This window comes from Myotis myotis, unplaced genomic scaffold (genome assembly GCF_014108235.1).
Source record: "Myotis myotis isolate mMyoMyo1 unplaced genomic scaffold, mMyoMyo1.p scaffold_m19_p_1, whole genome shotgun sequence".
Lineage (NCBI taxonomy): Eukaryota > Metazoa > Chordata > Mammalia > Chiroptera > Vespertilionidae > Myotis > Myotis myotis.
Window position 1 is genome coordinate 158,712,958 of NW_023416313.1, and position 61,910 is coordinate 158,774,867.

General features: G+C 54.9%; 2 protein-coding genes and 2 long non-coding RNA genes across 11 annotated transcripts; 1 reads left to right on the forward strand and 3 right to left on the reverse strand.

Moving 5' to 3' along the window:
* Window positions 1–6,052: 6,052 nt before the first annotated feature.
* Window positions 6,053–13,398, reverse strand: LOC118649793. Its single transcript, XR_004965739.1, has 3 exons — window positions 13,141–13,398; window positions 11,009–11,350; window positions 6,053–6,368 (listed from the first exon to the last, which is right to left on the reverse strand). It is a non-coding gene; the product is annotated as an uncharacterized LOC118649793 (long non-coding RNA).
* A 129-nt stretch (window positions 13,399–13,527) lies between these two features.
* Window positions 13,528–52,288, forward strand: PAK6 (p21 (RAC1) activated kinase 6). Of its 8 annotated transcripts, none has more exons than XM_036297093.1 (11): window positions 13,528–13,641; window positions 15,065–15,145; window positions 27,970–28,087; window positions 40,570–40,778; window positions 41,607–42,251; window positions 47,234–47,731; window positions 47,857–47,990; window positions 48,327–48,453; window positions 48,559–48,684; window positions 49,142–49,276; window positions 50,721–52,288. In XM_036297093.1, the coding sequence occupies exons 4-11, from the start codon at window positions 40,575–40,577 to the stop codon at window positions 50,886–50,888; spliced, it is 2,037 nt and encodes a 678-aa protein (XP_036152986.1). In that variant the 5' UTR covers window positions 13,528–13,641; window positions 15,065–15,145; window positions 27,970–28,087; window positions 40,570–40,574; the 3' UTR covers window positions 50,889–52,288. The 8 variants fall into 8 exon arrangements, with proteins under 8 accessions (XP_036152986.1, XP_036152976.1, XP_036153005.1 ...); XM_036297083.1 differs by lacking the exon at window positions 13,528–13,641 and adding an exon at window positions 13,697–14,287; XM_036297112.1 differs by lacking the exon at window positions 13,528–13,641 and adding an exon at window positions 28,641–28,958 and having other exon boundaries at window positions 14,948–15,145.
* Window positions 26,280–27,465, reverse strand: LOC118649789. Its single transcript, XR_004965738.1, has 3 exons — window positions 27,329–27,465; window positions 26,819–27,039; window positions 26,280–26,551 (listed from the first exon to the last, which is right to left on the reverse strand). It is a non-coding gene; the product is annotated as an uncharacterized LOC118649789 (long non-coding RNA).
* An 853-nt stretch (window positions 52,289–53,141) lies between the features above and the next one.
* ANKRD63 (ankyrin repeat domain 63) lies at window positions 53,142–58,476 on the reverse strand. The gene has a single exon (XM_036297149.1). The coding sequence runs from the start codon at window positions 57,302–57,304 to the stop codon at window positions 56,150–56,152; it is 1,155 nt and encodes a 384-aa protein (XP_036153042.1). The 5' UTR covers window positions 57,305–58,476; the 3' UTR covers window positions 53,142–56,149.
* Between the last annotated feature and the right edge of the window lie 3,434 nt (window positions 58,477–61,910).

Sequence of the window (61,910 nt, forward strand, 5' to 3'; positions counted from 1 at the left end):
ATAAATTCAAGAAGTGTTTAAGAAAAGACATATCTAAACTAATAAAAGGGTAATATGCTAATTAGACCAGATGTCCTTCTGGACAAAGCCACGGGGGGGGGGGGGGGGGCACGACAGAGGAGGTTAGGGGCTATCAGGGGAGCAGTTAGGGAGCGACCAGGCAGCCAGACAGGCAAGCAGTTAGGAGCCAGCAGTCCTGGATTGTGAGAGGTTTAGGCCCGATCCTGCAGGGCCTAAACCGGCACTCAGACATCCCCCGAGAGGTCCCGGATTGGAGAGGGTGCAGGCCCAGCTGAGGGACCCTGCCCCATGCATGAATTGTGTGCACCGGGCCTCTACTACTGGTTTAAAATTGAATCAAGTGGGGGTCTGGAATGGATTAATTCAATTTACATTATTTCTAATGATTCAGTTTTATAACAAATTGTTTCTCAGCCTTCTGAAACGAATTAAGTTCTAGCAAGAAGGTTCCACTGTACTGGAATTTAAGCTCCTAAGGACAGGGGTTTTGTTTCCTTTAAAAATGCAACATAAACCTGAAATTTTCATCATTCACATAGTAAATAGTTGAAAATTGTGTTTGAGGATGAGAACAAATTTAGTACATTATTGGGTGATTTGGCTGTTTTTATTAAGTTTAAATATTTATATCCTTCAGTTGATAAAGTTCCCTAATATTTATCTTAAAGAAAACTTGGCACAGGTGGTCAAAGATAAAGCACTGTTTGTAATCATTCATTGTCCTCCCTGCTTCTAAAGCTCATTATCCCAAAAGGATAATCAGTGTGACAGATCCAGGGAAAATAGGAGTCCTGGAACTAATACAGAAATGTCAGGCCGTTTTTTGTAGACTGGGGGTGCCTTGGCCTTGCTACTGGAGGCCAGTCTTCCAATATGGCATTGAGCCCATAGAGATGGCAGAGCCTGAGTTAGGCTTTGAAAGATGAGTTGCAGGCATTTTCAGCTTATGTTTTAAAAAAAGCTGAGGGGGAAAAGTTATTGCCTTTAGGGAGAGTGTATAGCAGTGGAGAGAAGAAAGAATGAAGGCTTTTACTTTTTAATTTGTACATTTCTGCACATGTTATGTGTATTACTTTTGTTTTATGTCTATAGGATAATCCAGGCTAAGAAATTATGGGCCATGGTTTTGTCATTTTTTCCCTTATCTACATTTTCAAAATAAAGGAAAGCCTAGTGAGTGTTAGTTTTTTGTTTTTTTATGGGAAATGTAGGACTCTTTATTATCCAAATATAAAATTAAGATTAATTTGGAATTAAAATGAGAAACCGAAAATAATTTTAAATAACTGAAAATGACATATCTAAACTTTTCTTTTTAGTATGCTAAAAATTCATATGTGTTCAAATGTTTTGTAATGTTTCTATTCAAGATATGCTTTGTAAAATTACCATCTTCCTACTATTACAACTTCCTATGTCTATGAAGGGATTGAATTATATAAAGCTCAACTTTTTTTCAAAACAAATATATTTTTTGGCTTTCACATGAAAACTTGACATTGTATGATTAAGAAAGGAACAAACAATGATGAACTTAGGCTAAACTTCTGTAAACATCCTTCTTCCCATCAGAGCATACTGCTTTAAGTAATCTTGCTCTTGTACAGGCTCCTGTGGCAAACTTGGCTGCTAAACATTATTGTCCCATAAGTTCAGACTTCTCTCCACGGGAAATAGTGGTTGCCCAATCAAACTGCTTGTTTTCAAGCCCCATGTGAGCAAAGGACTGAGAGCATAGCTCTCAAAAATAAGTAGTGAATTTAAATGTTGGAAACGTGCAGCAATGAGTTTTTAAAGATGTATATTAGAGCCTTGGGGAGGATGGAGGGTGGAATCTATCCTAGGCTCTAATGTGCCTGGAATGGCAATGTCACTTTCATATCTCTGTGTCACTGCATGTATGTTTCTTTAACCTTCAGTTGTCATTGGCTGCTGACCTTACGTCGTGCTACACTTTATTGTCCTGTTTACTCTTTTCAGAATTAAATATTTTCACAGATTTACTTATTCCATCAAAATGTGTACTTCATTTCCCATGTATGTTTAATTCAGCTTCACATTTATTTGAAACCGTTATATGAGTCAGTGTATGCTGCACTTTTCAAGTGGCTTAATCTCACTGGCCTGGTCATGTGATGCATTTTATTTAATTGCTTCAGTCCTGCAATTAGCAAAGTGAGGATGGCATTTCATAAAAACAGATACCCATTAAAATCTGTGAACAAAAGGATGAGTATACATTTACTTGTGTGTTTTTTCTTTATTTTCTTTTCCCATCACCATTTATTCCCCCATACCTTCTTCCCATTTACTTGTGTGATTTTGCATTTTTTAAACAAAATTGTAAAAGAAATTTGGTAACACTAGAATAAAGTAATAAAAATATTGAAAAGCATGACACATGAAGATTGGATCATTTAAGGAAATGGAGAATGAAGGATGAGTGTGTATGTGGTACAGTGAGCCGGGGAGTCCCCGTGAATCCAGGGGGTCAGGTGGGCAGAAGTGTGAGCTAGGCAGAGTAGACAAAAGTTACCCAGCGTTGCTAGAAGGGACTCCAGGTCAGCTGTGCCCGGTCACTGAACAGATAAAAGGCCATTTGCTCAGGACTCCCCCAGTCAGGCACATCCCACCGCATGGGCCAGTGGTCGAGGTTCCATGATGTGTAGACCACTGGGGCGGCCCATAACGCCTATCTTTAGCATTCCCTACCACATTCTTAGTTGCCTAGGAAAGGTACGTGTACATGCCTTACCCCTAACTCAAATAGGCTCTTTGGGAGAAGATCTGTGTCTTTTTATACCTAGTTATAACTTGCATGTAGTGCTCACCTTATAGGACATCAACTTCACAGGCCTAGGACCTCCTAGAACCTCCTCCATATTGAGGTGCCTCCCTGCCTATAGTACCAAACCAAACACTAGCATGGTGGTTACAAATGCTCTCTAGAATCCAAAATGCCTGGGTTTGAATCCTGGTTGTGTGGCATTGAACAAGTTACTTCCTCTCTGAGCCAATCTTCCTGTATAAAAGGAACCTGAGTGCCTAGTTTACAGAGTATGGAGAACTAAAGCTTTTAGTACAGATACTTGTAGATGTTGGTACTGATTTAGTTCTAAAGTTTAAATGGTCTAAAGTTCTCTGGAAACCTCTCAAGTACATTGGGATCCCAGTTAGTTGATTGGAGCCTCACTGTCTTGGATTAATTTACAGTACAGAGTATAGCAAAATCTGTAACATAATGAAGATAAATGAAAGAAATGTATTCTGTAACTTTAAGGATAAGGGAAAACAATTTGTTTCTGTTGGGAGTTACCTTAAGGGACCCAAATATTTGTACTGTCCCAAGATCAGTCAAATACCACGCTATCAGGAAGGTCCATCTGGTCCCCAATCCTTAGTCTCAAGATCATTTCAACCCAAAGCGTCTCTGGCTTACAGCCTCTGCTGCTTCTGTGCCAAGTTCAGAACACAGGAACCTTGAAAAGACGGCCCCTGGTCTGGTTGCTCTGATGGCTCGGGCTGAGGCTTACTGCTAACATTGGTGGGAAGCAGGCTGCAGGTCCTTTCTCTAGCCACCTACAGACAGACACATCTTAATCCTCTCCTCTTTCTCCTGTCCCATATCAGAGGAACAAATTTCTGGCTTGGGGAGCAGGTCCTACTCAAGCCAAGATACTTAGTCTTCCTGAGACTTCCTTGTAGAGCTTGGAGCTATTTCTACTTTCTGCTCTGCTACATCCCTGTCCTGAGCCAATGGATGAAAGGTGACGACTGCGTAATAGGAAAGGGGAGGCACAGGAAGCCCTATAGACTTGATCCAGGAACTGGAAAACCTCATACCGTCCATCTGCTTCTTACTAGCTGCTGGATCTGGGCAGGTCAGTCTGCCGTGTTTAAACCAGTGCTGATGGTTCCTACCCCAAAAGGCTGTGAGAATTAAAAACATGATATGGTGCCCTGGCCGGTGTGAGTAAGTGGTTAGAGTGTCGATCTGCGCACCAAAGTGTCATGGATTCGATTCCCATCAGGGTATCCATGGTCAAGCCCCGGCCCTGGTGCATGCAGGAAGCAATTGGTGGGTCTCTCTCTCTCTCTCTCTCTCCATATATACTGTATATTCTATCCTATATAATAAAATGGTAATATGCAAATTAACCCTCACACCCTCACAAGATGGCTGCCTACGACCAGGCTGGCAGGGGTTAGTGAGGGACGACCAAACGACTGAACAAGCAGGCTGCGTGGGGCGAACAGGCCCAGTGGGGGGAGGGGGGGGCAGTTGGGGCAACCAGGCCAGCAGGGGGGGCAGTAAGGGGTGACCAGGCTGGTGGGGGTGGGGGGCAGTTAAGGGCAGTCAGGCCGGCACGCAGAGGCAGTGAGGGGTGATCAGGCCAGAACAGGGGGCAGTTAGGGGCAACCAGGCAAGTGAACAATTAGGAGCCAGCAGTCCAGGATTGTGAGAGGAATGTCCAACTGCTGGTTTTGGCCCGATCATCAACAGGCAGTTGGACATCCCCCAAGGGGTCCCGGATTGGAGACAGTGCAGGCTGGGCTGAAGGGACACCCCCCACCCCCAGCACGAATTTTGTGCACTGGGCCTCTAGTATATATAACTAGAGTTACATATACTATAGTTATATATAACTATGTATATATATGGTAACTATATATACTAGAGGCCCAGCGCATGAAATCGTGCATGGGTAGGGTCCCTAGGCCTAGCCTGCGATCAGGGCCATCTTCCACCTGCTCACCAGTCCCCAGCCCCGTCCCACCACCGCCACCTACCCTGGTTCCCCGTTCGCCATCCAGCGATCGGAGCTGCAGGGTTGTTGGGGGGGGAGGGACCGAGAGGTGGTCAATGCACCTCATAGCGACTGGTCGAGCAGTCGTTCTGGTTGTTATGCCATTATGATCGCTGGGCTTTTATTATATAGGAGATATATATATATATATATATTAGTGTGATACACACACACACATACATTAGAGGCCCGGTGCACGAAATTCGTGCATGGGTGGGAGGGTCCCTCAGTCCGGCCTGTGCCCTCTCCAATCTGGGACCCCTTGGGGGATGTCCAACTGCCAGTTTAGGCCCAATCCCCACAGTCGGACATCCCTCTCACAATCCAGGACCGCTGGCTCCTAACCACTCGCCTGCCTGACTGATCACCCCTAACTGCTCTCCCCTGCTGGCCTGATCACCCCTATGCAGCGCCAGCACAGCCAGGTTTGGTGAGCCTGAGAGGGGGCGGTGAAGGATTAAGAAAAGACAGACAAGAGAAGAAAGCTGGGGCTGTGTGGGATGCTGCTCTCTCTGATGGAGAGGCAGCGCCAAGGCCTGCAAGCCGAATCTTTATTTTATAGCCAGATTCCACGAGGCAAAGTAAGGGCGTGGTTACAATGTTCTCCTGGGTTTCACATCTACTGAATTACATGCACTTGATCAATTTGTTTACTTGCTGCACCTCCCCCAGCTTATATCACTTAGCCACATGGAACCACAGGTTCAGACCATAACTTGTCCAAACACTGTAGCTGCTCTTCACAGCCCCTAACTGCCTTTCCTGCCGGCCTGATCACCCCTAACCACCTCTGCCTTGGCCCCTGCCACCGTGGCTTTGTCTGGAAGGACGTCTGGAAGGATGTCTGGAAGATGTCCCGTCTAATTAGCGTATAGCCCTTTTATTAGTACAGATGTATTTATCTGCCCCTCCTCCCTTTCTCCCTTCCACTCTCTAAAAATCAATGAAAAAAAATGTCCTCAGGCGAGGATTAATACACAAAAAAAATAATATGGTTGCCAAACATGAAAGTTTCCTGGCTCATAGCAAGCAGCAGAGTCCTGTCTATCTCCTCAGCAGCCAGCCCAGAGCTGGGCACATGGGAGGCAGGTGGAACTGGTGTAATCCATTGTAAAATCTAAACACTATTGAAATGCCTAACATTGTTATTTAGTCAGGCTTCCAGCTGCTACCTGTTGACGCCTTAATTTAACGTGTCCATTTACCAGAAAATATTTCTAAATGTGTCAAAGAAGGTTAGCCAATAAATATTTATTGAGCTCTACTAGAGCTCCAGTAAGGATGTAAAGAAATATAAGGCATGCTTACTCCCTTCAGAACGTTTATAATTTAGAGAAACAGGAAATTACAGGTTAAAAGCCAAGACAATAAAGAAAAGTAGGTCAAAGGACATCTCAAAGTAAGCCATGACCAGAAGCCAAAGGAGAGGAGCAGGTGTGTCAGGACACAGCGGGATTGAGGGCCAACTGGGTTGGGGTGTCCTGGAAGCCATCGTGCTGTGACAGGGTTTGGAGGTGGTTTACATTAGGTCGTCTTCACCTGCGCATAAAAGAAAAAATCAGAAAAAAAAATCCAAGATACTATAAGGCAGTGGTTCCCAACCTTGGCTGCACATTAGAATCCCCTGGGAATCTTTAAAATCCTGATTTCTGGGCCTCATCCTCCAGAAATTCTGTTTCTTTGTTATGGGGTGGGGCCACATTAGTAACAAAGAAACAGAATTTCCAGAGGATGAGGCCCAGAAGTCAGGATTTTAAAAAGATTCCCAGGGGATTCTAATGTGCAGCCAAGGTTGAGAAACGCTGCCATAAGGAGTAAGAACACCTGCTGTTTCACATAATGAGCCTGGCGTTCAGCTCAGAAGAACCCAGTTTCCACCCGTCTGTCCTGCCATGTTCAGCATATTGGTTTGTCTTCAGACTGGTCCCCTCAGGGAACCACAGCTCCAAGCTCAACAACTTGGAGTAGCACAAGAAAACTTACCAAAACCCTCCCAGCAAATGTCCCCTCCTTTCTTGGCCATATTGTCACATGCCCTGACAAAAGGAAGGGAATTACCAAAACTGGTCCAAACTAATTAAGATTCACCCTTGGGACTGGTGTGGGGGGCCCTTCCCTGAGTACACAGGAAGGGGAAGAATGTACATCCTAATACACTGGGTTTCTTCCAGCAAGTAAGAAGGGAGATGAGATTGCTTTAGTGAGGCAACCAGTAGTGTCTGCTGCACGGGTGCTATTGGGAAGGAAAAGGGATTTGGTGGCAAAACAGCACCTTCGCCCTAGCCAGTTTGGCTTAGTGATTAGAGCGTTGGCCTCTGGACTGAAGGGTCATGGATTCTGTTCCGGTCAAAGGCACATACCTTACCTCAGTTGCAAGCTCGATCCCGTCCTAGTCAAGGTGCATGTGGGAGGCAAGCAATCGTGTGTCTCTCACATGGACGTTTTTCTCTGTCTCTCCCCCTCTCTCCCATTCTCTCTAGAATCAATGAAAAAATATATCCTCTGATGAGGATTAACATCAATAAAAGAATAGCATCCTGGACTCTGAAACCGATTCTAAAACCCTGTCCTGTTAGTGACCTGAGCAAGTGGGTCAACTTCAGGAAGCCTTAGTTTCCTCATTTCTGACCAGGATAATAGTTCCTACCTAGATTGTTAAATTACATGAGGACAGGGACTCGAGCTTTGTACCTAGCAAGTACTCAATCCAATCCATTCATTGAATGAATTCATTCATTGGGTTAGTTGAGGATTTAATGAGTTAATGTATGGTAAGGGCTTAGCATAGTACATAGCCTATGTGTTCAAGAAAGTTAGCTTTTAGCCAGTCATTGTAGAGACATCAGGAACCCTCCACCTATGTCCATTCGCCGCTTTGTGGCACCTGTGCTGCCAGATTATCACTAGTCCTTGCTCATGCGAACGGAGAGTGTTAAGGAGACTGCTCCCAGTGGACTAGGGCTGGGCTGGCAAAGACCCTTACATCCTCTGCTGAAAAGAGGACACAATTGTGATCCAGCCCCTGGGACTCTGCTGTGTGTAACTCTGCTGTGTGTAACTCTGCTCTGACCAGTCTCTGAGCCGCCCCTCACATTGCTATTAATATCTCAGGGTCAAACTCCTGAAGTGCCTGGGACCAGCCTAGCAGACAGGGATGCCCATTTCACCTTTCTTTTTCACTCCGTCTCAGCAACAGCCTAGCCAGTTTCTGCTAGTCCCACCTTTTCCGTGCTCTGACAGAGATGGGTCAACCCGCCCATAGAGGCTTCTCCCAGGACAGGCTGGCCCCTAGGAAAGGCCTGCTCCCAGCCACCGAACTGGGGCGTGAGTGCTGACTCCCTCCTGAAGTCTAAAGGCCCGCTCTGTCCCAAGGGACGAAAGCCATCGGAGGCAGCACTCAGCCCATCAGAGCAGGTGTGGTCAGACCCCAACTGTGGGCTCCCTTCAGGCATCTGTGCAGTGTCACCCACCAACAGTCGAGCCAGAGCTGCCCCAGGAGTGCCTGCCCCAGCCACGGGGGTCACAGTGAGCGCCAGGGCAGTACTCTGAGCCTGATTCCTCATCTGTACAAATGGGGATCATAACATTGACCTTTTGGTGTTTTGAGGATTCAATGAACTAACAGGTGGAGAAAGCTCCTAGCCATACTATGCTGGCACATGCCAAATACTTCATAGAATTGTTTTCAGCTGCTGCCACCCCATCTCACAAAACCAAGTATTTTCACACTTCCATCTACTCCTGGAAAAGCAACCCATTACTTGAAGCATACTGTTTCTCCTGAGGGGAAACTCTGGAGGTCAACAGCAGAACCCCTAGCCGGGGTCACCCATAATGCTGATGAGATTCTGGTCTGTGCTCCCCCCTCTCATGCCCCCTGTAGCACCGTGATGGGCTGGGCAACATGGGAAGACCACCTGACCCTCCCTTCTCTGGGTGTCTCCCCGCTGACCATGCCACTGCCAGCTCTCTTCTGGCTTCCTCCAGTGCCCCAGCGACATGGAGGATGCTAAACCAGCTTTTCGGACATAAGCCCTGTTTTCTGTCAGACAGCACTACGGTCCCTTCGCTTCCTCCCACTCCCCTGCCCCTTGGTCCAGGCCGGTTTTGCAGCCCAGACGAGGCTATTGGAACGCCGCCACGTTCCCTCTTTGCTTTTAGGCAGACGGCCAGCCTTGGGCCTTCTGATCAAGGCCAGAGTGGCAGCAGCCTGGCAGCAGGGCTGTTGGTTGTAACTCCTCCCAGGCTTTTCCAATGTGCTCTAGTTAAAGGAACGAGTTCCTGGAGAAACCCCCCAACCTGCAGCCCAGTAGGCACTCCTATTCCATGGAGCATGATAGAAGCCCCTGCTGGCCATCCCCCACACAGCTGGCCCTGCCCCCAGGGCACTTCACTACCCTGGGCGCGCGTGCACGCACGCACGCGCACACACACACATACACACACGCTCACACACACACACTGGATGGGAGAAGGAGTGGGACCAGAGGAGTGGGCACAGAAGGTCCCCAGAGCATCTTTATCTGACAGGCCCGTAAGCATCCTTCCTACTGGACCTTCAGGACTTGACCTGGTCATCCTCCCGTTTGCTACCAACACCGTGGAGCCTGGGTAGGTGCCCTGGAGGCATCTGCTCCCCAGGCACCCCACCTGCCATGCAGGAAGCCATTTAGGAACATCTCTTGGAGGTGAGGCTCTTGCTTCTGGCCTGGCTCTCCTGGAGGCCCGGGGCTGAGGGACACTTCTGAGGTAACAGCAGCCTTGGAGTGCAGGAGGCGCCTCCAGTGACAACACCTGCTCGTTAATCCCAGGCTTTCTCTCTGGAGCCTGCCCTGGCTTGGATGGTAGGAGGTGAAGGCAAGCAGAATCTGTTCCTCCCTTCCTGGCCCTGAGGTGCGAGGTGTTGACGAGTGTAGGCAGGTGAAGACAGGCCCACTCAGCCGTCAGAAAACCTGTATAAGGCACCCTCTATCCATGCAGCACAAGAAGGTGGGAAGTGTGTAGAAGAATCTAAAGATCTAGAAAAATGTGGCAGTGAAAGGGAATTTTTCCCATATGCTAGAACCCTAGACTTTGTTTCTGAAACTTCATTCTTTGGGAAAACCTATGAAGCATGAGTTCAGGAAAATTTTAGGACTTCATTATTACATGGCCTTTCTAAACATATCTCCAGATGATTCTTTTAAAATCATGCAGTAAGACATCGTTGATGTGGGCAATCATTCCAGCTGAACCTGACTCACCAAAATGGTGCAGATGAGGCAAGTTGTTTTTGAGGCTGTAAGTATATATCCATTTTCAAAAACAAAAGAGCTTCAAGTGAAAGACTTTATTAAGAAACTACAGGCCCAGTGCACAAAAATTTGTTCACTGGGAGGGTGTCCCTCAGCCCAGCCTGCCCCCTCTCACAGTCCGGGATCCCTCAGGGATGTCCTACTGATGGCTTAGGCTACAGTCTGGCCTCCCTCTGCAGGAGGCGACCGGGCCAATCAGGGGAAGGCGCCGTCCCCATCACCAGCCACAGTCTGGCCTCCCTCTGCGGGAGGTGACCCCATTGCCCCACTGCTGCTGCCACTGCCAGCCGCTGTGGCTGCCGGTCCTCCTTGGCCCTCGCTGCTGCTGAGGCTTTGTCCAGAAGGATGTCTGGTCTATCTGGTCTAATTAGCATATTACCCTTTTATTAGTATAGATTGTTGCCCTAGCTGGTTTTGCTTAGTGAATAGAACATCAGCCTGTGGATCAAAGGGTCCCAGTTTCAATTCCAGTCAAGGGCACGTACCTCAATATGTTTCTCTCACATCGATGTTTCTCTCTGTCTTTCCCTCTCTCTTCCACTCTCTCTAAAAATCAATGGAGAAATACCCTTGGATTAAAAAATAAAAATAAGGAAGAAAAAAAGGAAGAAAGAAATTATAAGGACATCATCCTGACTGATTTGCATTGCTGCAACCCAGGGAGCCAAGATTCAAAGGCAGAAATGCCTGTGGTGACATCACCACTGCTGCCTTGACTAAATTACAGAAAACCACACTTGGGGCTTGAGGTAGAATGAACCTGTGGGACAGCAAAGGGAACCACAGGCTTGTAGGAGGGAAAACCACGTTCCAGTCCTGACTCTGCCTCCAATTTCATATGTGGCTTTGCTGAGTCACCTAATCTCTAGACTGCAGTTTTCTTACCTGGAAAGAGGGGTGGAGCTGATGACCTAGAATTCCTCTCAGCTCCATAATTCACCATAGTCCAAGTAGGGGTGGCCAGAGCACAGAACCTCTTCAGATGTTCATTCAGTCATTCATTCATTCAACAAAGATGATCATTTGCATGAGCATCTCCTGTGTGCCAAGCACCATGCTGGGATTCCTGCCCTAGAGCGCTCACAGCGTACTGGGAGGCGCAGAGAGGTGAGTCCACTGGGATAAAGAAGGGCACAGGGCACACCACTGGCCCAGGAGCAACAGGCAGTCAAGCTTCGCAGAGTTTTCTCCAAAGGCTGGCAGATCACACACTCCCCTTTCTACAACCTGTGAAAGAAATGGATGTCAGTTTGCAGATATTTTCACCAAATCAATAAGTCATGCAACATTATAGAGCAGAGGAATGAGACTGTGCAGGCCATCAGTTTTCAGAAGTCCCTTGCCGCGACCTGCATGGCTGAATTCAGGAACTGAAGGAGGGGCCGATGCACAAATGAAAATGCTACACAAGAAATATGAATTTAGATGGCATTGTGGGCCAGGTGGAGCCTCTTTCTTGAAGAGACACACCAACTTCTGGCCTGGTCCACTATTTATTTACTTGAATACACATTTGCCCTTTAGCAAGGCATACAGGCATATCAAAGGTAAAGTCTGGTAAACAGTAAAAGGATTATCAGGTTAGGAAATTGCCTTGAGCCACTGCTTTCTCAACATGAACAATCCGTCCTTAGTGTCAGCCCTGCTAATGCCCAAGGTCCATCGGCCTTCCGCGTTCCTTGGTGACAGTATTGGCAAGCAGTGGCTTCCCGCAGTCCATGAAGACAACACAAGAATCAACAATTACAGACTATGACACTCCAAAATTTAAAATTATTAGAAAAAGTGCCAAAGATGCTGTGGTGACCTTTGGCTGGTTTGGGGCCTCCATCACCCTTTCCTTTAGAAACAGCACCCTAATCTTCACCACATCGTGTCTGGTGACAGAAGCACTGTGCCCCGGCTACCCCACCACCACCAAAGGTGGATACATGGCCTGAGGCGGCCAACCAGATGCACCCTGCTCTGGACTAGGTGTGGAGGTGCACTAGGTGGAGTGTGTGGTGGGAGCACTTCTGTCCAGGTCAGTCCTGATGCCTAGAGACCTTGGGGCTGCCCTGGCTTCTGTCCTAACTTGATGCTCCAGACTTCTCATCAGTACTGGGAATTAGTTACCTGATGGCTATAAAAAAAAGTTCTTTCTTGCTCGAAATGGAGTTAAAGTGGGTTCCATGGCTGGTAGTTGGAGGACCTAATTGAAGTTTTTATGATTAATGCCATGTGCTCCAATACTGTGCAGTTCAATGTGTTCAGCTTGAGACCTTTGCACAGGAAGTGACTGAGGTCCCGGTTTTGGAAGATTAATCTGCCACCAGTTGGTAGGTGGATAAGAATAAGCAATGAGCAACACAGTCATGACAGCTAAGAAGAAAATTCATGTTTACTGAGCTCCTGTGCCAGGAGCTTTGTTCACTTAATTCCCACAATCCTGGAAGGTGGGCAAAATCACCCCCATTTTGTGGATAAGGAAATTGAGTTTAGTTGGTTAAATAACATGCCGAGGTCACTTGGTTGATGAGCAGAGCTGGGACTTGAAGTCAGGACAGCGAAAACTCATAGCCTGGGCTTTTAACCAAATGCCATGTTGCTTTACTATGGAAGAAAATGGATGAGTTTCCAATATAATATGAGCAGCCTAGTGCCACCTCGGAAATGAGGGCCAGGTTCCCACCTGTCAGCAACAGTGGGCCCTGGGAGCAGGAGCTGGCGGGTCAGGGGCCAGGATGGCACCTGCAATGAAGCGGCAGGGTGTTGGCCCCGCGGTGAGCTTTTCCAGGTTGACGGTCAAAGCCACGGAGAGGACGGTGTTCCACCCGCGCGTGGTAAGTGTGGGGAGAGAGGACTGGGGAGTCAGAGCTGAGCTTGGGCACCCACAGCTGGATTCTGGGAGAAGTAAAGGAGCCAGTGAAGGAGGCGGGAGGCTGGGAGAGAGAGGGCACCGCGGCAGGCCCGCTCCACCTGGAGCGCTCAGAAGGCTGACCGGTAGGTGCATGCGCAGAAGAGCTCACGATACTCACCTGCACACGCCCTGGTTTCTGACGGGGGAGGGGGCATGATTCGTATGGGGCGGTTGAGTGGCTGGTTTCACTGGTCCCTGCAAACCCAGGACGCCAGCGTTCACGCTGCCCAGCACTCCCTGTGTGCCACTCACAGCAAAACCAGCTGAGACCCGGCAAGGGAGCTCAGCCCAGCTGTGGTCAGGGCCAGCCAGGTCTGAATCCCGCAGCGCTGCGGGGGTGGGGAGCCTGGGAGGTCTGGCTGCGGGGCTGGGGGAGGCGCCCCCTGATTCCGGCAGGCAGCTCTTCCTCTCCTCCCGCTCAGTGAAGGAAGGCAGGGGAAAAGGCTTTTATAAATAGCTCCAACCCCAGCTGATTTGTAAATTCAGTGGGTTTGGTTTTGTTTTTTTTTTTATGTCAATGACATCACTCTCCTCCCCATGGCAACACTCGACGATATCAAAATTGCCAAGCAACGTTGGAGCAGGTCGCTGCCTGAGGATTTAATGGAGAAATCCCAAAGTGAGCCGGGGCGCGCGGTGGAGGAGGGGCGCGCCGTGGCGGGGAAGGAAGCTGGGGCCCGCCGCCCGCGCCGCCGGCCCCGCAGCCCTGCGCCCGCGGGAGCTCTCGGGCCGCGCTCCCGCTCGTAGCTGTGGAAGCAGGTGGGGGAGGGGCCGCTCCCCGCCCGCCGTGCCGGGAGCGGGAGCAGCCATCCAGGTGACTAAGCTGGCCCACTGGCACTGAGTCACCTGCTGGCCCGGGGGTTTCTTTCTTCTCTTTTGCATCTGATTATTTTGGGAGCTGGAAACTTGGAGCTGCATCTGAGTCCCGCCCCTTCCAGCCGCCCCTCCCTGCCTTGGGCTCCGAGGAAGATGGGACCTGCTGAGACTCTGCCACCCCTTCCTGAGGTTATAGAAGGCGCTGTGGGGGCCGGAAGTGCCATGGGAGAGACGCCAGCCACCGAAGTGCAATAGCCAAAATGGTGATCCGGCTGCCTTGTCCTCCAGAGGTGCTGGGAGAGGAGGGGAGTCTGGTCCATGCCGACTGGATTCCTCCCGGGCTGGCTTTGAACTCACCTCCCACGAGGTTTTTCTGTAAATGAGTGGCTTCTAGGGTCAGAGTGGCATTTGGAGAGCGAGGCTGGATTGGCTTAGGCCGACCTGGGCAGGTAGGTGGCTCTGTGCTGGGTGTGGCCCCACGTGTGAGAGAGTGTGTGTTGTCCCCGTGCTGAGGACAGCAGGGAGTCCACAGAGAGCCGAGGATGCGGGATTTGGCAGCAGCTCGTCCTAACTGATGCTGGGCCAGCCCAGGTCCTGAGACGGGTGTCGTGGAAAGGGACACAAGCACCTGGCCTGAGCAGGGTGAGAGCAGCGCCCGCTCAGACAAGCCCAGGCCCTCTGAGTCCACAGCTCAGACACGCGGCAGAATGCCGAGGCAGGGAGCGGTCCAAGGGGCTGGCCAAGGATGGAAGCCAACCTGCCAGCCAGCCGGACAGCACATCGCTGCTCCCTCTTCCGACAGCCCTGGGCTCTAAGGAGACAGCTTTCTACCCAGGAATGCTGTCACTCGCCCATGCAGTGCCAGTCAGCATCTATGTGTGTTCTCTGCCAAGCTCACAGGGGCGCGTTTCCTGAGAAGAGTGCCGGGCAGGGCACAGCTTCCCCATACTCAGGGCCCAGCCAGGGGCCACTGCTCAGCCTGGCCCCCACGAGGCATGCTCCGGTGCGTGTCAGGCCAAGGGGCGTGGCCCCCCACCCCCCACCCCGCCTCCCCCACACAGCTGGCAGCCTCACGGGCACACCGGTGAGTAAGCTGCGGAGGGAGGAGGCTGTGTGCCCACAGAGGCAGGACGACACCAACCAGGAGCCTTTGGGAGAAGCGGCTGGGTGAGAAAAGCACTGAGGTTTTCTTTTTCTTTTCTTTTTTTTCCCCTTTTTGCCTGAAGGGAGTGGCGCTTCCTGGGCTAGAGACAAGCACCAGCCTGCAGTGGGGAGCTCGAGGCCCAGCTGCCCGGAGGAGCGGCACGGTAAGGTCCCGGCTACCTACATAGGCTCGGGCTTCCCAGGCAGGGGTGGGGATGTGGAGGTGTCCAGGCGATGTGCCATCTGGACAGGGGCAGCAGCTGTGGGTTCCTGTGGGCCCCATCCTACCTGCCACTCCCTTTCCAGATGGATTTTGAAACATCCCAGTCCAAGCTGGCCTCTGGGTTCCCAGCTAGAGAGCGAAACGCTTATTTCTGCTGTTCCCGCCCGCCTGTGCCTCCCCTCCTGCTGGGCCGACCCTGTGCCACCAGGACACCCCTCCAGGATGTCCTCTTACCCTACCACCTCGAGGACGCTCTCCTCTTGTATTCATCCCACAGATATTTACGGAGCATCTTTGGGGCCCAAGCTCCAAGTCATGCCCTTATGCAGAGCCTAACCGGGCACAGATGCTGACCCTGACACTCAGCGGCAGGCCGGGTTCCGGGGGCCTGGCTGAGCAGTGAGGCCTTGGGCTCTTCACTTCTGCTGCAGGCGTTAGCGTCCTGGTTTGCTCTAGGGTGTCAGGCCCAGTGAGCTTGGGGTGTTAAAGTGCCGGGGCCCAACCAAGAAGCAAGGCTAATATAGCGTGGTTTGTTCTTCCCTGGTGTCACACACTAAGGCCGGGGGCGGGGGGGGGGGAGGGGGGGGGGCGGGCTGCTTGGGTTCTTTTCTACGCCGGGAACTGGGCTCTAAGAGTTGAAGATAAGCTCTAGGCTGCCAGGTCCTTGGGTCCCTGGAAGCTCATCAAGCTGGGAATCAGGCCTTTGGGCCAAGCAAGGGGTCCCTCTGCAGATCAGGAGGGCAAGCGGGGAACCCTAGTGCCTAGTCAGGACTGGGTGAGCACCAGGAGCAATGCTTCTGTTCTGGAAGCACCTGATTTGGGTGGGAAGCTGTGTGCCCCTGTGGGTAGCCACAAGGGGGGAGTGTGGGGGCTGCATGGGTCCCAAGGACAGACTGACTCTGTGCACTGAGTTCCTGGGACGTGCCAGGCATAGAGAAGGTGCTGCAGGAGGGGCACATGAGCCCAGCATCAGGATGAACCCTGACATGTCCCCACCTGGCTCCAGGATGAGCAAGTCCTGCTCTCCCCCCTGCAAAAGGTGACTCCAAGCCTGGGGGTGCGGGGGGATGTCTCTCGTGTGTGCAGAGCTGAGCAGCGGCTGGTGCCCAGTAGCTGGTGCCCAGCTGGGTTCAGAGTGGCAGAGGCTGTGGAGTGCCTGACAAACAGCAGGCTAGCAGGGTGGCAGCTGATGGAGCCAGGAGGGAGCAGAAGGTAGAGGCCAGGTATGGGGGCAGGAGAGGGAAAGCCTGCCTGGAGTTTAAGATGGCGGAGGGAGGCCCTGGACACTGATTGTCTCATGCCTGCCCACCTCTGTGGGACAGCCGGCAGGGAGTGGGCGGAGACACTGAGAGACTGTATTCCTTACCCAAGGGGCCCAGAGACACCTCTAGCACACTCTGTCCTGGGTGCAGAGGCCCGAAGGCCTTGTGGAAAGCTGTCCTGCGGCCTGAAGCAGGGCCCTTCTCACAGGATGCCCTCTCCACCAGGAGTGGGAAGGCCCAGGCCTCAGGAGCCGTTTCTAAGTCTTGGGCAGTATGAAGGGTGCTGACAACCCTCACCCACAGGCATTCCGCAGCTGCCCCTGTGAGGGCTTTGAGAAGAGAGTTCATGTCTGTGACCCAGCCTTGGTGGAAAGAAGTGGGCCACAGGCTGGAAGAGCATGGAAAGGTGAAAGCTTCAGAGGCAGGAAGAGCTCTCAGCCTCCTGGCCCCCGCTGGGCCTCCTGCCTGGGAGAGCAGGCTGACTGGAAGCCCCTCTTCCGAGCTTAGCCCTGGGGCCCATTAAGGGCTAAGGTGAGATGTGAAGGGTGTGACAAGAAGGGGACTATGTCTTTTCTTGGCAAGATGAGTGCTCCAGGCAGCCCTTGGAGATGGCAGTTGGCACCTTGTTCTGGCTCACTTGCTTGTAGGCAGAGAACAGGGATTGCCTCCTAAGTACAAAACACGGGTGGCAGGAGCAGGGGGTGGGAGGAAGTGCCACGAAATGACCAAGACAGAGCCCTTGCCCTGGGGAGTGTACAGTCCTTCAGCAGAGGAGGGAAAAGAAAGCTGAGCATGGGGCCAACCCCACCCGAAACCAGCCGAGAGCCATGATCAGCAATGGGCGGGGGTGGGGGTTGCCCTTCTTTTCACTCTGGGTCCCTGATTCATCACGGTAATTGTTAGCCATTGAGTCCAGATAATTTATAAATTTAGACCAGTACCAGGAGATGGTTCTTAACATAGAACTTTATAAAGATGAATAAAAAAAGATTAGCCAAGAGTGAAAACACAAAGGAAGAAATAGCTTCTACTGTTATGGGCAGAAGACAGATTCTCAGAGTGATATATAGGAAAAGGCAGAATAGTGGATGGTTAACAGCAGGTGAGTGTCAGGCCCGGGGCTGCCTCTTCCTGCCTGGGTGACCTCAGATAAGTTACCTCATCTCACTAGGTCTCAATTTCCTTTCCTGTCCAAGGGAGATAATTATAGTGCCTATGAGTTAGGGCGGTTGAGAAGATTAAGTAAGGCTATATGCAAATACCCTTAGCAGCATGGCTGGCACATAAGTGCTCAGCAAAGATAATGTTATCATTGCGATGAATATTACTGTTAGAGGAACAAAGTGCCAGGAGGGAGAGACCACACTGGGGTTTTCAGGGGAATCAGAAAAGGCTTCATGGAGGAGGTGGCTTTGGAAGAACCCTTCCCTGAAGAAAGCTAGCTTTTAGAATGCTGATAGATCCATGCCCAATAATGCTGGGAAGGAAAGTACTACCAGATCCACTCTTTTCCAAATAGCAAATTGTTTATCCACTGAAATTCTCTAAGGAATGATTTGAGCCTATTAAGAGTTTCCTTCTTTTGGGGGGTTCTAGAGTTTGAAGTCTTGAGAACTTGACGTGAACTGTATATAGTGAAGGAATCAAAAGTCTGACTGTGGTCACACTCTTCTTTGGGCCTGCAATCTTGTCACAGGGTGGCCCTGATTCCTTGAAGAACTGCATACTAATGAGCCCCATCTAAAGCACACACTTGGAGGTGCTTCGTACAAAAGGGCCAGCCTAGAGACCACACCAATCTCCTCGACTACCATGACGTGACTTAGAAATGCCCAAGAATCATAAGGCTCAGACTCAAAGGGTTATCATTCTATGAATTTAAGAAAGGTAATCCCAGGTTCTGTTCACCTAGAACAGTGGTCGGCAAACTGCGGCTCGCGAGCCACATGCGGCTCTTTGACCCCTTGAGTGTGACTCTTCCACAAAATACTGACTTCTGCGCATGGGCCACGAAGTTTCAATCGCACTGTACGTGCGCACCCGCACGTGGTATTTTGTGGTATTTTGTGGAAGAGCCACGCTCAAGGGGCCAAAGAGCCGCATGTGGCTCGCGAGCCACAGTTTGCTGACCACGGACCTAGAACAAGGCAAACCCAGAACATGACAGACTTTCATATCCTGGGGGAATTAGCATACAAAAAAACAAACAAACAAACAAAAAATGGGTTCCCTCATAACTACATGTGGCCTCATCAGCCCCAGCAAAGGGACACCCACACTGGCCAGCATCTATACTAATAAAAGGGTAATATGCTAATTAGACCAGATAGACGGGACATCTTCCAGACGTCCTTCTGAACATCCTTCTGGACACAGCGGCAGTGCTGTGAGGGCTGAGGGCTGGCGGCACAGGAGTGGGAGAGACCGCGGCATGGGCCTGTCCAAGGTCAAGGCCCCTTCTGCAGAGGCAGCCACAGAGGCAGCGGCGCGGTCCCGTCCTGGTGCCAGGCCTCCACAGAGGCTGGACGGGATGCAACCTGCTGTGCCTCAACCTCCCACAGCCCCTCCCCCAGCTGGCCTGGCCCCAGATCGCCTCCCACCCACCAGTGGACGGGGCCAGCGCTAAGAAGTGAGGGCTGAGGTCCAGCAGCTGCAGTGGCAGGCTGGGCTGAGGGACCCCCCCACCCCCAGTGCATGAATTTTCGTGCACCGGGCCTCTAGTTTTCTATAAAATCTCATTATGACAAATCAGGCAGTGCAAAGACCCAAGTCTTTATAGAAAGACAACGAGGACCTTTTTGTACACCTATGGGTTCTCTGTGGCAAAACTGCCCCCTCGGAGTGCTGTGTCATCGGCAAATGCCTGCATCTTCCTGCTTGGCTCTGGTTTGCCCAACCCTCAAAGCACTCAGGCCCCTGAGCCTCTGGCTAAGGGGGTGGGGCAGGGCTGTGATCTGCACACTCAGGCTGTCCTGGACCTGGAGTGGGGGCCTCTGGGTGCTCAGAAAAGAAAGTCCAGAAAGCTCAGGTCAGCTGCCACATGGTTCCGGTTTCTAGTCCCAGTGCAGCAGGTCCCCCCAAGGCAAATAGCAATGAACCAGTCACCGTGCTCACGGCAGCCTGCCTGTGTGCCCCGTTCCTGAAGGCTGCAGCAGCGGCAGGGTTAAAACCAGAAGGACTGGTTCTCTGGTTCAGCTTCCTGGCCTAGAGCCTCCAGCCTCCATTTTCTTTCTTTCAGCTTCAAATGAGGCTTCAAGTGGAATTACGCAAAAAGGCGCAGAGGGTGTAGGGAGCCGGGGACCCGTTATGCCACAGCCTCCCTGACCATCAAGAGCACAGTCCCAGGTCAGTGGGTAGAAGCACAGAGTGGAAAGGGCTGCTCCAGAAAGGAGCTGGCCTTGGATTGCTGTGGCACATGCAGGCCAAAGGAAGTCCCCACGAATGTTTAATCCAGCCCCCAAACTGTTAGAGGAAAGAAGAGCCCCAGAGAAGGAAAGTGGGTCCTGGGAGCGCACGGCTAGCGGCAGCAGGGCCAGTTTCAGGCCTGGGTCTCTGGCTCCGTCCAGTACACTCACCACCCAGACTGCCCTTCCATAGGCAGCAGCATCAAAGGCACCCCGAGGAGGGACAGACACTTGATGGCTTGAGAGAGGTGGCCTGACCTGACAAAGTGGGAGGCCAGACAGGTCCCAGCACTCCTCTGTGCCTCCTGCCCTAATGGGGCCCTAGTCCTGCCACCCCTGCCCCCATCTTGCTCCACATGGAGCCCCAGCTCAGCTCCTGCTCAGTCAACAGAGCCCCCAAGAAGAGGCTCTACCCACCCCACCCAGGCCACTCTCTGAGTGTAAATGGATGGACTCAAGTTGTATTTGCCCTGGGAAGCACTTTACATTTTAACTAGAAGGCTGTCATTGCCTTAAGCCAGAGAAGGAGGGAATGATGAGGGCATCTAGGAATGAAAGGGAAATCTGGGCAGAGGTTAGGGGAGGCAGCCTTTTCAACGGTATATACTCTGACCCCAGGCAGGAGTATAAACGTCCAATGGCCATCATCAGATGTTGGATCTCAGAAGCAGGAGGCCTGTCATCTGTCACCCTATCACCAGGCCCAAGTGGACAAGACAACTTCCGTATTACACTGCAGTGGGTCTTACTGGAGATGGTGTGTCTGGGGTCAGGAATGGTGGAGAAAGGTGGAGGTCTCAGACCCGGGGGAGGGATGGAGCCAAGGCCAGGAGAACAAATGCAAGGCCAGGAGAGCGCAAGGGTGCGGGCTTCTGTGGAGGAGGGGGGTCAGGACAGGAGGAGGAGCTGCCTCCAGATGGTCCATCATCCCAGCAAGGGCATCATGCCAGCCACCAGTGAGGGCGAAGCCATACACGCCAGGCCCCTGCATGTCAGCACTCACATGAAGGTCCCGAAGGCTGCTACCATGGGGCAGTCAAGGTGTGGGCCAGAGACTCAGAAAGGAATGACCCTGAGAAGGGAGGGCAGCAGCTGCCTGCAACCCCTCCAGGACCCTCTGAGCACAGCACAGCGCAGGGCAGACACAGAAGGCAGAGTCCAGCGAGCTCTACAGCCAGGTGATCAGTGCTTCCGCAAGACCACACAGCCCACAGCCTGTGAACTTAGAGTTAAGGCACTGCAGCTGGAGGGCTGTGCATGGGGCTTCAGCAGCCAACACTGTGCTTCCTCAGGCTCTTTCCTTTCTCTGGCCTGAGCCCTTACCCGGCCACAAGCCTCCTACTCCCCCCCACTCACCCGTCCTTCCTTAAAGTCAGGCCCTGGGCACCCACTCCAGACTGGGGCAGCCACCAGAGGCTCAGGAGGGAGAGAAAGGACAATGAATGGCTTCCATTCAAGGAAGCTTCCAGCTGTTAGTTCTGCCAGCAAAATGCCAGCCAGAGAGCGAAACTGCCAGCAACAGACATTTGGATGGCACTTTGGAGCCCATTAAGAGTAGAACCTGCAAAGTGATCATAGTGAGAAGATATTAAGTGAATTGATCATGTCTCTAAAAATGAGTGTCCTCAGCACAGAGGTGACTCTCTCTTTTCCCAGCCCTCCCCAGGGTGGCTTATAGCCCCTTGTACCTGGGAAAGGTGCCCAGCCTGTGCTGCCCTTGCTTCAGCCCCTGGGGGTGGGTGGACGGTGGCCCCTGCATCTGAGTGGCTTGTCCAGGTCACCAGGCCCCTTTGGGAAGTCAAGCAAGTCTGGGCCCAGTGTCAGTTTGTGTTTGGGGAGGACTGGCCTTGTGTATCCCGTTGTCATAGGGAGCCTATCACAGGTGCAGAGCTTGAGAAAAAGATGGAGAGAGGCTAGAGCAGCGGTTCTCTACCTGTGGGTCAAGACCCCTTTGGCGGTCGAACGACCCTTTCACAGGGGTCACCTAAGACCATCCTGCATATCAGATATTTACATTACGATTCATAACAGTAGCAACATTACAGTTATGAAGTAGCAACGAAAATAATTTTATGGTTGGGTCACAACATGAGGAACTGTATTTAAAGGGCCAGAAGGTTGAGAACCACTGGACTAGAGGCTTCTGGATGTGGAAGTCTCCCTCTACTGAGGTTCAGGGCAGCAGCCAAGCAGGGGAGCCCCATGGACTTTTCCCAAATACCTAACTGGGTCTAGACAGTGCTGCCCCTGGGCTGGGTTCTCTCTCCAGGATCTGGAGGGGCTAGACCTGTAGAACTGACTTCTTAGCTAGTTCTCCTGGAAGAACCCTGGCATCCTGCCCTGGGGCACATGGGGCTCAGTGGCTCCCCATGGCAACTACAAGCGTGCATGGCATGGCAGAGGGGACTCTCCTCCTCAGTCCCTGTAGCAGCTGTGAGGGCCAAGGGTCAAGAACTTTTCACCCGGTTTGGGGTGCTGATCCTCCGGGCCCCTGCACTCCAATGTCCTAGATCTCATCATTTCCCCACCTTCTGAACGGAAGCTGGCCCATTATACACATCCCTCCCCTCTTATACACATCAAGAAGCTGAGGCTGAGACAGGCTGGCAGTGTAGAGCAGGGGTCCTCAAACTTTTTAAACAGGGGGCCAGTTCACTGTCCCTCAGACCATTGGAGGGCCGGACTATAGTTTAAAAAAAAACTAGTCGGCTGCTAAGCAACAGGCAGCGGCAGCAAAAACACCCGGCGGGCCGCATGTGGCCTGTGGGCCGTAGTTTGAGGACCCCTGGTCTAGAGAGACAGAAGGGCTCCGAGCGTGCAGGAAGCCATGTTATCTACAGCTAATCTCTCTCTCCTCTGCTTAAGGACCCCACAGGCCTGGCAATGTTAACTCCCTCAACTCACGCTCCCAGGCCCTCAGAGGTGGCCACCTGCCTCTCAGCCTCATCAGCAGAGAGAGATGGTGAGGGACCATCAGGGTGAGGGACATTGCTCCGGCCACCCCAAGAACAGGAAGGGACAGCTGTTGGACAGCCTGGAAGAGAGGGAGATGAAGGAATCTATAATAATGAAAGCATAATATGCTAATTAGATAAGATTGACGAACGACCTTCCGGACGCCATTCCAGACATCCTTCTGAACCAAGCCCCAATGGCAGGGGCCAAGGCAGAGGTAGTTAGGGGCATCAGGCAGGCAAGCGAGTGGTTAGGGGCAATCAGGCAGGCAGGTGAGTGGTTAGGGGTGATCAGGCAGGCAGGCAAGTGGTTAGGGGCAATCAAGGCAGTCAGGTGAGTGATTAGGGGTGATCAGGCAGGCAAGCAAGTGGTTAGAGGCAATTGGGCAGGCAGGCAGAGGCAGTTAGGGGTGATCAGGCAGGCAGGTGAGTGGTTAGGGGCAATTGGGTAGGCAGGCAGAGGGGTTAGGGGCGATCAGGCAGGCAGACCAGTAGTTAGGAGTCAGCGGTCCTGGATTGCAAGAGGGATGTCTGACTATCGGGCCTAAACCAGCAGTCAGACATCCCCCAAGGGGTCCTGGATTTTGAGAAGGTACAGGCCAGGCTGAGACATCCCCCACCCGTGCAAGAATTTTGCGTACCGGGCCTCTAGTCTACTATAAAGACTGCCCCTCTCCTAGGGCCAGAGGCTGCCTCTCTTCCAGGCTCCAGGGGGTTCCTCCAGCCAAGCAGCAAGCAGGTGAGCCAGGCCCCACCTTCCCAGCAGTGCCTGCATGTGGGTCTCCTGGTGCTGGGCCCACGCTGGGTCTGTGAAGGACACAGGCTGGATGCCGGGACTTCAGGCAGGGTGCTGACTCATGACTGGGGCAGTCCAGCACCTGGTTCCTAGCAGAGGCTCAGGGACAGGGTGGGAGCACCGGAGGCCCCCTCTGCCCCTCACACCCATTGCTGTGTGAGGGTCCTCACGCCCTCATCAGAAATGAGGGAGGGTTATCCCCCACCGCTCAGTGTCACATGACTTACCCATCCAGGGTGGCACAAGAAGGCCAAAGATCAGTGCCTCCCCCAGCAACTCTTCCCAGGAACTTAACCCGACTTGGTCAAGTCATATCAGACAATCCTTGGAACCAGGGGCCTCTGAGCAGGATGGAGTTAAGAGAACAGTCTGGGGGGATACACTTGGGTTGAAAATCTGGCTCCACCACTCAGTCACCACCAGACCCTGAGCTGGTTCCTTAACCACTCTGGGCCTCAGTTTCCTCATCTGGGGGGAAGGGAAGGTCGTCCTCTTCGACCGAGCGCGCAGCTTCGGGAGGGACGCACATGGATCGGTGAGGGAGGAGGGGGACACCCGCCTAGCCAGCCAGATCAGCCGAATCAACCCTGGCGATCAATGGGGTGACAGATGTCGCAGCCAGATCGCCCTCACATCCAGTTTCCTCATCTGTAAAATGAGAACAATAGTATCATTCTTCTGTGCCAAGGTTGTGGCAAAGACTTGGGTGAGATAATGTGTGTAAATAGCTTAGCACGGGGCCTGGCCCACCGGAAGCATATAATTGGCAGTAATAATAATTACTATTATTATTAATATTACTAGAGGAGGGCAGAGTCCTCCAGAGAAAGGAGCCCTGGGAGTGAGTGAGCTTGTCAGCAGTCTTCCTGATCCCCAGGCAGCTTTTCAAGTCATGCAGCAGAAAGTGCAGGGAAAGGGTAATGTGTTTGTGTTTCTAAACCACAGTCGATCCGTATCTTTCCTCTTTGGTCCTAACTCAGGCTCCCAGCCCTAGCTGTAGGTGCTCAGACGTTACAGCAGGCCCCGACAGCCACAGGCTGAGAATGAGCCAGGAAGCGCCCGCCCCGCCCAGCGTGCCTTCCCAGACAGTTCGGGTTGGCCAGTGCCCCAGTGCTGGTGGGGCTCCAAGAGCCACTGGCGGTGGTGAAATGTCAGTTCTCAGTGTCCCTGTCTAGAGCTCCTGCCCAATTTGTAGAATGGCAGCGTATGGACAACTCCCTCGACCTGAATGCCTCTGCCAGCTGCCAGGGCTCTTCAAAGGAGGGTGTGCCTGGTCCCTTTCCCTGTGCCCAGCACAGCGCCATGGGAACAGGGCCAGAGGGAGGCACGTGGATGCTGGAGGAGATGCTGTCCTCCAGGCTGTTCCTGCCACTTCCTGCACTCTTGTTCTGCCCTCTCATCCTGGACAGGGCTGAGTTGGGGGTGAATCAGAGGAGGATAGAGAAGGGGGATCACACATAGGAATTAACCACTCAGGACCTAGTCTGCACATCCCAGCCATCCTAATTTGCAGAGGTCACCCGGCCCAGGGGCGCTGACCCACCTGTAGATGCGACCACAAGTGCAGAAACGTGGGGTTGTGATGGGCCGGCGAGTCCTCTCTGTCTAGCCTAGTATCCAGTACGGGAACCTTAGCTCTAGCATACCTGATCGTTATCTGGGGTCTTCAGTGATGGGGGGAGGTGGGGTTCATGGTCAGTCTTACCTCCATGATCAGTCTTATTTGGAAATCTCTGACTCTCCGCAAACCCCATTGATGTTCCAAAAGGTAGGAGGACCTCAGGGTTACCTAGACTCACTCCTTACAGGATGAGGATGGGACTTGGCTAGTAGCCTTTATGGGATACCCAAGCCTGGATTCAAACCAAATTAAATACCAGTTCACTTTTGATAATATTCTAATGTTCACACTTTATCACAGTTCAACAGTTCAGAAGTACCGCTTGGAGTTGTCGTTTTGATATATAAGGTATTTGTATAAAAAGAATGAATTCATGTGTGCATCTGTGAGTCAGTAAAATATAATTTAGGGTGTTGATTCTAGGTTCAACAATGTTAGGCATTTCATTCTAGCTTTGGTTCATGGATCATTTCAAATCCTCAGCAACCAATAGTCCCTGCAAACCACCCCCCCACCCCCACCCCCACCCCCCACAGCATAATGGGCTTTCCAAAGCCAGGACTCCTGTGTCCCTGGGTAACTAAGCTTGGAGAAAGCCATATTTGTATCACAGGCCCCTTTGTCCTTGGCTCCGCAGGCAGCTTCCTGGTGGGGGTGGGGGTGGGGTGGGGGGTGGGAAGGGGGAGGTCAGAGGTTGGCTAACAGAGTCAGGCTAAGGTGTGGCCTGAGGAAAGAGAAAGAATCCCCTTGGGAAAGACACGGAGAGGAGAGGAGACAGAGGGTAAGGAGAGGAGCAGAGACCTGCCTGCAGCTGCCCCAGCTTCCACACCAGGCTCCCACTCACAGGCCAACATCTCCAGCGGGCACCGCCACGCTTCCCCACAGAGGCTGAGGGCACTGGGGCTTGTGGTGCAGCCAGACAGGGCGCAGGCCTGTTTGGGGCGGGCGAATTCCCACTCACCACCTTAGCTGTGTTTGGCAGAAGTCTAGAGTAAACTGTGCATAAGCAACAGAGCCCATATGCAAACGCGGTATCCATAAATTGCATTGATATATCTAAAGGATCAATGAACAAAAATGACACATGACAGTAGTGACCTCAGTTAACAACTGAAGTTTGAAGTTCCCAACAGTGACAGAAATCTGCAGTCCTGGGTCCGCTTGCTGTGACTGCAGCCACCCAGCCTCTGCCTGGGGGCCATTTGGAGTGCAGATGTGCTGAATCTCCAAGCCAGAATCCTCTCAACACCCAATTGGACACAGGCCTTCCTGGGGGCCGGGTCTAGGACAGCAAGGGTCTTCTCACTTCCCTGTTTGGGGAAGAGACAGGCAGGTGGTCCCTCCCTCCCCCCTCCCGCCTCCCCCACAACATTAATGCACAGGAGAAACCACCCTCCGAGCCAGAGGAAGCAGGGCAAAGGGCAGCCAGGAGTGAGCCTCTCCGCACAGCCATCCTGCTCCTGGGCCAGGGCACTGCTGGGCACAGCGATGGATGGATGGATGCGGGCTGTGGAGCCGAGCCCCACCGTTTGGGTGCAGGGCTCCTGAAAGCTTTCTTTCCCCCAGAGGTCCCCTACCTGAAACCAGAGGGTTCTCGGAACTGAGCAGGGTCTGACAAGGAAACTGGAATCTCGTTCATTCCAGCTTTCCTGCCCAAGACCGTCTTAGGGCCTCGTCCAGCCAGACGGACAGGCCAAGGTGGCAGGTGGCAGGTGGCAGGACTCCAGCCGGGGCTCTCCAAGGGGGTGTGGGTGGGCCCGCAGCACCTCCAGGGCCTGGAAGGAGGCGGCTGGAGCATCTGCAATGCAAATGAAGGAGTTAATTACAGAGAGGGGCTCAGCGGATAATCAGGTCAGGCCCCGCCAGGCGGCCCAGGGACCCCCAGGGACTGGGAGCCACCGGCAGGTCACAGCGGGGCATGGCTGGGGTCGGGGTCCTGAGTCGAAGGGCCCGAGGAAGCGGGAGCCCCGCGTTAGAAAGGGTTGAGCGTGGAAGCGCCCCTCGGGCAGAGAGGCTCACGGCCATGGCCACGGCCCCCCGCGTTCTGGGGCGGCTTTTCCAGGGCTCTGTTCGCCGCCGAGTCCTACCTGGAGCCACACCCTGAAATCAAACTCGCGGCCAGGTGAGGCCGGCGCTGCACCGACTTGTACTAGTCAGCGCGGCCTCCCTCGCGCTCCCGGCGCCCAGGTCCCTCCTGCGGAGGGCGGGCCTCCCTGCCTCTGCGAGGGCTCCGAGGCTTCCTGCTCGCAGGTGGGTGCCCCAGCCGACCCCTGGAACTGGCGGTCCTCCCCGGGCTGGGGCCGGGACGAACGAGCGGGCAGGCCTCCCCGTACGCGCGGCCCCTTTTCCCGGTTCTCATTCTCCGCAGTTCGGGCCGCCAGCGCCGGGCGAGGCGCCAGAGCGCAGGGCCGGAGAGGTCGGGCTCGGCGACCGGCACCCGCTCCACGAGGGCGCCCGGCGCAGGGGTTCCCGCCCGGTCGGCGCCTGCGAGGTGGGCTCTGGGGCTGCCGTGGTTCCAGGGTGGCGGGACCGGGACCGGAAGCGCTGCGCGTACTGTCCCCTCCTCCCCTTGCGCCGGTGGAGATACCGCCGCCTCCCCTTGCACCTGAGCAAGTGGCTTAGTGGGGAGGCTGGTCTGGGGCGGGTTGAATGCTCTGGATTTCGGCCATGCGCAAAATCCACACGTATGGCATTTGTCACAATGACTTTCTTATCTGTTTCCCCCCAGGCCCACGGGACTGGCCGGGAAGGTCCTTAGTCTTCCCTCTCCTGGTGCCTGAGAGCTCTGCCCACTGAAGGGTAAGGAGCCAGGAAGAAGAGGAGGCAAGGAAGGCAGCCCGCGGCAGGTGAGTGAGGGACCGCCAGCCCTGGCAGGGTGTCCAGGAGACCAACATGAGGGACAGGTTGGAGGGGCAGTGAGGCCTTCTTGGGCTAGCCCATTCTTGGTACTGCTAGGCAACAGTGATCCCCCCCCCTTTTTTTTTTTTTAAATGTTTTTATTCTAGTGAGAGAGGAAGGGAGAGAAGCATTGAGCGGTTGCCTCCCCCAGGCACCCTGCCTGGGGATTGAGCCTGCAACCTGGGCAGATGCCCTGACCAGAATCGAACCAGGGCAGCAGCGGTTCCTTTTAGGTGCCATGTCTCAGTCCTTAGTGGATGTACATTGTTACTTCCATCGCTTCAGCCCACAGCAGGCCACTGAGCTCCAAATGCCCCGCCCTGGCCCCTGGCCCAGCCTCTGCATGTCATCAGGTCTGATGCCCGTCTGGGGCAAGACAGTGTCACCAAAGCCCTGCACTGAACTCTTGCTTGGGAAAGAGGCTCCCGAACAGGAAGGGCAGTAGCAGGCCCAGCGCCGGTGCTGAGTAACGCATTCCCCAACCTGCTAAAATCCCTCCAGGTTTTCTGGCAACCAGGGTGCAGCATCCAACCCGGATGTAGATGCTGCGAGGAACACTAAGGGCCGAGACATAAAGAGCTCCCAAGACGTGGACTGCACTCCCTGTATCTTGCCCCCTCCTGGCATTCTCTTGGGCTCGTCTGACGTGCTTCTCTAGGTGGGGGAGTTGGGACTGTGTGTGCTCAGGTCTTTTGTGGCGGGTGCAGCATACACTGCGATGCTGTGCGTTCTCATGCCGTGCACAGGACAGCGGCTGAGCACCCATTCGGAACCAGAAAAAGCGGGGTTCGAATCCTCACTTCACCTTTGATCGCTTAGGCAAGTTGCTTTACTTCTCTCCCAACTTGAACGTCCTCGGCGATAAAATGGGGAGGATCATGCTTTCCTCACGGGATAGTTGTGAGGAGTCACAGTGAGACATGAGAGCAGCCCAGCAAGGGACCATGTCTCACCTCCACTTGTCAGTATTGGAAAAGCGGAAGCTACCTGAGCGCTCCTCGCTTGGAGAACTTGGAGAACGGTCTGACTGTGTAGCAGGACATTGTGGAGGCCGTGAGAGCAAAGCAATGGGAAAGCAGTAAAGGCAGAGTGTCCATGGGGGCAGGTAGTGAGGCGGCGCGGGGAAGGGGCCATTTCTGGAAGGGGATCTGAATTTGGAGGCAGAAACAGCAGCATGCTCTGTACATGTCACATATGGTCACATGTTCATGGGTGATCCTGGTCACAGGTGTGGCCTGGGGTAGGAGGAGCCTCTGGCTTGAGGCTTTCAGTCCTATCTCTCAGTAGCTGTGTGATCTGAGACGGGTCATTTAACTTCTCTGGGCGTGACAGAGGAGAGGGGCTTGGAGCTTGGAGTTGGAGAGATCTGAGTTTGAACCCCAACTCCACACTTACCACCTCAAACAGTTACTTCTCTCCAAGCCTTGGTTTCTTACCTTGCAAAACAGAGCTTATAATATCTCCCTCATAGAGATGTGACCATTAAATGCACTAGTAAAAAGCACCCACCCAGCACAGTGCCTGACGTGTACAGTGTATATCCCTTTCTCATCTCCTCCTTCCTCTCCCCAGCCTCCTGTCATCTTTAAAATGCACCCAGTAAAGCAGGATTGGCCCAAGTCACAGTGGTATTGTGAGCATAAAGTGAGGAGGAAGACAAAGTAAATATAGAAAGTTAAGGGCTGTATAAATATAATCATGCGTGTGTGTGTGTGTGTTGTGTGTGTGTGTGTGTGTTGTGTGTGTGTTGTGTGTGTGTGCGCGTGTGTGGTGTGTGTGTGTGTGTGTGTGTGTGTGTGTGTGTGATTGGGGACCTAATTTTGTGAGTAGGGACTCTAGAGGTTCTTTCTAGGCATTGAGAACTCTGGTGAGCTCAGGCCTCTGCCTGCGGAGGCTGTTGAAAATCTGGGCTGGTGAGGAGGTGCCTGGCCTGCGGCCCTCCCAGGAAGGCCATTCTTCTCTCTTCCCTTGGAGATAACCCCGTGCCCAGGAGAGCACAGCACTGTGGACCCAGGAGGGGGTTAGAATTTCGAGTACAGCGAACAGAGGTCAGAGAGCTCTGGCTGGAGCTGCTGCTGGACCACAGCTCTGCGTGTGCAGGCTGGAGCCGGGCCTCAGAGGCGAGCCTGAGTCAATATTAACCTTCTCTGGCTGGCCAGCCTGGCTCTTTGGCCTCTTATTCAACTGGAGTGTTGACACAAGTGATTGAATGAGCTTTATTATCATATTCTTTTCAACAGCAGCCCCATTATCTCTCCCCTGGGGATTCACTGGGCCTGCAGTGTGGGAATGATGACAGGGGCAGGGAGCCCAGACGTGTGGGCTTATTGTGTGCACAGTGCCCTCTGCCCTGTGCACACAGCTTCTCTCTGGGCCACTCCAGGGGGACCACAGGACCTGAGCGCTACTCGGCATCCTGGGGACACTGCAGCACAATGGTCCTGGGCAGACCTTACAGAGGCCCAGGCAATGGCAGTGAGGGCCACAGTCTGGGTCTAGGACCCACGCCCCTGTAGGTGACAACCAGGCAGAAAAGCAAATCAAATTCTATTCAAGCCTTTCCCTGGCATATTTTTGGGGGCCAGGAAAAGTGTGCTGAGGTGCCACCTCTCCTGACACTCATGTCATATGAAGAGGGACAGATGGTGTCCTGGACCCCTGGTGGCGGCTGAGGGAAGACAGAGGGCAGGGGCGCTGGGGAGGGGGAGGAGCTCGCCATCAGCAGACTCCCTGAGCAGTGTGAGAGCAGGGACGGGCTTCTGTTGGGAAAGCCACCGAGGGGCTGCAGTTCGGGCCGGACAGAGGGCAGCCCAGACCCCACGCGCGAGTGCCTCAGGGCGAGCAGCACCATCTCTTCCGGCAGGTGGTGAGCTCAGGAGGGTGTCTAACGTCTAAACCCTTTTGAATAAATGAGTGAATCGTATAATTTTATATTTAAACAAACCCCAGAAAATAAAGTTTGAGAAAAATCTTCTGACGGATGAGAATCCTCTAATGAGAGGCTGGCTTCCGTCCACACTGTCGTCCACCAGGGGCCGAGACCCACACGGCCCCTCAGGAAGGGTGTGGGGGATGCCAGCTCCCAAGGAGGCGTGAGGAGGTTGGGCAGCCCGACTGCAGGGGTCAGCGTGGGAGGGCAGGCTCTGGAGGGGACAGGGTCCTCTGTGGTCACTCTGTGACTGGATGGTGACAGCAGCAGGGGCGCCTGTGTGATTGCTGTCATTCCTCTGCCTCAGTGCCATGGTTCTAGAATGGTTCCTTTCCCAAAGCAGCACCTTGGGTGGGCCTGAGAACTACGCAGCGTGGGTGGTGGGAGGGGACAGCCGACTGCAGCCAGGTTCACATCAGGATCTGGGTCAGATAGACGTGGCTCTGCCTCTTCTTTGCTGCTTGACTTGGGCAAATTATTAATCTCTCTGAACATCAGTTTCCTCATCTGCCTAATGGGCCAATAACAGTCTTACCTCACAGGCTTGTGGCGAGGAGATTTTGTATGTGAAATACTCAGTGCATAGCCCAGCTGTGAGGCTCAGTGGTTGCGTGTTGACCTATGAACCAGGAGGTCACGGTTCAATTCCTGGTCAGGGCACAGGCCTGGGTTGTGGGCTTGATCCCCAGTGTGGGGCGTGCAGGAAACAGCCGATCGATGATTCTCTCTCATCATCGATGTTTCTCTCTTTCTCTCCCTTTCCCTTTCTCTCTGAAATCAATAAAAAATATATATATTTTCTTAATTAAAAAACTGTTCAGCCCACAGCCTGGTGCTCACACTAGGCATTCCCTGAGTGGTGGTTACCGAAAACACCCAAATGGACCCTCAAGCTAGAGCAGATGCTGTCTCCTCTCATTGTGCTGGAGAAGCCGGCAGGGGTGAAGGAGCCCATTCCCTGGTCACCAGCTGAAACCTCAGGCCTTGGAAAGAGAGTAGGTCACAGCCACAAGCCGCTCAGGATCCCCGTTCCCTGGGGCCACACTGAGCCAGAGCTCAGCTCTGATTAGCAGGCCCTGAGCCTCCCGAAGAGGGAGCTGGGGTGCGCCCCCCACTCTGGCTCACTGGCACTCAGAGCAGGGCCCCGGGTGCAGCTGCCTCCTCTCTTCCATTCGCCTGGCTCCCTTCCTAACAGACAGTTAACCACCATCCCAGAGCTTAACCCACCAAGCCCACCCCCTTCAGAGTAGCTGTGTGCTCCTTTAGACTTGCTCTCTGGAAGCCACCTTCCCAGCCTGCAGAGAACTCTTGCGAATCCCTTCCGTGGGCTAAGTGTCGTTTCCTTGAGAGGGATTTGATGTGTGGAAATAGTAAAACCCACTCGAAGCCAGGCCTGGGAGGCAAGGTGGCTAACCAAGTCAGACACCGCCGCCTCCGGTGAAAGCAGAGGCGACAGGCTAGGAGAACAGTTGATGTTGGCTCAAGATGGCCCCCAATTGTCCAAAGAGAACTTCTGGAAGTGCTGGGGCATGTCTCAAACAGAGTCACTCCCAAGGGTCTGCCTCAAAGGGCAGCACTCATTTGAATGTCTGAGCTCCAGTCTGAGGTTTAAATGCAGACTCATTTCTCTGTAGCCGTGTCTTGGGTTTGTGGGGCCCTACAGCGTGGTGGCCCTGGCACCCCAGGCCCTGGCAGATGATGGATGTCCTCCTCCCAGGGGAGAAGCAGTTCGAAAGGGTGGCCCGCCCACCATGGCTGCTCTGCTTACTCTGTGATGGACTCAAGACCGGCCAAGCCACAGTGCCCTGCTCTGAGGGCCACCACCCAAACCCCATGTGGCCGAGGGGCAGTAGCATCAGCCACGAAGCTCTGCCTACCACTCCTCGAGCCACGCCTGTGGGTTGCCCAGCTTCAGGCTGAGCGAGACCCTGTGGAGGGGACCTGACCTTGCTGGAGAGAATCCACTCCTGCTGCTTTTGAGGTGCTTTTCGTCTGTGCCAGGCCCCGACAGCAAGGCCGCCAGCATGAGCTTTTTGGAATCCTTTACCCGCCCTTTGCAAGGAAAAAGGAAACCTGGTTTCAAACAAAGTAAGGGTCAGCCTGCAAGTCGGGGCAGCCCCAGCTCCCCTGGCTTCTGACTCACGCATCAGCCCAGGAAAGAACCTAGCAATCTTGGATGAGGAAGCGGGCCCTGGCCACCCCCTTCACACTCCCATGAGTTTGCTCAGGCTGCTCAGCCCCATTCCGGTCATAGAAACTCGGGGAAAGAGGTTAACAGCAGCCCAGGGCCCTCCGAGTGGGCATGGCGGATGGAGCAGGGACTTCGGAACCACATCCCGGGCCCGGGCCCAGGCCCGACCCAGTCACATCCTAGTTCTGTGACTTTGAGCAAGTTACTTTCCTTCTCTGAGCCTCACCTGGATTTGATTATCATTTGTGAATGATAATAACCCCTACCCACCAGGGTGGGTGTGAGGATTAAATCAGTGGATCCTTGGAAGGGCCTCGCACATAGTCGGTGCTCAAGGACAGTAACTTTCCTTTCTGTCTCGGGTCTCCTCTAACATGACAGTCCCGCTCCTCGTGACCCCAGCCTGTAGTTCCCTGAACTCTCCCACCAGCTCTGCCCTCGGGGTTACTGGGCGTGGCAGCACTTCCTCCAGAAAACCTCTGCCAGGAACTGCCCGGCTCCTCCTCTGCCAGCTCTGGCCGGAGAAGCAGCCTCCGAAGGAGCTGTGCCCAGGGAGCCTCCTCCTCAAACTGGTTTGGCCTGGGCTCTCCCCTCCCCGCACTGGCATCCCCCTCTGGTCCAGTCCTGGGCCAGCCAGCCAGGAAGTACTATCTGCAGACATTCAGAAGAGCAGAGTTCAAAGCATTCCTGTCCCAGCAATGCCTCCCCGCCTGGGAGAGAATCCTCAGCACCTCCCTGCCCTGCGATGGGGAGAGGTGTCAGGCAGACAGGAGGTCACCCTGAGGCTGAGCTGGCCCCCGCCTCTGTCCACTTCTACTGCAGAGTCTCAGGCCCATATCACTGCCTTCAGGCTCAGCAGAAGGAAAGATAGGGACTGGCTCTCTGAAGGAAAATTGTCTTCCTTCCTCCATCCCCCTCCTTCCTTCCTCTCCCTCTCCCACCTTCCTCTTCCCTCCTTCCTCCCTCCTCCTTGTTCTGTCCTCCTCCCTCCTCCCTCCTTTTTTCCTCCTCCCTCTTCCCTCCTTCCTCCCTCCTCCCTCCTTCCTCCTCAGGGGTAACTCCTTTGAGGAAAGCTCCTCCACTAGATGCATTGAGTGTGGGTGCAAAGAGGTGAGATACTGGGGGTGGCAACTTTAAGGGTTGGCATGTCCTGATTTGGTTTAACACTGCACCCTCAGGGCCGATGCAGCAACCACTCTCCCTCAGCTCCCGGGTGGGGTCCGGGTGGTGGTGGGGGGGAGCGTTTGGCTTAGGTCTGAGGTAGGAACGGGGGTGGGGGTGATGGTGGTGGTGGTGGTGGAAGATGGAGAACTAGAAATGACAACTTGACTGTCGAATCTCAGAGGGAAGGCAAATCTCAGAGGGAAGGCTTGGGTGGGTGGGTGGTGGGAAGAAATCAACCAAAGAAAGACCTTGTTTGCATATATGTATGCATAACCCATGGACACAGACAATGGGGGGCGGGGGAGGGCAGGAGCGGCTCTATAAGGGGTCAATGGGAAAAATAGGGGACATGTGTAATACTTTCAACAATACAGATTTAAAAAAAAAGAAATGGCAACTTGAGGCCCCCTGTCTGGGCAGGCGGGTGTGCTAAGGGCGTGGGCTCTGTGGCTGGAAGGATGCAGAATGTTTGTGTCTCAGGTGTTTCATATCCAAGACTTGGCAACATTAGATACTTGCAGGAGGCAGCTGATCAATGATTCTCTCATCATTGATGTTTCGATCTCTCTCCCCTTCTCCCTTCTTCTCTCTCTAAAATTAATAAAGGCTTATTTAAAAAATATATATATTTTGGCCTGGCCGGTGTGGCTCAGCAGTTGAGTGTTGACCTATGAACCAGGAGGTTATGGTTCAATTCCCAGTCAGGGCACATGCCTGAGTTGTGGGCTCGTTCCCCAGAAGGGGGTGTGCAGGAGGCAACCAATCGGTGATTCTTTCTCATCATTGATGTTTCTATCTCTCTCTCCCTCTCCCTTCCTCTCTGAAATCAATACAAATAAAAAACGTGTGTGTGTGTGTGTGTGTGTGTGTGTGTGTGTGTATTTGTTTTCTTTAGAAAAGCAGTCTATCATCTTTAAGGAAATTTTAGAAAAGTAGAAAGATGAAATAGGAAGAATCACTTATAGCCCACCAGTCAAACACAACAATAATGAATATTTTTCTGTATTTCCTTCAACTATTCATTGTATTCATACTACATTTACAAGTTAATCTAGGTGAAATTTTTATTAATTTTTATTTATTTTAGAAAGAGAGAGAAGAAGGGAGAGAGAAAAAAAGAGAGTGAGAGAGAAACATCGATTTGTTGTTCCACTTACTTAGGCATCCATTGGTTGGTTCTTGTATGTGCCCTGACCGGGGATGGAACCTACAACCTTGGCGTATTGGGATGACACTCTAACCAACTGAGCTACCTGGCCAGGGCCAAGGTGAAATCTTTAGGAAGAAGCCCGACTGCTAACCTGTGACATTAAGGATTCTGCTTTGGTGTGGAAGAAAAAGGGTTTTTGTGGAAAGTAACCTTACAGGGTGATCTGATGATCAATTCCTAACTGGGCAGGTCATGGTGGGGAGTCACACGCCAGCCAGGCCTATAACTTCTTTAGTTAAAAGGCTTATCTTTGCCTTCAGCAAGCCCTGTGCATTGTTCCTGTGCATCTTGGCTAACACACCTCTGAAATGCCCCCTTTCAGACCCTCCTTTAAGCCTGGGAGCACATCATCTTAGCAGTCCTGTAGTCCAGGGCCACCTTCCTGTGATCCTCCCAGTGCTTCCTCCTCACTTTCAAATGCGTAAGAGAAACAGCAACACTCTTGTTCTCCGGAGCATGTCAGAGCTTGCTCCCGAGCAGATGTTGTCAGTTTGGCTCAAATAAACTCATATCAACATTTTTTTAAAATTCTGCTTTGGACAAAGAAAACCTGGTAGGGGTCCCACGAAGCCACTCACAGGGGCCCCGGGGCAGGGGACGGCCAGACATTGGGCGCCCCCTCTGCAGTCCCCACCACCACTCCCACCAGCTTTATTATTTTATCTTTCGAATTTAGATCCAGTTAATTCTGAGGGATGATACGAATTCATTTTCATATGGATATCTAATTGCTTCACTACATTTATGGGAAAGGTCATCTGTTTCCACCGCATTGCAGTGTCACCTTTGTCATAAATTAAGTGACTGTATATGACTGAGTCTATTTCTGGATTCTTTCTTCTAGTCCATTGGTCTAGTCATCAATCTGTGTGCCAATTCCACACTACATTAATTAATGCAGCTTTATAATAAACCTTGGTATCTAGTAGCGTGATCCTCCAACTTTGTTCAAGATTGTCTTGGCTCTGGCCAGTGTGGCTTGGTTGTTTGGTGCGTCATCCTGCACACCAAAAGGTGGTGGGTTCTATTCCCAACCAGGGCACACACCCAGGTTGTGGGTTTAATCCTCAGTCAGGGTGAATGCGGGAGGCAGCCGATCGATGTTTCTCTCTCAGGTTGATGTTTCTCTCTCTCTCTCTCTCTCTCTCTCTCTCTCTCTCTCTCTCTCTCTCTCTCCTCTCCCTTCCTCTCTCTAAAATCAATTTAAAATTTTTTTTAAAGATTACCCTGGCTATTCCTGGTTCTTTATGTTTCTCTATACATTTAGAATCAATTTGTCAATTTCCACCAAAGAAATACACCGGGATTTTGATTGAGATTGAAATAAATCTGTAGGTTAATTGGGAATAATTGACATCTTTACAATATTGAGTCAATTTATGAACATCCTTCAATATCTCTCATTATTTTATACTTTTCAATGTAGAAAACTTGCACATTTTTCATGAGATTTATTCCTAGGTGTTTGATATTTGAATGGTATCTGAGGTTTTTTCCCCCTGATAACACTTCTGAATCAAATGAGAGAGTTCTTCCTGAGACCATTTCTCCAGCTTGGATACCAACTGGGTGTTCAACAGTTGAGTCCTTTTCTCAGGCCTTTCTTTCTGCCTCTGTGGAGAATGTTCTGGAATCGTTGTTGGGGTAGCCTCAGGGATCCTAGAGTCATTTAGATGATTTGCTAAAAATTCTGTCTCCTGCAAAAGCTGGGCCCTTGGGCTGGGCAAGGGAGTTGGTGAGAGGGATGTTATTGGGGGGAGGAAGTATTAGCCAGCTCTTCTATTCTTTTATTATTATTTTTACTAGAGGCCCAGTGCACAAAAATGTGTGCACTGGCGGGGGTGTCCCTCAGCCCCACTTGTGCCCTCTCACAGTCTGGGACCCCTTGGGAGATAACCACCTTCTGGCTTAGGCCCGCTCCCCGGGTGGCAGATGGCAGGCCCGATCTGTTGGTGCCTGCCCGCCCCCCCAGGTCACGCACATGGCAGGGCCAATCCAGGGGTTGGGACACCACCCCAGGTCACGCACACAGCAGGGCTGATCCGGGGGGTTGGGGCGCCGCCTCGGTTCGCGCACATGGCAGGTCCGATCCGGGGGGTTGGGGCGCCTCCTTGGGTTGGGTCGCACACAGGATGCCCGGGTGGGCCAGCCTATCGCTGCTGCCCTGCCCGGCCGCCCTGGATCGGGTCGCACACGGACGCCCGCCGCCCTGGGTCGCAGATAGCAGGCCCGGATGGCAGCAGGGCAGGCGGGATGGCGCTGTCCCGCCCTGCCTGCAGTATGCAAATTAGCGCCATCTTTGTTGGCGGTTAATTTGCATATCGTGCTGATTAGCCAATGGGAGGTGTAGTGAAGGTACAGTCAATTACCATGTTTGTCTATTATTAGATAAGATTACTAGAGGCCTGATGCACGACATTCGTGCACTGGGGTGGTGTCCCTCAGTCTGGCTTGTGCCCTCTTGCAGTCCGGGACCCCGAGGGATTCTTAGCGCTGTTGCGGAGGTGGGAGCGGCTCCTGCCACCGCCGCCGCTACGCTTGCCAGCCACCAGCCACAAGCCCAGCTTCTGGCTGAGCATTGCTCCTCCTGTGGGAGTGCACTGACCACCAGGGGGCAGCTCCTGCATTGAGCGTCTGTCCCCTGGTGGTCAGTGCACATCATAGCAACTGGTCATTCCGCCGTTCAGTCAATTTGCATATTAGGGTTTTATTATATAGAATTATTGTTTTCTAGAGATAGAGAAAGGGGTGAGGGGAGAAAGAGACATCAATCTGTTGTTCTACTTATTCATGCAGTCATTGGTTGATTCTTGTATGTGCCCTGACTGGGGATTGAACCCACAACATTGGTGTATCAGGACAATGCTCCAACCAGCTGAGCTCCCTGGCCAGGCCCTTACCCAGCTCTTCTTTAACTCTTGGATGTGTCCCTGCATCTCCAGAGGAGTTAACAGAGTTGGGGTATAGGGAGAAACCATCAGCTAAACTAAGCCCAGGATAGAGGGTCTGTGTCAGATGTTGTGAGGACAGACTGAGGGATGAAGACTCTTCTGTGGCCAAAGGCTGAGAGCAAAGAGATCAAGTTTTATCAAACCTTCAAGAGTCAAGGAGGAGAGTTGTCGAGGGCCTGAGGTCACAGAAGTCTGGCCTGGGCACTTGACAGGTGAATCTGAGGTCGGGGTTTGGTATCGCTCCCAGACTAGTATCTGCTCACGTTCCCACATCTGTAGGGCCCTGAGCTTAGAGACAGGAATACACAGAAGTAACACAGCAACAGGGACAGCCCCCATTTACTGGGGATCTGCTCACTTAATACTCCCCAAACCCTTGAGATATATTTTATTAACCCCATTTCATAGATGAAGACCACTGAGGCTCAACTCATTTAGGTTAGTGGGAGACTCCCTTCAGCTCACCTGCAACTCAGACAGGTGCATGTCCCTCTGAAGTCCTTGGTCCTTAGGGGTCCTGCATAGGGGGCTTTGCCTGTTGCGGGTGTTTGGTGGACTCTTGAACCTTAAGGTCCCGAAAAGTGGCTGACATTCCAAGGGGTATGCCATGGACTCGGATGGTTTCTCACCTGGTGGACTCTAGTCGGGAAGCTGTGGCGGTGAGCCCGCAGCCTTTCTGAGTGGGCGCCAAGTGCCTCCCGGGTCTGTGACCTACTCTGGAACCTGCTAAAGTGCCCAGGAAAATGCTGTGTCCAGAGCAGCAGCCATGAGAAAATGCCCCAGGATCCGAAGACACCCCAGATCTATGGATAGATGAATGGCCCAAGCATTCAGGAAACTAACATGTTTCTTGAAACCTAGAAGTGACTTTTCCCAGTAACCTAAGAACCCACGGAGTGTATTTTACCACGATAAAGAAAAATTTAAAAACCCAGTGAGCTGCCTCAGACACAAAAGCATTCAGTGGGCACCTACTCACATCACATGAGGACCCGTCAGGGACTCCCTGAGGTGAGGCTGGAGCAGTGCTTCCAGTCTCCCTCTCTCCAATCCCCACACCGACACCGCTCTGAGCTGGTGAGGGAGCTCACCAGGGCCTTAGAAAACCCCACATCAGCAGGGAGAGGGAGGGGGTTGGCTGCAAGTGATGTTTTGTACAGTCAGAGTTCTGAGACCCAGAAAAGAGGCCCAGAGGGTGGGCTCTCTGTTGCCTGGAGAGCTTACCCCTGAGTCAGCTCCCCCCCCCCCCGCCCCCGCCCCCAGGGCTTTCCAGAATTAGGGCAGAGCGCCTGGGAACAGGAGAGTCCCAGACGGGGCAGTGTGTCTGCGACTCGGTGGGGTGGCTTTTTGTGAACGTTGTGCATAAACACATGGACAGGTTTTCTGCCATTGAACCATCCTGGGACAAACCCCAGTTGATTGTGACAAAACAAAAAAAACAAACCAACAAACAAACTTTAACAAATTATTGGATTCAGCGTGCTGGCTTTGTTTAGGATTTTCACATTCATGTTCCTAGGTGAGGTTGGTTTACATTTTCCTCCTTTTGTACTAATCTTGTCTGGTTGAAGAGTCAAGGTCATGCTCATTTCATAAAATGGGTGGCCGGCTTCCCTCCCTTTCCCCGTTTAATTCTTCGACAGCGGACGATAATTGTAATGGGCTTGGGTTTTATAAGAACACCCCCCCAGAGTCTGCCTGCTCGACATGGGACGTGGCACAGACCAGAAGACAGACACCTGCTTTCTTTAGTCTGTGTTGCCTTCAATATGGTGCTTTTGTTGTTTGTGGGACCCTCTGCTGGGAACTAGCCACTTTCCTGAGGAAGTAGAGAGGAGGGATGAGGGGAAGCCCTGGACCCAGACAGGGGAGATGTGCTGGCGGGAGAGAGCCCAGAGCCTGGTGCCCCACCACCCGCTGCAGCCACCCCTGCTCCCCGGGCCCAGGGGAGCCCCGCAGGAGCTCAGCCTGCCCCTCCCACGCAGGCACCATGTTCCGCAAGAAAAAGAAGAAACGCCCTGAGATCTCAGCCCCACAGAACTTCCAGCACCGCGTCCACACCTCCTTTGACCCTAAAGAAGGCAAGTTTGTGGGCCTCCCCCCTCAATGGCAGAACATCCTGGACACTCTCCGACGCCCCAAGCCCGTGGTGGACCCCTCGCGCATTACGCGGGTGCAGCTCCAGCCCATGAAGGTAAGTAAGGTGGGCGGGGGGAGAGTGAGGCTCCGCAGATGCCCGTGTCTGGCCAAACCACAAAGGCACCTGGAGGAACCACCTAATCACCAGCTATCAATTAGCCGCTGTTTTCATTCCCTGCTCATCAGCCCTGTGTCTCCCTGGGTAACCCAGGGAGAAGGAGCCTGGGGAGTCCTCTAAAGGGTGGTAGGGCTGCCAAATATAGCAAATAAAATGCAGGCTGCCCAAGAACATTGGAATGTCAGATAACAACAAAGAGCCTTTTCGTATCAGCGTGCCCAGGCAGTATTGGACCTGCAGCCCTGGGGGACTGACTGGGGATTGAGTGGTCTGGGTCAAGAGGGTAGATCCGAGAACCTGGGAGGGGTTGGGGTCAGGATTTAGAGGCCACAAAGCCAGTGTGTGCGGAGGAGGGCGCCGGCCTGGTCCCTGCCTCCTCGGAGGGCTCCTCTCCCAGAAGGCCACAGGCAGAGCCAGAGAATCGTAGGTGGCCCCGTCCCCGTGGTTCCCCTCGGCTCCCCAAGCTCAGCTGCCCACACCATTTGGCGTTCTGGATTGTAACCCGTGGTTACTCACCCGTGTGCCCTGCTGGACCGCGAGCCCCATGAAAATGGGCCTTTTCCCTGTATTTCTGCACCAGCACAGGCCTGACCTGCCATGGGCCCGGGTAAATGACTGGAAATATAAGGAATGGGTGGATGACACAGCAGGCAGGGTCCTTAGGTGTTCCTCCTCAAGGCCCCCAGGGAGGCCCTCGGGCCTGGTCCCAGGCTGCCCTCCCTGGCGCGAATCGGCCATTCACCCACGCTCTCCTCTCTCCTGCAGACTGTGGTGCGGGGCAGCTCTGTGCCCACGGATGGCTACATCTCGGGGCTGCTCAACGACATCCAGAAGCTGTCAGTCATCAGCTCCAACACCCTTCGCGGGCACAGCCCCACCAACCGGCGGCGGGCACAGTCCCTGGGGCTGCTGGGGGAGGAGCACTGGACTGCCGACCCGGACATGTACCTGCAGAGCCCCCAGTCTGAGCGCACTGACCTCTACCTCAGCTGCAATGGGGGTGCACCCGCAGGCCGCCGGCAGGCGCCATGGCCAGAACCGCAGAGCCCACGGGTCCCGCCCAATGGGCTGGCCACCAAGGCACAGTCCCTGGGCCCCTCCGAGTTCCAGGGTGCCACACAGCGCTGCCTGCAGCTGGGTGCCTGCCTGCAGAGCACCCCACCCGGCACTTCGCCCCCGGCAGCCCCGGGGAGGCGCGGGGCCAAAGCCATCAGGCACGGCTCTGAGGAGGCCCGGCCACAGTCCTGCCTGGTGGGCTCTGCTGCGGGCAGGCCGGGCGGGGAGGGCAGCCCCAGCCCTAAGACTCAGGAGAGCAGCTTGAAGCACAGGCTGTTCCGGAGCATGTTCCTGTCAACTCCTGCCACAGCCCCTCTGAGCAGCAGCCAGCCCGGCCCCGCACCGCAGAGCAAGGTAGGTCGGCGGGGTTGCCTCTGGCCCCTTCCGAAAGGCCGGGGGGGGGGGGGGGGGGGGGCGGGGGGGGGCGGCCTGGCAGGCGTCCACTGGGGAATGCATGCATGTCTGGCGCGCAGGCCCTGCCTGGCCTTCCCCACCTATAGAGGTGGGTTGGGGGACAGCATGAGGGAACAAAATAATCAAGACACCAGCTCAGCCTCCACTGAGGATTCTACCCTGAACCAACCGAGTCCGAGTCCTCCAAAGGCTTAGCCTGTGTGAGTCAGAGGCTGTGAGCCAGGTCGTTTTCCTGGGGGCTTCAGAGGAGGTATGTACACCCAGCTTACACTCCTGCCCCCTGGGGCGTGGTTGGCAGATACCGCCCGAAAAAGCAGCATTTAAAACATATTATTATTATTGATTTCAGAGAGGGAGGGAAAGGGAGAGAGCGAGAGAGAGAGACATTAATGATGAGAGAAAATCTTGGATTGGCTGCCTCGTGCACGCCCCCTACTGGGGATTGAGCCCGCAACCTGGACATATGCCCTGGAATCGAACTGTGACCTCCTGGTTCACAGGTCGATGCTCAACCACTGAGCCAAGCCGTCGAGGGGAGAAGAAAAGCAGTATTTTTAACCACAAAAGCCCAGACCTTCCCCTGCCCCCGGTGCCCAGCAACCCCCACCTAGGCCCCAGCAGAATAGGGGCTCCAGCACCGGGCAGGAGGGCATCCTGCCTCCCTACTCTAGACCCTCTTTCCGCCTCCATCCCTCGCCGGGCCCGCGGCTCCCTGGCTCCGCTGAGGTCTGCAGAGGCTCCTGCACTGCCGCTCCGGCTCCATCCCCACTCAGCTCGCCCCCTCCGGTGACCATGCCCGCCCGCCCACCTGCACTTCCTTTAGCAGTGGTGGTTTTGTGTCATTAACATTCTGGAATGACTTATTCTCAAGTTTGTGTGTCATATGAGAAGCTAGAGGATTGAATCGGCCTGCGTCCGGAGGTAGCGGGAGGACTGCCTTTGGCCTGCGTGACAGTCTAAAATGCACGTATTTTTCTTATAAGAAAGGAAGCTGTGAAGGGGGCCTCACGGTGACATTTCTGGGCAGGCAGAGAACAATGCGCTTCTTACATGCCCTATGGCATCCTGTCTGTGGTGACATCCTTTCCCATTTTAGTCAGAAGCCTGAGTCAGAGAGGGTGAGACAGCCCCAGGTGTCGGGAGTGAGTCAGGGAAGGAAGGCACAGAGGCCTGGCTCAGGGGCCTTTGCTGTCTTGGCAGCCGCTGTTCTCTAGCTCCGTCCTGAGGGGCCGGCAGAAGTGAGCTTAGGCGGTAGCATGAGACTCCTAAGGCAGACCTGAGAGACTTGGGCGGCTCAGGGATTGGGGGCTCCCCTCCCTGGAGGAGGACGAGCCTGGGTCCTCCCCGCTCAGTGAGGGTGCCAGTCTGATCCAGCCTGAATGGGGCTGGGGAGTCTGGAGAGTGGCCTGGACCCTGAACCTTTCTAAGTCACCACCAGCCCCAGGCCCCCAGGGAAGGCTCTGGGCTTTGCACACTCCAGCCCTGCACTGGGATGAGGACAGTGGGCTGGTATCCCCTGTGGGGTGGGGGTCTGGGGGGCAAACAGAGGAGCCTTGGCCTGATGCACCCGTTCATGTAAGGAACATGTCTGTGAGCTGAGGGGTCTGGAAGGCTAGGGAATGGAGACATTCCCCAGAAAACCAGGGTGGGAGCAGCACAGGGCACACTGCTTGGGAGGTGAGAATGGGAGCAGGATCACGCGCTGGCCTCTTGGGAGTCCTTCGGGAGGGCTTCAGAGATCTGGAGAGAGGGGGTGTCTGGGCACAGACATGCATGTTTCTGGGCTCCTAGCAGCACCCCACAGCCTCTGTCAGCCTGCCCATACCTGCACACCTTACCGAGTACTACCACGGGCCACTGCTGCTGGGTGTGCAGGCCTGGGCCCCGACCTGTGAGGGAGGGGGTGGTTGTCTTGGGCTTGGAGTTGCCACAGCTCCAATCCAGCCGAGTGCATTCCCTCTCAGCGCTTTGGGCATATGTCTCTAGAGCAGCGGTTCTCAACCTGTGGGTCACGACCCCTTTGGGGGGTCGAACGACCCTTTCACAGGGGTCGCCTAAGACCATCGGAAAACACATATATAATTACATATTGTTTTGTGATTAATCACTATGCTTTAATTATGTTCAATTTGTAACAATGAAATTGGGGGTCACCACAACATGAGGAAGTGTATTAAAGGGTCGCGGCAGTAGGAAGGTTGAGAACCACTGCTCTAGAGAAAAACTCTGAGCCGGGCCTGAGCCGCTCTGAGCCAGGGCTTCTTAGCCCGGCACTGTTGGCATTTGGATCAGACGATCCTTTGGCGAGGGGGTGTCCTGTGTACTGTAGGATCTAGTAGTGTCCCCACTCTCTACCCACTAGACGCTAGCAGCACCCCTCGGAGGGGACAGCCACAAATCCTTCCAGATATTGCCAAGTGCCTCTTGCGGGTCAAAGTCACCCCTAGTTGAAAACCACTGCTTTAGACAAATTACCTCAGACAGGAAGCCCCAGGAACCCCCAGACCAAGCCAGCAGCCAGCCCTCTGCCCTCAGCATATGCCAGGGGCTGGCTCTGGCACTCACAGCAGCTCCCATGGCAGCACTGGTGCCCGAGAGGTCAGGCTGCCAGTGGCCATGTGTGCCAGGAGTGGCTGCAGGAGGCCTGTGGCCCTGGGGCTCTGGGACTCAGCCCAGGCAGCTTGGCCTGTGGCCACTCACTTTGGCTAAAGAGCAAAAGAAGACCTTGAGTGGGGGTAGGGGGCCCAAAGAGGTAAGACGGTTATAAGTTTGGGGACGTTGGAAGCGGTTCCACTTAGAGGCAGAAAGGCCAAGTCAAAGGACCTCAATAATCAGCAGACATTGGTTAAGCCCCTACTGTGTACCATGTGCTCCATTGTATGCCAATGATACAGGACACCAATAGGACTGTCGCATAGGGGTGAGGGGTTGGGCTGACGGGCTGCAGTCTGGCCTTGCCACCTACGACTTCGTGATTCTGGCAAGTTTACCTCTTTCTTCATCACAAATGTGATGGTCGTGCCCATGGGATTGTGAAACAACCCCCGGGGTTATGAGCGTTAAAGGAATAATGCCTTGAAGGCCCCTGTCAAAGTGTTAAGCCCTTAATGTATGGTTTTATTATTTTTGTAATATCGTGACATGGCCTCTGTCTTTGGGGCACTTACAGTACAGCCCCCAGGCCCCCAGCTGGAGAGCCTGGTGCGGTCACCATGGCCCAGGAGGGAAAACGAGGCATCACTGTACATCCACGCAGGACTCTGCCCATGGCTTCCTGCTCAAGAAGAGGTCTCAGTCACACAGTAACTCCAGATTAGTCCAGAAGCCCTAACAACTCATTAATTTCATGTTTGTCTCCTTTCCCTTTCTTGGGGTGGTTTAACAAGTTTCCTCTGGTCCCCTCCTGGGGTTACATTAAGCAAAAGCTGCCTCCTTGTGGAGACAGGCAGCAGGGCTGATGAAGGGACACTGGGGACCCGACCCTGCTGAGGCGAAGGCCAAGCCTGGCCCCCCTACCCCATGTTCCTGTCCCAGGCGACGTCAGTGCAGGGCTCTCAACTCTGCAGGGAGGGGCACCCTGACCCTAGACAAGGCCTAGGACCGTGGTGGGGGCGGGGTGCTGAAGAGCTTGAAAAGGCGCTGGCTGAGTCGGGTGGGCCTGAGGCCCAGACTTAGAGCTCCCCAGCCCAAGCAACTCAGCCCAAGCGGGCTGCCTGAGATTTCCTGGAAGTTGATTCAGCTCCAGGAATCAGGACAGGAGCCACTGGGCACCTAAACAACCAGATGTGATGGGATCTGAGAAGTTCCAAGAAACCTGTCTGCAGCTCCTGAAGGTCCCCTGTAGGTTATACAGGGCCCTCTCCCCGTGCCCCTGTTAAAAGCACAAAATCCTCACCGGGCCGGTGTGGTTCAGTGGTTGAGCTTCGACCTATGAACCAGGAGGTCACAATTCAAGCCCTGGTCAGGCACATGCCTGGGTTGCGGGCTTGATCCCCAGTGTGGGGCATGCAGGAGGCAGCCAATCAGTGATTCTCTCTCATCATTGGCGTTTCAATCTCTCTCTCTCCCTTCCTCTCTGAAATCAATACAAATCTATTTTTTAAAAACAACCCGCAAAATTCTTATTCATGTTGCACATGCCAGCTGCCTGGGGAGAACCCCAAGGAGGGGACCATTTCCTGTCTAGGCTGGCAGGAGAGCTTGGACCCAGAAAGGCAAGGAGCCTCGAAGGTTTCCAGGGGTGGGCACAGCCTGCCACTCAGCGCCACCTTCCCTCCCTGCCCACAGGATAGGCCTACCTTCCCTTCCTTGTGGGGGCCCTCAGGCAGGAGTTCCATGCTTGGGAGCAAGTGGAGGGGCTCCTCTGGGGAGCCCTTAGAAAACCTCCCCGGGATCCCTGGCCCCAAGGATGGGGTTTGGGTTTCTCTGGAACCATATCCCCAGCCTGAGGGTCTGGAAACCCCCCTATGGAAACATGGCTCTGGGGTCCTCTGTGGGGAGCCATGGGAGCCACTGCCTCTGACCCAGATTCCCCAGGGAGCCCTGCAGCAGAGGGGGGACTGCCTCCCAGTGGCCTCCTGGGGCCTGGCTGTCAATTCCCCAGGAAGAAACACCCAGCACAAGGGCACCCCAGGGACTCTGCCTTTTATATCTTCCCAGGAGCAGGCAAATTGGCTGTAGAGGCTCTCGTTTGGTCTGCTCAGCTGGGAGCCATGGGGGCTGGTTTCCCGAGCACAACTGTGGTTTGGCTTCAGCTCCGTTTGAAAATCTTTGCTTGTGGCACCTCCCCAATTTGGTGTGATGCCCTGCCTAACCCTGCCCATGTCTGGGGGTCCCAGCAGCCACCCCCTGCCTCTGGGAAGTTTGCTCCAAACATTCCCACAGCCAAACCCCTCTCCATGTCTTTATTTTTTTCCTTGCAGCCCAACTCCTCATTCCGGCCACCACAGAAAGACTCCCCCGCAAGCCTGGTGGCCAAGGCCCAGTCCTTGCCCGCAGACCAGCCCATGGGGACCTTCAGCCCTCTGACCACCTCAGATACCAGCAGCCCCCAGAAGTCCCTCCGCACAGCCCCAGCCGCCGGCCCTCCTCCAGGCCGGTCTTCCCCTGCTGGTTCTCCCCGCACCCGGCACGCCCAGATCAGCACCAGCAACCTGTACCTGCCCCAGGACCCCGCAGTAGCCAAGGGTGCCCTGGCCGGTGAGGACACGGGCATCGTAACACACGAGCAGTTCAAGGCTGCACTCAGGATGGTGGTGGACCAGGGCGACCCCCGGCTGCTGCTGGACAGCTACGTGAAGATTGGCGAGGGCTCCACGGGCATCGTCTGCCTGGCGCGGGAGAAGCACTCGGGCCGCCAGGTGGCCGTCAAGATGATGGACCTCAGGAAGCAGCAGCGCAGGGAGCTGCTCTTTAATGAGGTGGGAGGAGAGGGTGGATGCGGATGGGCATCTGGGATGGGCAGTGAACACCGAGCTAGGCCGGACAAGTATAAGCAGGGCGGTGGGTCCTACCCGGCACTCAGGCACACCCTCCCTGCCCCCAGGTGGTGATCATGCGGGACTACCAGCACCTCAATGTGGTGGAGATGTACAAGAGCTACCTGGTGGGCGAGGAGCTGTGGGTGCTCATGGAGTTCCTGCAGGGCGGGGCCCTCACGGACATCATCTCCCAAGTCAGGTGGGCAGCTGGAGGGCTGGGTCCCAAGTGCTGGCGGCCCCCACCACTGCCCTGGAAGGGTTTCAAGGCAGCCTCGGGCCCAGCAGACTTGGGGGAACTATCAGACCGTCCTGAGCTCACCTGTCTGTTTGGATTCATAGGCCCGAGGGCCTCAGGGGGGTGGGAGGGCAGGAGGTGTCCAGCCTAGGCCCAGGCGCATTTCCGCCAGGTCTGGGCTCCCGCACACAAGGCCCAGGGGCTGTGGGGCCTGGTACCAGGGGCTCCCAGCCCATCTGTCCTGCAGCCCAGCCAAAACTAACATTCTCTCCCGACGGTGGCCCTGCCTTCCCTGTCCAGGCTGAACGAGGAGCAGATCGCCACTGTGTGCGAGGCCGTGCTGCAGGCCCTGGCGTACCTGCACGCCCAGGGCGTCATACACCGGGACATCAAGAGCGACTCCATCCTGCTGACCCTGGATGGCAGGGTAGGGCCCTCCCCACCCTGACACACCCATCTCCCCACTGCCCTGCTCCCGCACAGCTCCTCCTCCTGATTCACCACTTCCCTTTTCCCTCTTACCCCACTCCAGGTGAAACTGTCAGACTTCGGATTCTGTGCTCAGATCAGCAAAGACGTCCCTAAGAGGAAGTCCCTGGTGGGAACGCCCTACTGGATGGCCCCTGAAGTGATCTCCAGGTCTCTGTACGCCACCGAGGTAACCCCGCCCTCCACCCCCACAGTCCTCCCGGAAGAGGCTTGGGAACACACAGCTCTAACACTCTTGGCCCCTCCCATCAAAATAGCCCTGTTCTCGGGTTCCCACTTAGTCAGTCCCCACCCCACTGCCCACTGTCCCTTCTCGGATGCATCTGCTCTTGCCTGTGACTTTGCTGCCACAAACTGGTCCCAAAAATGCTAGCCCTCAGCTCAAGGGCCAGGGGTATGGCCAGGCTTCCCCATGTGTGATGTCCTTTCTCAGAGAGTGGCTGACTGCTGTGTCCCTAGTCAAGGTCACTCGTGCAGGAAGTAACTGCCCACAGGGCCAGTGGCCGGGAAGGAGGCCAACTCACTAAGGAGAACTGAGACCAGCTGTGGCCTCCCCGGACTGCAGCGTGCTGCGACCAAGGGGCCAGGCTCTGGCCAGTGGAGTCAGGGACGTTCTCCTCCTGCAGGTGGATATCTGGTCTCTGGGCATCATGGTGATTGAGATGGTGGACGGAGAGCCACCCTACTTCAGCGACTCCCCAGTGCAAGCGATGAAGAGGCTCCGGGACAGCTCCCCGCCCAAGCTGAAAAATTCCCACAAGGTCAGTCCGTGCACAGTGTGGCCCCACAGACCGAACGCTTCCTGAGGCTCAGAGGACCAGAGCCTGGGCTCCAGCCCAGCCTCTCCCTTTCGCAGAAGCCAGAGGGTCTGGGATGCTGGAAGAGGTACCCCTTTCTCCATATGAAACCTGCACCTGGGTGTGGAGCCACATCTATACGCAAACTCCCATGGTCACTCGGACAAATTTCTACCTGCAAGGGATTGATAGGAGCCCGAGAGAAGGGAAAGCAATGCTTCCGGGAATCCCTGATGCTCTGGAGAAGAATCTAGAGAAGCTGAGCAGGAACACCTCAACCCCTTCTCTCAGGGGAGCCGTACCATCGCAGTGTCCCCCAGTCCATCGCAGGGAATCGGCTTGTCCTCCATCACTGCACACTCTGACCACATCTGAGCTAGTTTTTCCCTTAAAACCTGTGTGTGTGTGTGTGTGTGTGTGTGTGTGTGTGTGTGTGTAACCCTTTTCAACCTAATCTACCCAAACCAGGAGGCCTTACAAGCCAGCCCTCCCCCGCCCCCTCCACCCCACCCCTGGCCAGGTCAGCACAAAGCTGCAAAACGGCACCGCCACCTAGTGGCCAGAGTGAGAAGTGTCCCAGAGTGTTGAAGCCCCGTCTCCACATGGCAAGATCTGTGGCCCCAACACAATTAGATGGGAGGACAGACGGGAACGCCTCAGAGACAGCTGGTCCTTGGAGACCACTGCTGACCACAAGATTAGCAGATAGGGGAGAGTTCTAGTTAACTAATTCCCCAGAGGAGGTAGCCTTCTGTAACAGACCCAAGACTCAGCCTCTCCCCAAGATATTGGCTCAAAAAGAACCAATACAAGACTTTGACTTAGACTCAAGTCTTAGAGCAATAAAGTAATCTTTCTTTTCAGCCCCCCCCTTGTTCTTTTCTATTTTCCAAAAAACACTTCTTTGCTGCTGACCTCTTTTTTGTCCTCACTAAAGTCCTACATGGCAGACAGAACAAGAACATTAGCCCATTTTGCAGTTGAGAAAACGGAGGCCTAGAGAAAATTGCAATTTGCCAGAGATTAGAGATAAACCCAGAACTGGATCACTGATACCAATCCCATGCCCCTTTCCATGGTACCTGAAGGCTGAGAGAGCCCAAAGAAACAGGGTGTGGAATGGTCTGTATTTAGAGTCCAACCCGCCCCTCCCCCCCACACCCCAGCACTCCAGGTGCCCTAATCCCATTGCTCAGCAGCACCCCCTGGAGGCGATCTGACCACTTTTCCTGGACTAATGCTGATTTTCTTTACCTACTTGATAATCCCAGAAGCACTCATCCTGGGAGGAAGCAGGAAGTAAGAAAAGAAAGAACTTGAGACTTTCACTTGATGGTGGGATCAGGCATATGGGTCACCCCAAAATGACTGCAAATTGTCGCTTCATCTCACTGCCTTGTCTCCACAGGTTTCCCCAGTGCTGCGAGACTTCCTGGAACGGATGCTGGTGCGGGACCCCCAGGAGAGAGCCACAGCCCAGGAGCTCCTGGACCATCCCTTCCTGCTGCAGACTGGGCTCCCCGAGTGCCTGGTCCCCCTGATCCAGCTCTACCGCAAGCCGACCTCCACCTGCTGAGCCCACCGAGTGCGCCTGCCGCCGGTGCCCACAGGCAGGGGACACGGGGCAGCCAACTCGCCGCCAGGGCCTGCTTGCCTCATTCTCTCAGTATTCTCTCCAAAGATTGAATGTGAAACTCCCCCCCTCCTGCCCCTCTGCCCACTGGGCCAGGCCGGACCTGCCCCTTAGTCTCTCCCCCTCCCAAGAGAGTCCCCAGTTGCCTTTGGGATGATGGAGACCCCTTTTTCAGGATGACCCTTTGTTATTTGCACAGGGATATTTCTAAGAAACACGGAGACCAGCACTTCTGGCCACTACAGCCAACACAGCAGAAAAGGCTGCTGCGTGTGTTTTTTTTAAGGCAGCATCCCAGGCCACCCACGAGGGCAGCGTGCCTGTCTTGACCAGGCTACTTGCTGTTCTCAGCTCCAGTTCCTAACCCTGATGTTTCGAGAGGGCCATGGGGGAGGTTTTTATTACCTAAGTCTATCTATCTTCCCTTGTGTCTGACTTCCTGAAGGCACAGTCCCACCTGCACCTGCTTCCCGACCCGCCTGCACTGCCAACACACAACACTGTCATGCACAGCCTGCTCCGAACTGTGAACAGCCTGCCTGTGGGCCATGGGAGCAGAAGGGACATTTTCTGGGTGAAAGAGAGATACTGGGGTTGGTGGTAAAGGTGGTGTCACTTTACAGGATGCAAGTGCTGGTGTGTGTGTGTGTGTGTGTGTGTGTGTGTGTGTGTGAAGGTCACCCTGACAGCCTGGCCCCTTCAGTAAGGCTTCCTCATCCTCCTTCCCACTGAGTTCTGCTCTGAAGAGACCTGCTTCCTTGGCATGGCTTCCCACCCCTTACGTCCTGTGTCTCTACCTGACCAGAGAAGAGGTTTGCATTGAGGCCGACACATCGGAGGGCTAGGCAGCTTTCCGAGTTTCTCCCGTACTATGGAGTCGGAGCCCACGTGTGCAAGGATGAGGAAAGAAACTTCATTTTACCTGTTAGCTTCATCTCAATCACCAGGACATCAGGGACCCTTCTTTTCAAAATCCTGGTCTGGGGGAGGTGAACCAGCTCCCGGGGTTCCATCAGGTCAAGAGACTGGGCACCCCATTTGTGAAAACCATCTGCCTCTCACTGCCTCCTTGGGCACCTGTCTCTTGTCCTCCTTCCTTCCCCACCTTCAGGGCTATTGTGAGACAGGGAAGCCCAGCGAAGCACTCCAGGTGTCTGGGCCCAATCTAGATCATATTTTTAGATTCCTCTGCTCCCTTGTGGCCTGATTTGGGGCAAAAAAGAAAATTACAAGGAAAACTACCTTTTTTAAAGGTCAGTTTTAAAAACAAAAGCATCTTCCCTAGAAACTTTTGTGAATTGTTTGCACTTGTGCCTGTTTTAAATTAAACTGAGTGTTCAAAACCTCGGACTTCCTGTTGTCTCTGGGAGTGAAGCTAAGTTGTCTTTCAATGGACACTCAAATGGACACCCACTCAGAGTGGGTGTCTAGGTGGCCCTCCTCCTCCCCAACGGGAGCTTCCCAGTGGCCACGCTAGTCCACAGAAAACCCAATTCCCTGGTGGTGTGTGGGCAGAGAATGGGGGAAACAGGAAGTGAAATACCCTTGGGCCTGAAAGAGCTGGGAAACAGGTTCCTTCCCCGGGGAGAAGAGCCCAGCCAGGCCCAGGGCCGAGTGTCCGGCTTGCTGGCCCTGCATGGGCTCTGGGGGCAGCCACCAGGGCTGATGACCACTCTGCAGCAGCTTCTCCCTCCCTGGAAAGTCAAAGGCTGCTCTCCTCGAGCTGTCCCTAGGAAGGGCCTGGCACTGCTTCCAATGAGAAAGCTGCCTCTGTTTTGAGGGAGACAGGAGTTTTGATAGCGCAGTGGCTGGAAATTAAGAAACCTGAGTTCTAGTCCTGGGATTGAGGTGAGTGGATGAAATTATCTTGAAACTTCTAGCTCTGACACTGATTCCAGTACTTCTTGAGAGTTAAGAGCTGGAAGCATCCTACCGCCTAAGCCAGGGCTCACTGAAACCTCCTAACCAGGAGCAAGGGGCCATGCAGACCATCTCCTGTCCCCATAGCATTCCCAGCTAGATAGCTGCCCTGCTCCGAGGGCCCTAGTGCCACCAGCTCAGCCGGAAACAGCACCTGAGTCTGACCTTCTGGAGGCAGACACAGAGGGAGGGGCAGAGACGGAGGCAAGTGTACCTACGCACCTCTCCAGAGGGAGCCCACCTTCAGGAATGGTTGGTAAGGCAAAGAGAGGCCAGTTCTTGAAACTGAACAATACTGGATTTATTATTCTTTTGAGTTCTAATAGTCCTTTCCCCACACAGTGTCACCCCAAAAGCATGTGCACACATCAGTCAGCCTCGCACAGACCAGTTCTGAGTTTGATCTTAGAAGACCAGACTCCAGTGGCATGGGTAACACTTCGCAATGACAAAAGCAACGAGGACTGGAAAAGCAAAATGTTTAAAAGGCTCTTCTAAAGTGGAGAGAGCTAGAGAGGACCCCAGCCCCAACGTCCTTGGGGCTGACAATGAGTGGAAGTTCAGGAAAGCGAATGTGGTGAAACGTTTAAGTTCTGCACGGAGCTGGGCCTGGTAAGAAATCTGTAAGAACAGCAAGCCATTCGGACACACAATTCAGTTCAGGCAGGAACAATCGGCTGTTTTTCAGAAATATCACTTTCAACCACCCAGCCCTGGGCAAATCCAGGGAGAGCAACCCTCATGGCTGCTCACCCAATAAAGAGGGCGCAAGGTGACATTCAACCAAAGTCCCGTCAGTGACACTTGAAAGATACAGCACCTTCCACACAATGTGCAACCCAGACCTCATGGTGTTTTGAAGCCAAAATGCTTGTATTCTTACGCCATTAGAAATTTCATGAAAATTAAACACAGTTGGAATAAGTGAGCAAGCAAGGATCAGAAAAAAAGGAATTTGCACTTGGGGTGTCCAATTACCCCCATCTCTCCCCAGACCCTCTCCGTCTAGCTTTTCAGGAGCTTCTGTATTGTTTACCCACCACCCAGACAGCGGAACGAAGGGAATCCCAGCAGATGTTTGAGAAGAAAGAAGTGAGGAAAGGGCAAAATGCCCCCCAACAAAAGCAAAGCTCGTCAGAAAAAAAACACACAACAGTGCATAATCGGTAGGTCCCCAGGTTCAGCGGTTGTAAGGGAGGGTTTGGGGGCTCCAGTTTTTCAGAAGACAGCAGGACCACTCAGGACACAGAACCTTAACTTGGAAGATCTTGGGGTCTTTAATGATGGGTCTGGGTTCCCGCTACTCCAAATGCGAAGTGTTTGTTCATTGTCCCTCACTGCATTGCTGTGAAATGACTTCAAGTATAAGGATTTAATATACTACAAGAGTTTGAGGATTCCATGGGTAAATGCACACGGAGGGAGAAGTAGACGGCGGCGATCCCAAATAAAACTTGGAAGTCCAAACTCCGAGCTAGGGCGCAGCGAAGAGAGCGCAGTGCTGCCACCAGGGGGCACCAGAGATCGCGTCCAGTGTAGGGCCCTGGCGGCCTCACGGGCCTGGAAAGGTGGAAGGATTGGGGAGTTATCTGACAGCTACCCCACATGACCCGCTCCTCACCCCCAGGCCCAATTTCTCAGCACAGGTCATTCTCTCCTTGGGCAGCTCCCTTAGAGTTACTGGTGAGAAACCTTCCGTTCTGCAAAGACGAGCAGATCGACGTCTGTAAAGACCCCTCTGCTAGTAAAAAAGGGGGTGCACGTTCAACCTTCGGGGTTCACAGAAAGAGCCCCCACGCGCCTCTACCTGACGGGCGGTGCACAGATACAAGTGCTAGCGCTCCCGCAGGGTCCTAGAGCTCGCGATTCGCCAGACCCGCCTAGGCGGTGAGGGAGGGAACAGAACGAGGACCGGGCCGCAGGGAAGGGGCTTTTAGCCTCCTCTCTGCGGTTGCCTCTGACTCACTAATCTGCCCAGCAATGGAGCGGGGCCGGGCCTGCGTCCCACGCGTTGGAGCAGAAGCAGGGGTCCTTGGTCTCGACTTCTAGCATCCATCATCCGCCCTGCCCTCCATTAACAGCCCAGCGAGAGGCAGGAGCCTTTTAACAGCCCCCTCCCGGCTCTCGCCGGAGTCTGATGTAATTTAAACCCGGGCCTGCGGCTCGTGTGGGCTTCCGACTCCCGCGCGCCGCCGTTTAACGTGGCAAACACTTCAAGTCAATTATCCCCCTCGCGGAGCTTCTATTTAAAGAGACATTGTCAGGTTCTTAAGCCGCGGATCAGACCTGCTGCTTTCTGCTTCATATACAAAGGCTCAAAACACCAGCTCTTTGAGGATTGGAACAAATACAATTAAGCCAAACCTTCGCAACCGGTCCACCCGCAGGAGCACCCACGGTGTGGGATGCGGGAGCTGGGAGGCGATGGGGGCGGGAGAAGTGCTTAAGTCCTTTTCATTTCAGGCCTCTGAGAGCGAGAGGAAATAGGCTGGGCCAGGAGGGGTGAGACCTCAAAGATGGGACTCAAATGTAGCCGAGCCTGCGATGGGCTGGGTGGGCGCTGGCTGGGGCAATGACCACGCATTGTCAACGACGCTGAATTCTGGTAGGCCTGGGTCAGAGGTGGAGGAACTGCAATTACCGAGAAGCTGGTTCCAGGGACAAAAAGCATTCAACACCCGGGGCTCTGCCACTTCCAAGATAGGCTTTCATTGTCCTGGGGCAGGAGTGTCTCCCCAGGAAAACTTAACCCGGTGATTCTTTCCTAATCAGCCCTAGTCTCTGAGGCCCACCTAGCTGCTCCCCTTCTCCAACTTAAGAGAATGGGAAACTTAGATCGTGCGTGGTATGATTGTCAGCATCCCTGGGAGAGCGGGGGGGCTAGGCCCTTGTACAGGTTCAGTCTTCGGGCCTGGCTGCCAGGGTGTGGGGAAACCTGACAATGGGAAGGAGGCCAGGCAGGAGCCACAGACTCAGGACTGAGCCTTACGGTGGAGGGGGTGAGGGTGTCCATCTTCCTGGGAGGCTATAGCCCATGGTACCAGCCTTTCCAGACAAGAAAGGCAGGCTGTAGGGAAGGTGGGACTTAGGCAGGGAATACCAAAAATACCAACAAGCACAAAAAAGAAATAATAGGGGTCCCTTTCAGAGAGAAGGCCACTCATCTCAGCAGTGGGGTCAGATGGGAGGGGAACTGCCAGGAAAGAGAGGACCTGGAAGGAAGAGAAATCCCAGTGGAGCAGAGGCAGGCAGGTGCAGGGAACTCGGCTGGTCCTCTATGCTGTTTACCGCTGATCATGCAACACCACGGCCTCCTCCGTGCCCGCCTGCCAAGGCTGGGGCCCAGGCGTCGAGTGCGGCACAGCGTTGGCCTCTAACTCCGGGCCGCTCTCGGGCCCCGGTGCCTCCCCGACCAGGCTGGGGATGTCGGGAGCCGTGGAGCGTCGGCGCAAACCCAAGCGGCCAGAGCCCGGGCCGCCCTCGGGATGCGGACTGAGGCCGATGGGAGCTTGCGCCAAGGTCAGAGGCGGCGCTCCCTCCAGCACCTCATGCGAACGCCACCGCCCGGTCCCCGACGACTGGGGAGAGTGTGGTCGGGCCATCAGGGCTCCCGCCCGCAGGCGAGCCGCCTCCTCCTCCGTCACAGCTCCCAGAGCCAGACTCATGCTCCGGCCCAGCTCGGGCCGCTCGCTCCCCTGCGCCCGGTGCCGGCCCGAGCTCTTGCCCCCAGAGCCAGCCTCGCCGCCATGGCCGTGGCCGCCGGCCGCTCGCGCAAAGCGCGCCAAGAGAGGCCGCGGCAGGCGGCGGGGGCTCGGTCGTCGGCGCTCCGGGCTTGGCGCGGGAGCCGGGCGAGCGGGGGGGCTGTCGGAGTTGGAGCCCCGAGCCGCGGCGGCGGCGGCGGCGCGGCCCCAGGGGCCGGTGAGGGCCTGCACGCAGGTTCCGTGGCCGCGGGCGGCGGCCAGTTGCAGCGCGGTCAGGCCCGCGCGGTTGGTGCGGTCGAGGCGCAGGCCGAGGCGGCGGAAGGAGCGCACTAGGAACTCGAGCACCGCCCCGTGGCCGCAGGCCGCCGCCCACATCACCGGGCTGTTGCCCGCCGAGTCGGCCGCCTCGGGGTCGCCGCTGAACTGCACCAGCAGCTGCACGGCGTCCAGGTGGCCGCGCTCGCACGCCAGGCTGAGCGCCGTGCGGCCGCGCTCGTCCCGCAGGTTCACGGCCGCGCCCTGCTCCAGCAGCAGCCGCACGAAGCGCGAGCGTAGCGTGGGATCCGGCAACCCCACGGCCACCATGAGCGGCGTGCGGCCCTGCTCCGCGCGGCAGTCGATGATGCTTCGGTCCAGCGCGTCCAGCACGAAGCGGGCCAGGTGCACTTTGCCCGCCTGCATGGCCTCCAGGAAGGTGCGCGTGCCCGCTCGAGGGCACAGGTCCTTGGGCTTGAGCATGGCACCGGCCGCCGCGCCCAGGCGGCCCGGCAGCTCCGCACGGGGGCGCCCCTGTTCCCGCGCCCCACCGGCCTCCGGCCTCCGCGGTGCTCTGGCGTGGCGCCCTCTCCGCGGGGGCGGCTGCGGCCGAGGTTCCTGGCTTCCCACTCTTGTGCCCCCGCTGCTCCCGCTGCCCTGCCGCAACTGCGCCGCACGCTGCTCCTCCCTTGGGCTTCCCGCCCGCCTGGAGGTGTAGGTTGCTCGCTCCTCCACGCTCGGCGCCTGGCCCGCCACGCGATGATTGGAGCCGAAACTCTGCCCCCTCCTGACTCTCCCGCTGTTTTCCTCGTGTCCGGGGCCTCAGTCCCCCGTGGCCTGCAGCCGCGCCACTCACCCGCGCCCGGGGCAGCCCCCGCTCCCCTGCTGAGACGGTGGCGCCCGCCTTCCGCGCCTGCCTCTAGCCCCGGCGGGGCGCGCCTCTCCTCTAGCTGCTAGCGCCGCTCCTCCGCCTCCTCCCCTCTCGCGGGGGCCGGGCCACGCCGGGGCGCTTGCTCCTTTCGTGGGGGGCTCAGCAGCGCGGGAGCCGCCGCCCACCTGGATACCTGGCTTTGTAGCCTGGGGTGGGGGGGAGGTCTCTCTGGAAATGGCTGCCCTGGAAGCGGGCTGAACCATCAAGGCAGAAAAGGACGGGGCGGGGGAGACCGCCCCTGACCCGCACACCTCCGTGGGCCTCGCGGTGGGGGAGCGGCTCCTCCTCCACGCTCCCCTGGGGCTACGGCGGCGGCTGCGGGGGCTGCTCGCCGTGGGCCACAGGCACCAATCCAAAAGTCAGTCATTTCTCCCCGCCCTCTGCCCAGCGGAGTCGCTGCCCTGGGCCCTTTAGGAACTGGTGGGACCTCGGGGCCTTCGGGGAAGACCGCGGGTTGCCCCCAGCCGTCCGGGTGGAAGGAAATGGCGCCCCATGGGAGCAGAACCGGACCCTGAGCGAGCCAGGGTGGCTGCGAAAGGCGGGCTGGGAGTAACTCGGAGGAGGGAGTAGCTGCGCTGTGCGCGGGATGGGGGGCGCTCAGTCTGGCTGGGAACTGCCACTCGAAGTGTCGCAAACCATGCACTCACAATTGTTCCTCCCGCACAGGCTCGCTCGGAGTGGGGGTGGGAGGAGAGGGTGCCCGCCAATCTCCGACGTCTCCAACCCCTACAACGTGCCCGCCTGCCAGCTCTCGGCGGCTGAGAAGCAGGCGGAGCGGGCGCCTTCGGATCCCTGAGTGCTGCAGCCACGGGAGCAACTCCCGGGCGCCGCCTCCTCGCCGCTTCAGGACAGGCGCCATCCGGGAAAGAGCAATGATCAAGGGACACACGCAAGGCTCCCCCGGTTCCCAACTCCCTCTTCAGCGTCACACCACCCCCAGACCACAAGGCTCTGGCCTTGGCCGCTACCTGACCCCTTTGAATAGAGAGGAGAGCTCAAGTCAATAGGGGGGTCTCTGTGGCAATGGCTGCCCTGGAAGCCACCGCTTCCAGTCTCCCTCTGGGGGGCTGCCCTGGTGGTGGCCTTGGCGAGCGGGGCGGGCAGGCCTCCGGTGAGGGGAGTCAGGGCGCTCAGAGCTGAAGGGATGTGGGAGGGTGTGTAGGGTTGGAATGGATTTTTGTAAAGGAAGAAGTGAATCAGGTACCAACTACAGAATTTACTGAGATTTTTTTTAGTGAGCCAGGCTTCCAGCTGTTTCCAGCTGTGGGAAATACAGAAACAGAAGTTCAGTTCTGGATAGAAAAGACCTCCCCTCTCAAGGGGGAAGACAGGACCAAGACATAAAAAGTGGAGATTATCACCTGAGGGCAGAACACATCTGTTAAAGACAAAGGAGACGGTCCTTAGAGGAAAAGGTAGGAGTTGTTGGGAAGGGAGGCTCTGAAATCTTCTAAAGATAGAGCTTCCAAGGTGGTCTTCAAGGAAGTGTGGGATGGGGTCTGGCTGCTAAGAAACAAGGAAGGAGACATTCCAGACAGGCTCACTGAAGCAAGGGCATGGAGGGAGGAGGGACAGTGTTGGAGGCTGTTTGGAAGGGTCCCTCCCTATGAAAGACATGAAATTAAGGGAAGAATAACAGTGTCCTTAGCCTGGTCAGAGCAGTGACAAAAAGCTTTGCAGCAGGAGTTGCCTGGGGAAAGGTATGGGGCAGGCAGGGGATTTACCTCTAGGAAGAAGACGGTGGTTGGGTGGCAAAGTGGGCACATGGCCCCGCACCCTGAACTTCTTGCTTCTCTCTAGCTCCCAGGCCCCAGGGATGCCCACTTGCCATGGGGGCCAGCCATGGAGCAGGTGTTCCCAGATCACTGTCCTGAGGGAACATGTGATGTATGCCCGCATACACTGTAAAGCCCCTCTTTTTCCTTTGCATTTTTCATCCCTCTGCTCAGGGCTCTGCCAGCTTCCTCTCATGGTGTCACAGAAAGGGTACAGTGTTCAACATCAGAATTAAGTCCCAGCCTGAAGGCATTGACTAGCAGAGTGGCTCCAGGCTTGCATATCCCCACCTTCAAAATGAAGTGGATAATACCACCCTGCCTGCTTCAAGCAAGATCTTGCGAGAGTGTCAGGAAGAGAGCTGCACAATTACTCAGCAAGCAGAAAGCTCAGTGCCTCCCTCAGACCTGGGGGCCCCTCCTGGCTGTCGCCCAGGGCGCGTACAGACTCTCCAGCCCCCATAAGGATGGGGAATGCTCTCTCTCTTTACTCAGACAGCAGAAGAAACGCTTTTCTTCCCTTTGTGACTCAACTTCCCCTTTCTCCCCCTGAGGGAATTGCTTGCTTTCCTTCTTTCTCTGTTTTCAGGGTCAGGGGAGAGGGCACCTCTGGAATTTGCGTGTGGCAGACCACCCTACACCCAGGCAGTGTTGCCCCCAGATGGCGGAGAGAAGCAGCAGGAACACGGACTGGGTCCTAAAGAGTCAGGCCCCTCTCCCCTGAGCCTCCCTGAGACAACTCTGTCTCATTTATGTCCCTGTGGAGCGTGGAGGGGGGACAGTTCTGTGGAAGAAGAGGAGCTGAGGCAGGTCCCCTTCAGGCCCTCATCCTGGCCTGTCCAAGCCCCATGCTGGCTGCCCTTTGGCTCCCTGTCCCCCAGCTGGCCTTGCCAAGCAGGCCTGACCTGTGTGTGTGTGTGGCGGGGAGGGGGGTGGGGGGGGAGAGATGGGGGGGCCTGGCGGCCAGGTCTCTGGCCCTGGAGCCTTTACTCTGACTTCCCTCCTGTGGGCTCAATATGTTCTGAACAGAAAAGAAATAGCAAAGCTGAAAAAGAGGCTGAGACTTCGCTGCAGAGCACAGAGGCACCAAGAGCCCGAATTAGAAGCTGTCGCTTAGGGAGCTGAAGGCTGACAGGAGATAGAGCCGAGGCAGGCAGGGGGCAGGCAGGCGCTGCACACTCCCCTCCCCTCCCACCCGCTGATCCTCTCCCCCTGCAGGCCCCAGGCTGGCAAAAGGACTCCCTAGCAGAGGCGGCTCAGGTCTGCAGTCTGTCACTGTCTGCCGCTGCCCCCCCCCCCCCCCAGGCCTGCTTCTTTCCTCAAGTGTCACCAACCCCCTCACCCTGTCACGTTGCACCAGCTCAGCAGGGTTGGGCCTGGTGGCACGAGGCTGGCAGATCTAGAGAGCTTGAAGGCTGTGGGGGTGCAGGGGGCTGGTGAGTCAACAGGGGACTCTGGCAACTGAATCAGCATTGGGATTGGGAAGTGGGTAGGGACCCTTCAAAGGGTGAACTGAGGCATGACAAGTGGACAGGGAACCTTGCCCCAGCCCCATAGATACACATCAGGAATGGAACCCAGGTGCCCTTCACCTGCCCAGTGCCCGAGGGAGGGCAACTCTTCCTCTGCACATCCCCTGATGCCAGAAATTAATTCATCTCCGAGGCCCAGAGACTGGCATTTCCCCGGGGGCACCTGGCCCTTTTCTAAGAGAACAGAGGCAGGGAGGTGGTACTGGGTGTGCAGAGGCCCCTCTAGGAGGCAGGATTGTGTTTCCTTCCCCATTCCTGGGCTTCCTGGGGCCCAGAGACTCTGCCAGGCCTGGCTCAGAGGCGGGGGAAACAGCCCTCCTCCCCCTGCGCAGTCATTGGCACAACAAGGGGGATGATGCCCCGTGGGCTCTGTTTGGTGCTGGCTCTGGCTTCTGCCCCAGGCCTGGGTCAGTGAGTTCCTCTAGGCCTGGGTGCTACCCTGGGCTGGAGGGCAGCTGGGCAGCTGAGTGCCCAGCTGGAGGACTGAAGACAGGGCACTGCCCTTGACTGTATCAATGAGCAGGCCCTTAGCCTCACCCTGCGGCCAGGGACTGCTGGGATCCCAGAGGGATGGGGTGGGGGTGGGGGGGAGTCCTGTTCATTTTCCAAAGGCACAGGTGCTCACACCTATTGGCATTTGCTATAACCCTCTGATAAGAAAACAACTTCTTCCCAGAATCAACCCCACCCTGCCTCTCCCAAACCAGTGTCTCCTCCCATTTGGATTTGGGACAGTGCCATAAGTGCAGTGAGTGGCTGCCCACAAGCCCCTCCGCAGCAAGTGCTGGGTGAACCCTAACTACCCCAGGGGCCTGAGGAGCTGACCCCTGTAAGGTGGCCTAAAGGTTTGC

Bases quoted from the DNA above. Each gene is read 5' to 3' on its own strand.
- ANKRD63 (XM_036297149.1), bottom strand. From the start codon at position 57,304: ATGCTCAAGCCCAAGGACCTGTGCCCTCGAGCGGGCACGCGCACCTTC.
- PAK6 (XM_036297093.1), top strand. From the start codon at position 40,575: ATGTTCCGCAAGAAAAAGAAGAAACGCCCTGAGATCTCAGCCCCACAG. The intron at 48,454-48,558 runs GTAGGGCCCTCC...ACCCCACTCCAG, and splicing joins TGCTGACCCTGGATGGCAGG to GTGAAACTGTCAGACTTCGG. The intron at 49,277-50,720 runs GTCAGTCCGTGC...TTGTCTCCACAG, and splicing joins AGCTGAAAAATTCCCACAAG to GTTTCCCCAGTGCTGCGAGA.